Raw genomic sequence first — 72,089 nt, 5'->3', positions numbered from 1 at the left:
TGACAGCGTTCCCCACCCAAGCCCTGTCTGCATCCTGTCCTTCCTCCCAGAAATTCAAACTCATCAGGAGGATCCAGCTGCTCCAGCAGGCTGCAAATGCATATGACCTGGAGCCTGATGAGCGATTTGGGGCCTGGTTCCAGGCCATGGAGCCCATCAGTATCCATGAGAGGTGAGGGGGACAGGAGTTGGGTGAGGGCAGGGCAGACTCTCTCTGATGGCCAGCTCCAGAGCCTGTGGCCTGGCTCCCTGATCAGCCACAGAACTCGTAGCGTGGTGACCCATGGGGCACCAGGACTCAGCTGCTGGCAGGCTCTGGGAGGGGCACCTGAGGTGTGGCTCCTGGTAGCTCACAGGCCACTCTGTCCTGTAGCTACTGGGTCTCCTGCCGGCTGGAGCCCGCACACCAGAAGGCAAGCAAAATGCGGCTCTTCAGGAGAAAGAGGAACCAGACATTCTCCAGTTCAGGGCCGAGTGAGTGTTGGGACCAGGAGTGACTGAATCCAGGGGCTCAGTACAGCTTCGGGCTAAGCATGGGACTGGATCACAGCTCCAATGCTAAGCAGGCCTGGGACAGGCCGCTCCCCTCTCCTCTCTGGGATTCAGTTGCATCCTCTGAAGTGGGTGATGCTAAATGATGCCTCCTGCATCAGGGAAAAACGGGGTGTTGTTGATGGACTGAGCACTCAGTACAGGGTTTGGATCAGAGTGCAGGGGAGCAGGGAGGTGTGCCATGAATCTCAGGGAGGTTCCCCAAAATAGTCTGTTTCTTCTCTTCAGCCGCCATGCCCTTGGCGATGAGCCGTCACACTCTGGAGACCACAAGTGCAGCTCCTCCTGACCAGCAGGGACACTGGCGCCCTCGGGGTGCACTGGGCCAGGTCTTCCCACCCTGAGTGAACGAGGACATCCTAAGACTTTCCCTGGTGTCCCCTAAAGCCCCAGAGGGAGGGCACCACCCCCTCCAACTCCCTGACATCTCCACGCCAGCCACTGTTAACCCACTGGGGAGGAGTGATATTATTTCTTTAATAGTAAATGGTAGATTTGACTCTTACGTTATATCCTGTTTCTGTCACAGCCTGGGTGTTGTGGTGTGGTTCTTTCACTTCTTATGCTCATGTAAACGAGACACAGAATCTCACGTTCCTCCTAAATTAAGAACTTGTGTATGGTCACAGCTTATTGTATGTGGGAGAAGGGAGGAGGGCCAGCCTCCTCCCTGGCTACTGAATGAAACCCTCAAGTCCCTGTTCCTCAGAGGACGGGTGGATTTCAGTGTGGTTCACCTGGGCCAGGAGCAGAGACAGCCCCTCAGATCTCCCTGGATGTAGAGGTTGGAGGGACTTTCCCAGGCAGAGCAATAACCACTGAATTGTGGGTGTCTTTCAAATAGCACTTACCAGGACCATGTCCTTCCCCAGGACGGTGCTGTCTTTCTAGAGCTTTCCAGGAAGAAGGAATGTTTTTTGCTTCTCTTGTTGAGGTTTCTTTGATCAGACATTGGAACCTGCCGTTTTCTAATCAGTGTCTGGATTTGCATCAACACTAAATGAGGAAAAAATGTAAAAAGATAAAAGTTTGCATGTGGAACGGACAAGGACAGAGGAAGACCATGTGCAGATGGACTAAGGGCCGACAGGACATCCCCATCAGGCCGCCTCTAGGGCTCCCTGTTCACCCTTCGCCTAGACTGGAATCCTCCTGGGATCCTGGCCCATGCCCGTGGAAGTCCTTTTCCCGCTTGGTTCATGTCTAGAGGGAAAGATTCATGATGCAGCTTTTAAACCTACAACAGGACTTTGTTCTATGAACCTCACTGCTCCCTGTGAACTAGGATTTCCAGCATCCCTGCACTTCACTGTAGGATTCTTTTAGGGTAAAAATTCCCTAGAAGGCCCCCAGCCTCTCTGTCAGGCACATCTTGGCCATTCCTCCCCGGCTGGGCCTGAGGGATCAGGGGTAAGCTCTGGTTTGCCAGGACAATAGACCTTAATCCTGTCCACGGAATGACCCACACCAGCCCTTGCTGCCCTGGGTGACATCTGGGCCCATGAGGTTCTCAGGTCCATGGTCTCAGACAATCACTAGTTTACACACTCAGTCGTGTTGTTACTGACTTGTCCCAAAGGGGCAGCTTGGCCTGAGGGCATAGAGCACGTAGCCCCTGGGACTGCTGTGTTCTTTTCCCCAGTCTGTGCTGTGGTTATATGGATTTGTGTTACAGGGATGTGAAACTTTCCTGTTGGGAGTTTTGAAAGATGAGGCAGGAGAGGGGCAGGTATAGAAGTGGGTCCAGCAGGGGAATTCCACCAATCTTAGACACCACAGACACCACAGACATAACCTTACCAATTAAAATACTGAAATGCTCCCCACGTGGGTGGTGAACAGACACTGCTCAGAGCTCATGCCGAGAACCCACCCGACGACCTGCACCTAAAGGGTTAGCACCCGGCATTTTGAACATCATGCCCTGGAAACACCCTGTAAGACAAGGGCCATTGTCTTGAACTCCTTGGTACTTCTTCCCCCTCCTTTCTGAAGCCTGCAAGTGTCACCCAGGGAGGCCTTTTCAGTTCAGCCAGAAGCAGAGTAGAAATCCTTGTTCCCACAGCCCAGGTCCTTCCTTTCAGGGCACTCCCATCCAGGAAAGAAAGAATTCACACATCGGTGTAGACACACAAACACACACACTCATATTCCACCCAAATCCCAAGATGCATGAACCAACAAGAGATTAAAAGTGACTTCAGAAACAGATCAACCAATTGCAAAAGAAGGGTTTCATTAAGATCCTGACTCAAAGAAAATGTAAAACCAGGAAATAACCTTGACAAAACTGGGAGACTTTGGATACTGACTAGATAGTTGATTATCCGAATGACATTTTTATTTTTGTGTGTGATCATGTTATTTTGTTTGTGTTCCAAAATTCCCTCATCTGTACCAGAAACGGAAATATTTACAGCTGAAATGATGCGCTCTCAGCCATCTCAGCTGGTTAATTCTTGGGGTCTTGGTGTGAGGATAAACAAAGCCAGATGGTATACGAGTTGACAATCTTTGAAGCAAGTAACAGAGTCACAGAGATTGATTTTTCTCTACTCTGAGATTTAGAGATTTTTGAAAACCTTCAGAACACAATTTTGATAAAAATAGTATACTTGCTGTTCACATTACAATGTTACAAATTAAAACCTCACAAATATAAAGGAATGCTTCTCCTTCCTGACCTGAGGAAGCTCTCTCTCAGTCTGGCTTCTGTGAATGACCTGATGATGCCACCAATTATTCACTTATCACATGTTTGTGGAGTAATTCCTATGTGCTCTGTGTTGTGTGCAAGGCGAACCCATTTCCACGACTCTGGATCTCGTGTGGGAAGGAAGGCAATGAGTCTGCTGCCAAGGTTCTCTACGGGGAAAATAATGCCCCCAGGGGGTATGCTCATTCTGGAGATTCCAAAATCAAAGCTACACAAGTTTGCCAGGTAACAGATAAGAGATACTTAATTCATGATATAGAAATCACCTATGTCTGAATTACCATGTGACAGTGAAGAGAAAGATTGATGGATTTTATGTTATAATTAGATGCAAATTCATAGTGCTGGCCCCTGGCCGAGTGGTTAGTTTTGGCATGTTCTGCTTTGGTGGCCCAGGTTCAGTTACCAGGCACGGACCTACAGTACTCATTAGCAGCCATGCCGTGACGGTGACCCACACACAAAGTAGAGGAAGATTGGCAACAAATGTTAGCTCACGGTGAATCTTTCTCAGCAAAAAAAAAAAAAAACAAAAAAAAACAAAAAAAAACTAATTAGATGCAAAATCATAATAAACATTTATGGCGTCGGGTTTAGTATACATTAAAAGACAAATCTCATTCAAGTAGGTATCATCTCTTCATTGAGTGTCGGTTCTAGAAAAAACAAATCTAAGTTCAAAACACTAATTCCTCAGCTACAATTATCCTATCAATTTTAATATAAAAAGGAGAAAACTCATGGTAAATAAAAATTGAGGTTTAACATGAAACGTCAAGTTCACGATGGATGTTACAAAGAGATGCTGTGAGAGTCAAGCCTGTCTCATGGGGAATTTCTCAACGCCACCACTCTCCTTTTCTTCAGCACCGATGTTGCCTTCCTCACTGTGTTTGCAGGATGCCTTTCTTGGCTCCTTGCTCTCTCTGGCTCCCCGGCAATCTCGTCTGTCCTCGAGGCCACAGTCAGTCTCTCCCATGCTTTTCTTCACTTTCTGTGTCTGTCTCCTGATATCTCTAGAAGATGCCCATTGCCTGCAGAGGGGCTGTGAGTGGCCCAGACCCATTCCTGGACTCATCTCTGCCCGATATGGACAGTGGCCCGGGTGGGCTCAGGGCTGGTGTGCAGATCCCTCGGCCCCAGCATGGTCCAGAGATTCACATGGACCAGCCTGTGCCACTGTTTCAAAGGTATTTGCGACTCCAAAGAACTTAAGAGTTCTCCTTCACTGCTGCAGGCCTGGAGTCCCTGCAGTCGACTGTATCCACAGACTTGCTGGGGCTTCTCCAAGGTCTCCTCCCACTGACTGCATCTGACCTCACTGCCAGGATGGGAAGTTAGTCCAGTAACTGGCCTCTGGAATATGCAGCTACTTAGGATTCAGGGTGCGTAGAACTTTAGTTTTCTGATTGGGTTTATTTTCTTGGTCTTACTGTTTCCACTATGAAGTCTGGGCATATTTTTTGAGCTTTCTCTTTCAGAACAAAATAAAATGTGAAATTTGAACAAAATGGAGGATGAAGACTACCATCCACGGAGAACGTTCTCAGCTCACGTGGATATTCCACCCTCCTTCTCTCCCTGGACACATGTGTCTCAAATCGCACTGTGCATCACAATCATTGGGGGGTTTTTAAAACTCAGAGTGCTGGACTTCAACCCAAGTAGGACTGGGGAAGAAACGGAGAATTGTCATTTCTAAGAGGTGATGTTGATGCTGCTGGTACAGGGACCACACGTGGAGAACAGGCTTCAGTGACACCATCAAGCTGATGTGAGACAAGGACAGAAAGCTCAAGGTCACTACCCAGTGTCAAATCCAGACCAACTTCCCTCCGCCATCTTGCTTCAGCACGTTCCTCTCCTCCTCTCTCTGTCATGGTCAAATACACACATGCCGGTGCCCCACAGCCCACTGTTATTGGGACACAGAGTTCCAAGGACTCCACAGCTCCTTTACGGCCTCATCTCTAATGAAATTATTCACTATTCCATCCTTAGTCATTCACTTCCACACCCTGATCCTATCTTCACCCAAAATTCTCCTGCTCCCAAATCAGTAACTCAGAAACACCATATTCCCACCACAAATTTCCACATTTCCACTTTTGACACAAAGAACTCCCCTCTAAGTAACCATTCTTCGAGAAAGTATATTACTCCAGTAAGCATATCTTCACAACCCTCTTGCTTCTCTTCTCCTACTCCTCTCTATTAATCCTGCATTCCACAGTCCATCATTTCAATCATCCACTGACCATACTCGCAGATTCCTTATTGCCATTATATCTGCATTGCAAGCCGCCCACTTCAGATGATTCCAAATACCTGCCATGCCATGTTGACACTTGCACTGAAGAGAGAATGCACCAGGAGCCTGTGGATCCCAACAGACCAATGGACCTATATGCATTTCTCTAATGCTTCCTGAATGCTCTGTCAATTTCTTTCCATTTCTCAAGTTCCATAAATCTCTATTTTCTCCTGACCTACTCTATATTTCACACATAACTTGTTAACCATCAAACAAGAACTATTTCACTCTCTAGTCATCAGATCTACAAATATTCCTCATAAGGAATTGATTTATCACACGTTTTCTGTTGCTATATCCAAAGAAATTTCTTTCTTGCGGAAACCACTCTGATTTTTATCTCATTCTTCAATTTCAGTGACATTATGCCCTCCACATTTGTTGCACTTTCCATCACTTCCCTACTGCAATCATCCCTCAGGTTTCAAATATGCACAAATCTCTACCATCTACAAACCAATCCCTCATCCAGCATTCCTAACAGTCCTCACCCCCCATGCCCCTCCTCTTGTCCTCCTGCCAGGGATCCGCTGTGAAAAGTTCACATATATCCAAATGCCTCTGTTTGCACAGTGCACACTCAAGCCCATCCTCATTCTGTGGATTTTTCTCTTGCTAACCTCACAAGCCATGTCTCTTACCAATCCACTGTGGACTTTTCATGATTTGTCTGACATGCTCTGCAGTAGCATGTGACCTTGTGGACTTCAATGTCATTTTAAAAGCCTATTTGTCCTTGGGATCCACCACCCTACAGTGTCCTGCTCTTGCCTGTCTGAACTTCCTGAGGCACTTTTTGGCTTCTCTTTATGACCACCCCACAATGACTGATCCTTCCCGGAAGTCAGCCCTGCTCAGACACCTGTTGCCCATCTGCACCCTCCTGGGGCAACACCATACATTTCCCTTGCTTCAAATACCACTAATGAGCCAAATATGTCCAAAGAATCAGCAGAGACCTAACTCTGACCCCCAGACCCATTTATCTACCTGCACACTCACGGCATCAGTGATGACTCAACTCACAATGACCAGGTCCCAAGTTGAGCAAACCACTTCCCCAAAATAATTTGCTTCTCTCTCAGTGTTCCCAAACTCACTTGTTTGTGCTAATAATGCGTCTAGCCCTGGGTGTCACTCTGGACACCCTGGTACCCCACACTCAGATATCAATAAACCACCCATCCACCCTCCTGAATCTACCTACAGGTTTTCCACTTTTGAATTATTTCTAATCATCTTTCAGATCTCATACAAAATATCATTTCCACACAGTGAACTCTCCTACTCTAGTAAGCCAATTTATAAAACTCCATTTTCCCTCTTTGTTGATTTTTTTTTTCTATTTTAGTTATATGTGCATTATTATCTATTTCTTTCAAGATTTAGTTCTTTCTCACTAAACTGGATACTCCATGAAGACAAGACCAATATGGATTTTCCAAATTTTCCCACAATAGTGTTCACATATGGCTTTGCACACATAAAGGGCTCACATATATTATGTGTACAATATATATTTTATATTTATATACATATAAAATTGAAACATTAAAAATTCACTTCCTGAAATATTTTAAATCCATCCACTTAACTACTCTTATGCAAAGACACCACCTTTAGAGTGGTACACTGCAGTAAATTAGCAAGAATAGCTTAAGATTCCAAATCCTTTCTCCTCGTAATAAAATCATGAGATTCTAGTCACAGTGATCTGTTTAAAATGCAAAAGTGATCAGTTCATCTTAACTTTTTTTTTTTTTTTGTGAGGAGATCAGCCCTGAGCTAACATCCGCCAATCCTCCTCCTTTTTTGCTGAGGAAGACGGCCCTGGGCTAACATCGGTGCCCATCTTCCTCCACTTCATATGGGACGCCGCCACAGCACGGCTTACCAAGCAGTGCGTCGGTGCGCGCCCGGGATCCGAACCAGCGAACCCCGGGCCGCCGCAGCGGAGCGCGCGCACTTAACCGCTTGCGCCACCGGGCCGGCCCCCATCTTAACTTTTAAATCCCCCGTTTCTGTCTTCAGCACATATTTCTCCTGTTGTCTTATCATAATTATTAATACTACCCTTTTCATTCCCTGATATGTTTCAGTTTGGAGGGAAAACTATTTGGTCATTCTATTTTTAGAGCACTTACTACATGCAAAGCTCTGGTATGAAACCTGTAATCTACAAAATAACTAAACAGACAGACTGCCCCTGTTTGATTTAGTCTTAGTGGGAGGAAAGAGATAATAAATGGCAAAGGATGTATAGCACGCCATGTAGAAATCACTGCTGTGATGAACAATAAGGCAGAGAGTGAAAGTTTGAGCTTGAGCACATTTTCAAATTACTTGTGTTTGTGTGTGTGTGTGTGTGAGCGCTCATGTGTGTTGCCTGGATGGGAAGAGTTGCTTCCTCCCGCGGGGTTGGAGGAGCCTCCTATGCCTTGGGAAATGTCCTCCATGTGCACTTAATATGCACTTTGTTATCCATGTGTATTAGTCAGGATTCTCTAGAGAAATAGAACCATAGAATATATATAAACATATAGAAGTGGAGATTTATTGTAGGAATTGGCTCACAAGGTTATGGAGTTGAGAAGTCCCACAATCTGCCATCTGCAAGCTGGAGAACAAGAAAAACCAGTGATATAATTCAGTCAAAGTCTGAAGGCCTGACAACCAGGACCTCTGATGTCCAAGTGCAAGAAAAGATGGATATCCCAGGTCAGGAAGAGACAGTGGACTCAGCCTTTCTTTGCTTTTTGTTCTCTTGAGCCCTCAACAGATTAGATGATGCCCACCCACACTAGTGAGGGTGGGTTTGTTTATGTAGACCATGGAATCAAATGCTAATCTCTTCCAGAAACCTCCTCACAGACACACCCAGAAATAACGCTTCACAGTCCAGCTGGGCACCCCTGCAGCCAGTCAAGCTGACACCTAAAATTAACCATCACATCATGGCTTTATCCAACCAAGACCAACAGAGATATCACAATGTGACCTATGTCATTTCAATTTTCCAGAACACATGTTAAAGAAAGTAAATACAAACAGATGAAACTGGATTTTATAACATTTTTATTTAACGCAAGAAATCTAAATATTATCATTTCAAAAGCTAGTCCACATCAGTACAAAGAACAAGATACTCAGGTTTTATGCTCCCTCTGTCTTACTGTTGAATTTCAATGAATACTGGCTCCTCATATAACTTAATATGATCCAATTTATAATTTTCTCCTACCTATATTAGCTTTATTGTATCAAAAGGAAATCATTTTCTCCTTATTGTCAAACTGCTCTGCTATCTCTTTTTTAAAAAATTAAAGCTGTATATTGTGTTTATGTTAGAAATGAAATTAAAAAATTAAGTAATTAAGAAGGATTTGATTCCAGCAAAAGACTGGTTTACTAAAACGGAAGACTGTTTAAGAGCAAATCTTCCAAGAAAACCACAGGGTCAATGACATTGGAAAATTCAGGGTAAAATTAGAATACACATGGGATGTGATTAAAAGGGGAGTAGTGAGAATGTGGAGAGGAATTGATATCAGAAGTGAAAATACACAAGCATGTTCCAAGTTGATGAAAGACATCAATCTACAGATTCAATTAATTCAACATTCCCTAAGCAGAGTGACTACACAGGAAATATTAATGAACTGAACTATGGTCTAAAAACCAAAGTTAACGTAAAGGATTTTAGGGACTATAGATGCCAAATAAGCAAGAAAAAGGCCAACTGGTGATTTCTAACCATAAATAAAATAAGATAGACATCAACAGAGCAGTATTTTTTAAATGCTAAAAGAAATCTCATGTCAAACCAGAATTCTACACCCAGCAGCAACAGTGCCCCAAATAAAGATGTCCTAGAAAAACTTAAAGTGAAACTTTTGATTGTCAGCAGCCTTGAATTAGACAAAATACTGGAGTGAGTTATCACACCCAAAGGAACATAATCTCAGGTAGAAAACCAGGAACGGAGGAAGGACTGAAGAGGAAAGGAAAGGATAATTTATAGATAAATATAAATGAATTTTATTTTGTGAAGTAATTCTAGAAATCTCTCATGGAGATTAAAATATATGTAGAATAAAATGCATGAAAACAGTAATACAAATGTCAGGAAGGTTAAAAATAGAATTGAAAGTGTTTAAGTTATTAGCATTTGGGGGAGGGGGTAAAAGTAATTATTCATATTAGACTGTATTAAGGATTCAGGATTTAGCCATTAGTGCAATTAAACAAAGATTTCTATATGATTTCAACTAATAAGTTTATAGACAAAATAACAGAATAATAAAAGAGTTAAGTCAACATCAGTGAAGTAAAGAGAGTAAAGGAACGTTAATTATTCAGGTCAAAGGGAAGGGAAAGAGTAAGACGGTTGAAATAATTACAAGTTTACTGGTAATTACCTGAGGTGTAAATGCACAAAGTACTAATTTATTTTTAATGGCTGTGTGATCTATTCCAGAGACTTATTAATAAATATTTTGGACATTATTTTATTGATAAATGTTTACACATTCTCTATTTTTCCCTATTAAAACATATGTTGTATGGACATTTTTGTACATATAAACTTCCATTCCTATTTTTACAGAAAATATCAATAGTGGAAGACAAAGGAAATATTAAAATGTTGATAGAAACTGCAAATACCACCTCCCCACACAACTGTATTAAATTTTTTCATCTACCAACAGTATCTGACAGTGTCAATAACCCCACATTTCTCTGTTTATGTATAAAGCTTTAGGAATCGCTCAAATCCCATTGATAAGAGACAGGAAGTCTCCTCTGGATTATCCACTGATTGGATTATCCATTCCCTACATAAAAGGGGAATCAGAGGCAGAACTCACTGCATTTTCCAGCAATCCACAGGCTGTCTGCACATCAGGAGTGGGGTCAGCAGGACAACTCTGCAGCCATGGAGGAACCTGCATCAGCCTATTTTACAAGCCAGCCTATTCTGGTGAGTGTGGAATCCATACGGACAGCAAGAGTGTCCATTTGTACACTTGGTCCTTCTGTGAAACCTCTTTAAGTGAGCAGGCAGTAGCTGCTACTACAAGAAGATACCTTATTGAAAGTTGTTTCCCAGGTGTCAATGTTTGTTAAGTAATGTTCAAGGTATTGTACTTATTTGTATAGAGAGCTTTCTTGGGATAATAGGCCAGACCTTTGTTTTGTTTTGTTTTTACCCAACAACATCACTGGGAAGTGGAAGTAGTATTCGGCTCTGCACTGTTTACATTGTTCCCTTCTCTGGAAAAATTTTTACCCACAATGTGATTGGTCTTTTTTAAAAAATATTCAGTTCTGTGCTCAAATATCACCTCATCAGTTAGTCCTTCCCTAACCTCTTCATCATCAATAATTGTAGGTGGGCCGGGCCCGCGGTGTAGGGGTTAAGTTCGCGCACTCTGCTGCTGGTGGCATGGGTTTGGATCCCGGGCGCGCACCAAGGCCCCACTTGCCAGGCCATGCTGTGGCGGCGTCCCATATAAAGTTGAGGAAGATGGGCACAGATGACGGCACAGGGCTAGTCTTCCTCAGCAAAAAAAAAAAAAAAAAAAAGAGAGAGAGAGAAGGATTGGCATGGATGTTAGCCCAGGGCTGATCTTCCTCACAAAAAAATAAATTAATAAAATAATTGTAGATAATTTCCTTCCCCTTTATCCCTCCTTACCGTTCTTCCTCCATCTCTCCCTCTGTCTCTCTATCTCTGCGTAGCCCTTACTGTTTATCACAGGATCTAATTATACCTAACACTCTATTAGACATTCATTAGTCTCTTTATTAACTCATTCCTCTCACCAAGATTAAAATAAACAGAGGCAGTCATGTTTTTAAGTTAAATTCTGGATCATGGGTTTTAGTACATAACTTGGCTTATAATAGGTGCTCTATAAATGGGAGGATCAAATAATTTTCCCTCCAAACTGGGACATGTTGGAGAATGAAAGGGATCGTATTAATAATTATGGCAGGACAATAGGAATGAAGTGAGATTTATGACTTCACTTTTAAAAAGGATCTGAAGACAGAAATGAGTGATTGTAAAGGAAAGGTGCACTGATTAGGTTTACATTTCAAATAGATTATTGTGACTAGAGTTTTATAATGGATTACAGAGAGAAAGGATTTGCAATCGTAGTGATAATTTATTGCAGTATATCACAAAAGAGATTATATGCTTGTATAATTGTAGTTGAGGGAATTTGTTTGAAAACTTTAGAAAGTATCTTTTGGAGTTTGAATAATTTCTTTCGATAAATATATTGAGCGTCTTCTAAGGGCAAAGCAATGAGTGAATACGGCAGTGTAACACATTACAGTCCACATTAGTCTTCAGTTCATGGAGTATCCAATTTAGTGAGAAAAACACTATGAGAGAAATAGATGATAATACACATACAATTAAAAAATTTAAAAATTAACACAGAGAAAATGTGACATTAATTTTGATGGCTGGATCAGGAAAGGTCACTCTGTGAAAATGTATTTTGTAGGAATCTGAAAGGTGCTCAGGAATTATTCAAAAGGGGAGAATATTTAGCTGGATTTAGGAGGGTGGATGGATGGTTCATTGATGTACGAGTGTTGGGTGGCAGGGTGTCCAGAATGATGCTCAGGTGTAGACAGGATATTAGCACCAACAAGTGAGATTAGGGGACCCTGAGATATGGGTGATTATTTGGAGTACTGGTTGGATCAACTTGGTACCTGCTCATTGCAAGCTGGTCATCGAGTTATCACTGATGTGGTGAGTGGGCAGATGGGTATTTGGGTCTCAGGGTTCAAGCCAGATCTGTCTGATTCTATGGGCATTTCGAGTTCATTAATGGTATGTGAAGCCAGGGAAATTGATGGGCTGGCCTAGAAGAGGGTGTGGATGTGTAACAAATGTGAGAGCAGGATTGACTTCTAAGAAGCATCAATTGTGTTAAGTCAGATGGTGGAGCCCAGATTAACAGGGAGGAGTAGGAGGAGAGAGGAAGAGTCAGGGGAGGAAAAATGGTTACTTACAGTGGATAGAACTATGTGATGGGAATATGGCGTGTGTGAGCTATTTACGTATGTACAGGAGAATATTTGAGTGAAGATGGGACATGGGTGTGCAAGTGAAGTGAGCATCAAATTGTTGAGAGGAACGTGATTTCATTAGAGATGAGGCACTAAATTACTATGCTCTGGGCACACAAGCATCTAAAAATAGTCCTTTCTGTCCGTGACTCATATCAGTTTGCCGTCCCAGAATCTAGTTCTCAGTGTGTGGTGCCTGTGCCAGCAGCATCAGCATCATGCGGGAACACTTAGAAGTGCAAATTCTTGGCCATCCGCAGGCCTACTTGGGTTGAGGTCCAGCAATCTGTGTTTTAACAATCCTCCAGATGATTGTGATGCACAGGGCAGTTTGAGAGATATTTCTCCAGGATACAGGAGGGTGGAAGATCCAAATGAGGTGCGAAAATTCTCCATGACTGGCAGTCTGCATCCCACATTTTATTCAAATTTCACATTTCATTTTGTTTTCAAAGGGAAAGCACAAAAGAAATATGATTCCCCAGACTGCAGAGAAGAAAAGACAGGTCCATTTAGCCAAGACCAAGTGGAGACATCGGGAAAGGTCTACACTTCCTATAAGACTCACCAGCTGCATTTTCAAGAGGCCAGTTACAAGGATAACTTCCCACCCTGGCAATGAGGTCAGGTACAGTCAACGGGAGCAGACCTTGCAGAAGCCCCAGCAAGTCTGGGCATACAGGAGACTGCAGGGACTCCAGGCCTGCAGCAGTGAAGGAAAACTTTTAAGTACTTTTGATATCACAAATACCTTAAATATAATTGCACCAGGTGGTCCAGGTGAATCCCTGGGCTGTGCTGGTGCTGGGTCTCTAAACCCCAGCCTCAAGCCAACGTCCACACAGTCTTCAGACTGGGCAGAGGCGATCCCAGGAGTGGGTCTCGGTCTCCCCCACCCACTCTACAGACAGCCCGTAACTTATGGAGACATCCGCAGACAGAGTCAGAAAGTGAAAAAAGCAAGGGAGAGACTGGCTGAGGCCCTGAGGGCAGACAGTTTTGCCAGGGAGGTAGAGAGAGCAAGGAGCCAAGAATGATGTTCTGAGACCTGATGGAAAATAGGAGAAGGTCATGCTGAAGAAGCCAAGAAGTGTGGCCCTGGGGAAGTGGTTCCCCATGAACAGCCCCCAGTTTCACTCACCTCGTTTAATGTCACTCTCTCTTCTTGCTCTGGACTGTGATGCTTTGTCATTTTATAATTGTACTTTATTAAACTCTTTTGAGAGACATAAATGTGAAGAGTAGACTGTTGTGTGGGTGAGAGATCGTGTTTCATGTGACAGGAAAGAAGATCTTTACTTGTCCTGGTTTACTGCAATTTCTGCTTACCATGATTTTTATTCACTTCTATATTAAAGGTAATTTGGCCTAAGGGATCATTTAGTGTTTTTAGTTATATTTGTTTAGAATACTTGTACTCAGGAAAAGATGATACCTATTGTAAAGAGCTTATTTTTTAACGTTAAATTAATTTGATTCCATAAAAGTCTTACTTTACTAAGCTTGATTTTATATCTCATTCTAACATAAGTTCTATCCTTTTTTTTCCCAAATGCTAACCCAAATATAAGACATTTTTATATAATTTAAGTAGTCCTTAGACTACCTGTTACAGCCTTATCTGTTACCTAAAATTACCTCGGTGATTTTTTAAAATAGAGTTCACCTTAGATTCCTAACAAGGACAATGCTGTCTGGGAGCATTTAGCGCTGAGAGATTCTTGGCAGCAGGCTTGCTGCCTTCGCCTTGACACTAGGTCCTGAGTCAACGAAGCTTGTCCACCTGCCCACAGAGTCGGGCACATCGTAATTATTCAACAAATATGTGATGAACAATATTTGGTGGAAAAAAGGGTCAAGTTACAGAAGTGAGATGGTAGGACTCTTACTGGGTCAGGAGGGAAAAGGACTGATGTGGTTTTGGAAGGATCTGGGATTTTCTGGACTTTCTTGAAGAACTTTGATAGAGCAGTCTTAGCAGTCATGGGCAAGGAAGCCTATTTCAGAGGGTCAAAGAGTGACTGAGAAACAGAAGGGCAGAGAGGGAGTGGAGGTGCACAGCTGTGCCTTGTGCCTCCTGACAATGGCCTCTGGATTTAGCACAGTGATGGCTCCCTCCCAGAGCACACAGCTTGGTGTGGGGCTGACTCCTCACTAGGACTAGGGTGTTCTAATTCCTCAGTGTGAGCTACTCTGCATATTCCAAACCCCCCGATGTCCTGGGACAGGGGGTGTCAAATGGCCCTCTCTGACCCTACAGGATCCAGGCACAGGACCCTTTATGGGACAGGAAGAGGATCCGGGTATACACGGGGTTCTTACCTGCCAGACCTGGAGTTATGGGGAGTGGAGCTGAGTGAGGTCACAGCGTAGGAGCCGCTGACAGGGTCTGAGTCCACCTGGGAGGAGAACAGAGTAAAAATGGCTGAGGGGGATGGTCAGGACAAGATGTGCCCCCTCATTTGTATGCTGCATCTCTGTGCTTGGTCACAATCTACTACTCCTCAAGTCTCATTAACATGAGCTGATCTCTTCCCTCATTGCATCTTTTCTTCCCTCGCACATTCTGTTAAATTGCTTTAGGTTAACATCAGTTGGGTTTTTGCTCCCATACCTTTAAATTGTTCCTGACGATTTCATAGATGTAGACCATGATTTCAGTGAGTTACATTGAAAAATGAAGGTGTTCACATGTGATAATTGCAGACCTGAGAAATTTAAATGATGGCATCGGGCGTGGTCCATGATCTTCAGGACATCCATATAAGCCACGTGATAATCAGAATTTTTAAGACAAGGTACTATTAGGTTTTGATGGTTTGAATGAGAACAAAGGGGAGCCCTACAATTGCTTCAGAGTTTATCAACAGCAGAGAATCCTCCCTCACCTCTTCCAGCTCCTGGTGGTTCCTGCTTCCCTGTCTTGTGGCAGCAGATCTCCAATCTCTGCCTACGTCTTTCACGTGATCTTCTTCCCTCCACGTCTCTGGGTCCTCTCCTCTTCTTATAAAGACACCAGTCATTGAATTGAGGGCCCACCCTAAATCCAGGATGAGTTCATCTGTGGATCTTTAATCACATCTGCAAAGACCCTGTTTCCAAATAAGGTCACATTCTAAGGTTCCGGGTGAACTTGAATCTTTGGGAGACGTTATTCAACCGACTACATCACCTACCCTCAAGTTGAGGTTGGGAGCTGGCTCAGGCAGATCTGAATATTAACAGTATTAGAGGAGTTGTTTTCACCAACAATATTGGAGTTGTTTTCCTCAAAAGTACTTGATTCAATGTAATAAACTTAAAAATCATAATTATTTGAAATCGTGATGGTGATTCTTAAATCATATGGAAGAGAAGGTTTACAAAATGAAAGAAGAATTTTTGAGAACCAACCACCAAACAAAATAAACAAGATTGAGAAAAAGGACAAAGTGACATATCAAAACATTTCCCTAGTTCCCTTAAGAAAATCGGCAAATTAACGTACTCACAGAACCAGTCTCTCCACTGAAGCAACCATTCAGTTGAACAAAACTTGACAGAATCAAGTGTTTCAGAAATAGGAAATATAATAAAAAACTTACAGCATCCAGAGGAGTGATTAATGAAGGAAAATGGGGCTGAATTTGGGTAAGAAAGCACTGTGGTGTTTTTGGTTAATGCCTACCCGCTGACATTCTCTGGTACAGCAGAGGTCGTGAGGATGGGAGCCAGAATCCTTGCACGGCTCCCTCATGCCAGGAGACAAATACTAACCTGCTTCTTCAAATAGGGTGATTCTGTGACTGGGTGGTAGTGATCTGTCTTTTGGGTCCCTGAGGGACCAGCACAGACGTTGACAGGTATTTCTCCCTCTCAGGGTGGAGGGACTTTCCAAGTGGTGTCATTGTCTGATGAAAGACTTAAAGATCTATGCTACTGGTAGATGCCTGGGCCAATGGCTGGGGGAGGAGACAGACATAAAAATCTGGAAAGGAGGCATCTGAGGAGGAAGTTTTTTGGGGAATGAAAGGTTAGAAGGGCCACCGCATCTACCAGGGGAGCTGGAGTGCAATGTGCATGCCCAGGATTGGACGTGTGCTCAGACAAGACCTGAGAAGACCTGGGCTTGCATCTCTGGCAGATTTGTGGGCTCCATGCAGGTAGGGGGTGAAGTCTAAGGTAGAGCTACAGGGGACCAGCTGCAAACACTGGAGAAATTTTAATTTTTTCTTTTTTTAAAATGTGTTCTTTTGGATACTTGCATTTAAAGACATCTCTGTCAGTTCACTTGCTGATTGTTAAGATAACTGAAAAGAGATTTCAGTGACCACACACATCAAAAAACATAGTCTTTGTAAAAATAGTTTGAAGAGTCACTAAACAAAAGGATGATTGCAGCTCATAAAAAGCCACAACAGCAAAACCTGGAGAGCGAGGAGAATCTGATTCTCACAACAACAACATTGTAATACGGAAAATGTCCAGTTACCACTACAAAATTACAAATTATATGAAGCTACAGGAAAGTATAGCTGGTTCATATGGAATAGAAGGAAATTGACAGAAGTTTTTCCTGAGGAAGCCCAGGCATCAGACTCATGAGACAAGGACTTTAAAACAACTCTCTTATATATGCTCAAAGGGCTAATGGAAAGTAGGGATAAAGGACCAAGGAAAATAAAGAGAATGATGTCTCAATTCAGAGAGAATATCAGTAAAGAGATAGAAATAGTAAAAAGAACCAAATAGAAATAATTGAGTATTACCCCTGCACTTCTCCCACCTCCAACCTTAAACAACCACGAATTTACTTGCCTGTATTTGACATTCCATGTAAATCGAATCATATAATAAGTGGTCTTCTTTGACTAGATGCTTTCACTTCGCAGGTCTTCAAGGTGCATCCATGGTCTAGCACGTGTCCTTCATATCTTTATGGCTGAAGAACATATAATGTACAGAAACACGGATCACATTGTGTTTATACATTCATCAGATGATGGATATTTGGGTTGCTCTGGTCCAGCTTTTGCTGGTCCCACTCTCACCTTCAGTGGCCCAACATCAATGTCTCCCATCACCCTTCGTATTCACTGCCATCCAGTCAGCTCAGCTCTGCTTAGGCACCAGGTCTTGTCAATGTAAACACTGGTGGAGCCCATAACAAGGGCCCTAAAAGGCAGAGGTTGGGACAGGTAGTGGCCACCTCGCTGAAGACTGCCAAGTCCAACACATGCTTTTTGGCTGCTGCAACTTTAACATAAATAATTAGAGTGGAAATTCCCAAGGTTGCTGACATAAGTGGTCTCCAGGGGTTCCTCTTAAAAAACTTAAAGTAGGGCCTCCTAGTAGAATTTGTCATCCTTCTTGGTTTCTCAGCCACTGAACCCCTATCCTATGTTTGAGGGCTTCCCTCACTTTATGATCCTGGGGGGAGATAACACCAGCTTCCAGATTTAACAGCAGAAAATGCCAGACACGTCCAATTGTAGCCTCCCCACTGTAGCCAGGGCACAGTTCTGTGGATCAGACGCACCCACGCAGACTCTGACCCAGGAGAGGGACCTACGCTCTGATGACGATGGATTTGGACAGCAGCTAATAGAAGCGGCCTCAGCCAGGCTCCAGCCCATTCCTGTCCTCCCAGAGGCTCCCTGAGCGATCACTCTAACAATCGTGTTGCACACAATCAAGAGCCCTGAATGAGAGCTTGGCATTTGTGTTGGAAGTGGGGAGACGGTCAGGAGGGGCCCACAGTTCGCATTCCAGTCTCCGTCTAGGATGGGGGCCTCTTCCCAGACCCCTGGTCAGCCGGCGTGGTCACTGCCCCCCAGCGGCTTCCCCACGGGCTGGGTCCGCGGGCTCAGCGCGGGTCAGAGGCTGCACCCCCGGGGTCAGTCCCTGCAGCGGACACCGGCGCCAGACTCCACGCGGCCATCACGTCCGGAGGATGCAGCCGCGGGGACACGCGCGTCCTCGTCGTGGGCGGAGGACACGCCGCTGTCCGGCCAGAGCGCCCCGCGCCGTGGGCAGCGGCGGGGCCGGGGGAGCGGGGAGGAGGGCAGCGGGGACCGGGTCCACGACCCTCCGGGGGGGCGCTCGGGGCGGCTCGGGCGCATGAAAGGCTCCGGACTTTACATCCAGGGCCCCATGCAGCGCGGTCCCCTTCATCGTCGCCGGCCTCGCCTCCGCTTCCTTCTGAGGCGCCAACCGCCTGTTCTCCCTTCACCGCCCACGACCTGTCAGCCCTTCCCCGCGGCCCCGGGGCTCGGCTGTCTCCGCCGCCTCTCGCCGCTTTTCGGCTGGGCTCGGCTCCTCTAACCAGGCGTCGGGCCCTTCCGCCTGGCCTCCGCTGTGTCGTCACATCTTCGGCTCTTTCCGTTTATCTTCGTCTCTCTCCGCCTGGTTTCGGCTCCCTCCGCCTGTCCCCGCCGCTCCTCGGCTCAGTGGTTCGGGTTCGTCTCTCTCCGGCTGGTTTCGGCTTTCTCCGATTTCACTGCCACAGTTCGGCTCTTTCCGTCTCTCCTCGCCAAGTCCCGGGCTTCGCTGGTTGTTCAAGTTCACCCCTTCTTCACTGTGCTGTCGGAGTGTCACTTTTTCTACATCCTAATAGATCAACATATTAAACAAACAGTAAGTGTTCCTAATCTGATAAATAAAAACAAGAATCTTGGTGTTTTACTTATTTTTCCTTTGGTGGGCGAAGTTGAGAATCATCTCTTATACTGAGAGCATTCTCTATTTTCTGTGAACTGTTCTTCGCCATTTGTCCATTTCTCCAACGGATTCTTGGTCTTTTTTGGTTGGTAAGAGTTCCTTAATATTAAAAAACTAGCTTTTTGTGATGAGTTGCCAACATCCTCCTCTTTTCCTTTTTTTGTCTTTGCCTCTAGTTGTTGCTGCCATGCAGATTTTTTGAAAGGAAATCAAAGTGTTAATTTCGGTTCTTGTTTTGTTATAGTTTTAAAAGACCATCTCTTCTCTGAGATTATATATAAAATATTTATCCTTTGGTTTTTTATAGGACTTTCACAGCTTTAATCTGTACCTTTAAATCTATGATAATCCCTATTCCACAGAACAACTGGGGGTTCCAACATGATTTTTTTGTTAACAATTCGTTTTTTCTTTCCTGCCTTAGCACACCACCCGCACCCACTTTATTAGGAAAAATGTTCAGGCAGGGAGATAATTTGAAAGAGTTTTGCAGTGAACAGTCACGTTATGGACAGAATTCTGTCCCCTCAACAGTCATGTGTTGAAGCCCAAATCCCTAGTACCTCTTATTGTAACTTTATTTGGAGTTTGTGACTTAAAAGAAAGTAACTGAGATAAAATAGGGCCATTAGGGTGGACCCTAATCCAATTTGATCAGTGTCCTTATAGGATGAGATTAGGACACACAGACCAAGAGACGCCAGGGGCACGCATGCACAGAGGGATGACAACGTGAAGAGGCAGCTAGACGATGGTAATCTGGAAGCCAAGGAGAGAGGACTCAGGGGAAACCAATCCTGCAGGCACCTTGATCTTGGACTTCCAGCCTCCAGAATTATGAGAAAGTAAATTTCTGCTGTTTAAGCCACCCTGTCTGTGGTACTTTACTACGGCAGCCCTAATGAAGACAGTCCACCACCTAGATTCCATCAGTTACAATTTACTATGTTTACTTTGCCACCTCCATCCATTTATCACCCAAGAATCCATCTCTGTTTAATGCATTTTGAAGTACGTTGCAAACAACAGTAGACTTCACTCCTAAACATGTTAGCATACATAGTCATTAAAGTTCAAAATTTGGCTGAGGCTGGAAGATCTTCCCAGGTGGCTCACTGAATGGTGAGCACTTGGTGCTGGCAAGTTGGTTCCTCTCCGCGTGGACCTCTCCACAGGGCTACTGGAGCATCCTCATGGCATGGTGGATGGCTTCCCCTAGAGAGGGAGCAATCTAAGAGACCAAGGAGGCAGCTTCAGTATGGTTTATGATGTAGCCTCAGATGTCAGACACTGTCATTTCTGCAGCACTGTATTGACCACTTGGGTTCATGACAATTCACGGCTAATCGAATGTAGGAGGGGGTTGCACAGGGCATAAACACAGGTGGAAGATACCATTGGTGGCTATCTTGGCTGCTAGCCTACACACCCCCCTTTCCTCCAGGCCGCCTCTCCTCATAAGCCCAGAATTCCTTTTCTTCTGCTCCTGCTCACCCCTGAGAACCTGGTTTGATTGGAGCTGTTTTGGGCCTCTGGAATTCATGGCTGTGTTTGGGACAACATGGAAGGTCTCATCTTTCCCTTTACTCTTACTCCTCTCCCCTCTCTATCCTTCTCAGCCTCTCCCCCAGCTCCAGCCTTTCTTGGCTCCTAGTGACTCTTTTAGCAGTAGAGGTCATTCTGAAGGTCAGCAGGATGTGCAACAGATAAGAGGGGTTTGGTGAAGCAGGAAATGTTGGGGGAAAGTTTGCGTCCTGGGCTCCTGTCACCTTCTGTAGAAGGGGAGCTTGGGGGTTGTTGGTGGCTTGTCAGGACAACTGCTGTGTTCCTTATTCTGAGACTGGGTCCTCAACATTCCCCAGGGCAGGGGATTTTAGGTTGAACGGGGCTCTATCTATCCACTACAGTTGGGGACAGAGACATCTACACAGCAAGAGGAAGCTGACGAGTTGCCAGCTGGGGCTCAGAATGTTCCTTGTGTTTGGGATTAGGGAGGATTCCCCACAGGGGCAGTCGTCTCCTGTTGGGAGGGACTTGAGGGACTTGCGTTGTGGTCTCCTCTCATTTGTGTTGAGTACTGCTTGCTGATGCTTCTATAGACTCTTATCTTTTGATAATGGGAAGAGAGGGAGTTTTCTGAGGATCTGTTTGACACTTACGCTGGAGAACCTGGCGTGTTGCCTAGTGAAACCCTGGTCATTGCTTTTCTGGGGGGAGACTGGGTTACTCATTGCTGGGGATACTCATATCTAGTCTTAGTAGTCAGGAGGCGAGCTGGGCTTTGTGTTGGGTGAAAATGGTGTGGTATTGGTTGGGGCTCCTTTCTTCTTGGTGTATAGGGGGTTGTAAGTTGGTTTTTGGGGTTTCCAACATCTCTAATCTTGCAGGAATATGGGGGAGCACTTCCTGAAGCTTCCATGATTTGATGGAGCCCTCATTATTTTGGGGATAACTGGGAGGCATGAGACTGAGGTTCCTGTTGTATCTGGTGCTTGGAGACTGGAGGACCACTGCTTGTACGGGGATCCCACCTTTCAAGTGTTGGGGTGACAGGGAGGGGTCACTTCATGGAGGGCCATTGTCTCTAATTCAGGGAGAGGATTGGGTTAATTGCATGAGATTCCATGTATCTTTAGTCAGGGGGCTCTGGAGGGGTCTTTATAGAGTTCCTTTTTTCTAGTGTTGGGGGAGATCGGAAGTCTCACTTTCTGGGTCTGCCCTTGTCTGTATTGTTGGCATAGACTGGGTGGGTCACTGGGCTGGGGCTTCCCATTGTCTAGTGTTGAGGAGCAGCTAAGGGTGTTACTCATGGGACTGCTGTCATTTCTAGAATTAGAAGTGACTAGGGGGTGCTTGCTGGAGTCCCATAATTTCTAGTTTTGGGGGAATGGAGGTCTTGATGCTCAGACCCCAGCATTTGTGTTTGTGGATGACAGTTGTGATCTGAGGTCTGGTTGCCTCTAGTTTTGGAAGGAACTGGTGATGTCTCTCTAGGGCTTCTGTCACATCTGCTGTTGGATGCAGATTGTGAGCACCATTTGCTGGGGCTCCATAATCTCTAGTCTTGCGGGGTGGAGTGAAGATTTCCTCGGAGGTGCTTCCATCATCGCTATTTTTCGGGTATCAGTTCAACATGTTTTTAAAAGCATTATATTTTGAAAATGTTTAAACTTACATAAAAGATGTAAAAGTATACAGGGTTGTTTTATTCAGTCAATATTCATTATATTTACGTACATTTTCTTTCCTGCTGATGATCATTCCTAACAGTATGTGTCTTTGTGTGGAATTCTTTTCCTTCAGCCTGAAAATTCTCTTTAGAGTTTCTTGAATTTCAGTTCTGCTGCTGTTTAATTGTTCTAGCTTGTTTTTTTTAAACCCCATTTGAAAAATATCTTTAATTTGTCTGCATTTTTGAAGAATATTTTTCTTAAGTCAGAGAATTTTAAATTGGCAGCTTTTTCTCCCCTCCCATTCAACCCTTATCTGTCAGATGTCATTCATGTCTTCTGCTTCCAAAGTTTCTTTTGAAAAGTTTCCAGACTTACTATTGCTCTTTTGAAAGAAACATGTCCTTTTTCTTTGGTTGCTGTAAAGATTTCTAGTTTGTCTTTCATTTTCTACAATTGTCCATGTTTCTTTCCTTTTATTCATAGTTGTTTTGAAGTCCTTGTCTGCTCACTCCAGTATCTGGATTGTCTCTGGGTCTGCTTCTACTGATTTATATATACATAATTGAGAGCATTTTCCTGCTGCTCTGCATGTCTATTAAGCTTTTATTGTGTGCTGGATCTTGTGAACAATACCTCGTAGAAGGTCTTAATCATGTTGCCTTCCTCTAAAGATTAGGTTTGTAGTACGAATGGATCACCCTGAGCCTCTGAAGGCTAGGTTTTAGACCCTAAAAGGACATATATATTTCAGTTTTGCACTGACTCCCAAGATGTAGTCCTTACTCTTAGTGTGTGGCACTGACTCTCAGGCTGTGACATTTCTAGGGTCATAATTGAAAGCTAGGACTTGTTTTTCTTTTATCAAGGTCGTTCCACTCCAGATGAATCCAAAAGCCAACCTCCCACTCCTGGCATGTGTGATCTCCGAAATTTCTGCACAATATTCCGTTTTCAGTGGCTTTTCTCTTCTAAGTCTCCTAGATTCATTCCCTGCACGTGCACAAGTTAGGTGTTATTCAAGGACCTGAAGGGGGATTTTTAGTCAGATTTTGGGGGTTTCCTTTTGTGAATCTTTATTTTACACTAGAATATCCTTCAGAGATATTTCATGGTCAGGTTGTATTTCCTCTACCGTAGCCCTGGAATCCAGTAGCCCTCAAGAGAGCCCTGGTTCCTTCCTTTTTCTTTAGAATAGTATCTTAGTAACCAATTTCTGGGTGGTTGATAGGTATTCTCATTATTACTGGTGTGTCGTTCTTCTAGGCCTTCTGAGCTGTCAGGCCTTGGAAAGATATGAATCTATACTGTCCTCTACATACACACATTAACTATCTGTGTCTCTATCTATCTATCTATGTATCTATCTATCTATCCATCCATCCGTGAAAAGCATGAATTGATAATGGTAGCTCTTATTCCAATCCAATGCCTCAGTTGGATTGGAATAAGAGCCAGCCTTCCCTCTTTTCTTGTTTATAACATCTTTCTTTGACTGTGATACACTGGCTCTCATCATCTACAATATGTTTACTTAGTTGTTCATGTCTAGTGTATGCATAAATTAGTTTCAGAATTGCTAACCAATACCCTTCTGAGAAACATTTTTTATGAACTAGGATTTCTGATCAGTTCTTTTGATCCAGGCTTACAGGATCTGGTAAAACATAAGTTTCCAAAGTAATTTTGGTTTCCTTTTCATAACCTTCATTGTGGCTATGTTATTCATTTGCAATACATTTAGATTCATTTGTTATAGCTTGTTTTCCATTTTATGTTCCCTTCACTACCTGGTGGATTGATTTTTTTAACCTACAGTAATATCCACTCTGGGATGTACTGTTCTATGGGTCTTGGCAAATGCATAGAGTTGTGTATCCATCAACACAGTCATGATCTAACATGATACACACATGAACAGTCTTGATAGGACAATTCCATCACTCCCAAATTCCTTTGTGCTGTCCCTTTGTAGTCATCCCCCTCTCTTACTCTTTGCCCCGGAAACCATTGATTTCTTGTCCTTCCCTACGGTTTTGCCTTTCCCCAAATGGCATACAATGGAATCTACAATAAATGGCTTTTCATCTCTGGCTTCTTTCACTTAGGAAAATGAATCTGATTTTAGTGGAGGCATATGTTACACATAGCACAATGCATAGATCTTAGGTGTAGAACTGAATGCATTTTGACAAATGCATACACCTATGTAACCTATACTCCTGTCAAGATATAGAACATTCTCCTCACCCCATAAAGTTCCTCCATGTCCCTTCTCAGTCAATCCTTGCTCCTGCTTCACAATCTGAGGTTAGATGCAACCACTGTTCTGATTACTTTTCCTACCACAGATTATTTTTTGACTGTTCTTGGAATTCATACAAATAGAATCATACAATATTTACTCTTTTTTGTGTGTGGCTCATTTTGCTCAGTATAATCCTGCCATGGATTTTAATTAATTCACAATAAAAGATGAAATATATAATGTTTCCTATATACTGGGTGTCTCATAAATGTTTTACATATATTAGCTGATTGAATCCTTCATACAAGTCTGTGAAGTAGTCAATCTCATTGTTCTCATTATACAGATGAAGAAACTTTGGCATAAAAAGTTTGTTACTTGCTTGAGGTAACCATCTCTAAAGAAGAGAACTGAGATTAGGCAGAAGACATTGAACTGTGATAAGTTAAAAACGGAGACCACAGTTGATCCCAATGGGAGCACTGGAGCTGAGGTGGCCCTTCTGGGGTCTCTCAAATTGAGGCAAAGGAATTGGGCCTTTGTATCCGCCCCCCTCTCCCCATGAACCGGTGATTGGAAGTGGGCTGCTATTGGGAGTGGTCACAATCTTAGGTGTGGCACTTTCCTTTGGCCCAAGGAAATCCCCAGAGAGGTTGGCAGTATGAGCCCTTAGAAGAATTTCTGCAGCTACAAGAGCGAGTGACTTAGTCCTGAAATAAGAATCTAGAAAATATACCACTGCCTCCATTATGGTCCACCACTTATGCCACTCAGATGCACTTGCTTCTTACAGTCAGTGCACTAGGATTCTGGTTGGTCTTCTTGACCGGGGAAACTTAGAACAGGAAGATCAGTGGGACAAATTACAGACAGCTCTTGACTGCACCTTTTATTCATGCTACAATTGATACTTACAATCCCACTTCTCCTACTGTCCCATTTAGATTCCCCTCACCCTTGACAAGCACTTCTGGTGGTCTGGGTGGCTTACCTGGAGAGAGGATCCAGTTCCTCATCCCTGAATCATCTGAACACCTGATCACCACACCCTTCACAGGATACAGCTGCTACACTTAATTGTTGGGGAAAGAATATCAAAAGACAGCCCAATGGATTACTTGAAGGCCAAATGTCTTCTTTGCCCTCACTGTATAACAGAAGCCCCTTGTCCTCTGGATGAGTTACTTGTGCCAGAGGCCATAGTGACTTCTTTCATTCTGTTTGCCTCATAAGCAGTAGTAAAGTTCAATGGGACTCTGACTTGGTCTCCTGGTAGAAGTGTCCACCTCTGGGAACCAGGACCTGTTGGTTAATTATTGTTTGCAATTCTTCCCAAGAACCCCATAACCCATCTTACATGAAGAACACCTGCAATGGCAACTATTTTAGACTGCACATGGGAGTATCAATGCTTGGATTGCACCTAAGACAGGACAGTAGCTGATGGGATTCCTGGGCAGGGATATGAACTTTCCACCCAGGTGATTGACAAGAGTACATTCTCAGGCAAAAAAGGGCTGCACAGTTCAGAATATCTTCCATTTGCCCCAGTAGATCCACCTTCTCTATCTTGCTTCACCCAGGAAGGTTAGTGAAGATGAACTACGTCAGCGGGCTTTCTTGCCTTATGGCTTTTGGCTGGGTTTGGTCAATGGGGAGCCTAGACATGAAATCAGAAGGATGAAAGAGAGTGACATCTAGTCCTGGCAATTTCTTGCAGGAGAACCTGGGGCTGGATTCTACCCCTGACCTCCTTTCAGCTCCTGGAATGCATTTCCCTCATCTCTTGTTTCTAGAATTCGATAATTTTTCACTATCCTTACCCCTTCAGGCTTAGGGGTTTTGGTAGAGCCCTGCACTTACCATCTCACTGGGTACCAACCACCTTTTGTGGTGTTCTTACATCCTGTCTGCAACTCCGAGAAGCCCCTTTATGAAAACTCTACTTGAATCATCCTAGTCTCAGTGTGTCCTCTGTTTCCTGCTGAGACTCCAACTGATATGCCAACTCATTGATAGCATAAGGAAAAGACCTAATAGTGAACCATAAAACCCAACAACATCAGGACCGACCAAGTCTCTGACCACATCACCTTCTACCCCTCCCTCACTGTCTCCAACTTGATCTACTCCAGTCACACTAGCCTCTGTCTTCCAGACCTTTGCATGAATATATTGCTTTAGTCACACAAATTCGTATGACTCACTATCCCAACTTGTTATGCTATCTGTTCAAGTGCTCCTTAACTAAGAGTTTATCTCTTCCTATTCTATGTAAATTAGCAAGATCTCAATCCCTCTTAACTATCTTAAAATGCTTTCTACATTTTCTATATGACACTTATAATAACATGTTTTCTTGATTTTTCTATAGTCTGTCCTTCCCCTATTAGAACCTAAGTGCTCCAATGGCAAAAGTGGAGTTTCATTCATTGCTACAGACACCAGTGTCTCCAAAAGTGCTTGGCATATAGAATGTACTCAAGGAATATGCTGGTGGTTAAGAGTGTCTACTGTCTGGGCTCAAATTCAGGCTCTACCATTTTCTAGCCAAAGAGCTCAGGCAAGTAACATGCCAGTTTTCTCACATCTGAAGTCGGAATCATACTACTGCACACTTCTTAAGTTTATATTTAATACTCTGTAAGTTAATATTCATAAAGTGTTTAGAAGCGTGCCTGGTCTATCAGAAGAAATGTTTGATCATTTATTAATGTAGTGAGATACTTCGCTATGAAAAAATAAGACCCCTTCATGAAAAGGAACAATTCACAAGAAAAGACCTAATCCTGTATATACTTATTTACATTACACCCAAATATATAACGAAAAAATGACAGAATAACAAATAAGAATCTGTTTCTCTATAACCGTAGTAGAAGACTTCAGTACACCTCTATCACTAGATAAGTTTGAGAAAATAATCTGAATGTAATACTATATTCAAAAACAAAATTAGCTTGAGTTCATGAGAAAGTAGTGTCCTAAGGCTAGAGTAGTCAGCGGGGTCAAATGATGCTGCGTGGTGAAGTAAAAAAAAAAGTAAAAAATGACCACTGGATTGGGCCTCGTAGAAGCTGCTGATGTTCTTGACGAGAACAGATTGAGTGACATACGTGGACAGACCTGATTGAAGTGGGTTGAAAAGAATGGGAATTGAGGAAGAGGAATATTTGAATACTAACAACCCTTGCAAATGTTTGCCTTGAAGATTAGCAGAGAAATGGCAAAAGAGTTGTTGAGAGAGACTTTGGGTTTAGGAGAGACAGACTTTAAATGGAATGTACTGGAACATGTAGTAACTAAGTGCTGGAGTCCTAGCACAGCACATAGGTCTAAGGAAGAGGTTAGGTGTAAATATATGTGAATTTAGACTTCATTTCGTGGGAAACTGATATGAACTGGATAATGGATATCCATTTCCTGAACTGTGCATGAGACCAGTTCTTCAGACATTGGTCAAATAGACCTAAGGGTGAGGTTGGCTATATAGACTGTAAGTACCATTGAGGCTTACCCAAGGCATGGTCAATGACCTCATCCTTGGGTATCACAGGAATCATGCTGGGCTGGTTTTGCCGATTGCAATACCAGCCCTTTCTGATGTTGTGTTTTGATGGATGCAACACCACTCAGTCAATTGCAAGAAACAGAATGTTTGCCTGGGAAAGAAAAAATCCAATCTCGGGATGGGGTAGTTCCCAGAGCCTTGCTGACCCCCATCCCTGATGACATCTCTGCCACCTTCAGTGGAAGATGTTGCCCAAACGTATTTTTCACCTTTGTATTTACCAGGGCACAGCGTGCCAGGTGCAGAGCCCCAGGGCAGGGAGGACCCCAGAGCTCCTTACTGAGAGCAGTGAGCAGTTAGGCCTGGACTGGGGGAGTGACAGGAAGAGGACACCGGAAGCAACTCTGACCCACAGTGACATTGAGGGAAGATCTGAGCCAGTATATATTGCTCTTGGAAATGCCCTAGTTCTGATTAATAACAAATTTTCTTTCCATGGTCTTGAATGGCAGAGCACTTTTAGACACGTGTACCATGCACAGGAGTAAAATTTCCCTGCAGAAGGCTGCACTGCAGGTCTCTTTCCATCTCTGCTCCCTCAGTCACCACTGACTAGAGGCCTTGCCTCAAACTGTTGAGTCAGCTGAGATGTTCTTTCTGCTTCTTCTGCCTCTCCTTGGGAAATGTCCACATTCCATGTGCCTGATGAGTTATTCGAGCGGCTTTGATTACATAAGGCCCAGTGTCTACAAGGAAGGTGACTTGGTGGTCAGTGGGATTTCCCCCTTCTATACATTGACCCAGGATTCAGAAATGCAATGGAAATTTCTTTGTGACTCGTCCAAGCAAAGATGTCACATTTTACGTGTAAGTTCCTGTGTGTGTGTGTGAATCCCTCTGACAGTTATGAAAGTTGAATATAAAAGCTGTGTTGAGATTCTCCCGTAAACTATGAATCATCAGCTCCTTTCTTTTCCTTCAATAATTATTTGTGGCTTCCTTTCTTTTTCCCTTCTGGAATATTTTCCTTCCAAACAGAAGACAGAAATAAGCATCTTTTATTTTCCCCTGCCTTGGAATAATCTCCATTAGTGATTATTTTCTGAAAGCCTAAAGGATGCAAATTGTAGGGAAAAAAACACCAAGATCCTACTGCAGTGATCCACAAGCCATCCTGCTCCTGACCCATATTGTGGGAGGGGAGGGAATCTTTGGGCAAACCATACCTTGGCTAGAAGTTAGTACTAAGAGAAAGTCTCATCATAATGTATAGATTATTCAAAAATGAACTATTTATTGAGATGATATTTATTTTTCTTCAAAATGCATTTACTCAGTATCCTTTATGGTCTAAAATAATTTGGTGTATTCTCTGAAAAAGATGTGTTTTTTTCCAGTTTTATTGAGATATTATTGACGTTCACCACTGTATAAATTTAAGGTGTACTGCATAATGGTTTGACTTATATATTTGGTAAAATGATTACCACAATAAATTTAGTTAGCATCTATCATCTCATATAAATATAATAAAACAGAAAAAGCGAAAAAAGAAAAGAATATTTTTTTCCTCTTGATGAGAACTCAGGATTTAGTATCTTAACATTCATATGTATCATACAGCGGTGTTAACTATAGTCGTGTTGTACATTTGATCCCTAGTACTGGATCAAAGATCAAGTGTTTAACATATATATACATATATATATAAAATGGAATTTTCTAGATCTTTTTATTAATTGCTAGCCTAATGATACTGTGGTCAGAGAATGCATTGTGTATAATTTCAATGTTCAAAGGCTTACTTGATGGCCCAGTGTCTGGTCAAATGTATGTATATTCTTTGGGGTTCATAATATACCAGCCTTATTTACATTTATATGTAAATATCTGTTAAGCTTAAGTCTTCCATAACTTTGCATATTTTTTTTGTCTTTAATTTGACCATTTCCAAGAGGATATGTTAAATCTCCAAATCTGGTTGTTCATATATGTACTTATGCACATGGGTCTATAAATAATAGCTTTTTTTCACTTTGGGGTGATATATATAATGACTGTTAGTACTCGATCTTCTCTTCCTTTCACCACATATGGTCACCACATATGTCACATATGACATATGGTCACCACCTTTGATATTTCACATGCTTTTTGCTTTCAACTTGGATTGTATCAGATATTAACAAGGATACCCATGCTTTCTTTTGGTTCATATTTAAATGGAATATCATTTCTACCTATTTTAACCTCTTCTGTGTTTTGCTTCAAGTATTGGAAAGCATGTAGTTGGGTCCTGTGGTAGGTGAAATGTGCCCCCAAAGGTGACCAATTCCTAATCCTTCGAATCTGTGAATATGTTACCTCACATAGAAAGGAGACTTTGCAAGTGTGAAGAAGTCAAGGATCTTGAGATGAGGAGATAATCCTGAATTATCTGGATGGGTCCAATATAATCACAAAGGTCCTTACAAGTGAAAGAATAAGTCAAGAAAGTCAGAGTCAGAGAAGGAGTTATGACAATGGAAACAGAGATTGAAGTGATATGAGGCTGTTACCTAGGAATGTGAGCAGCCTCTAGAAGCTAGAAAATGCAAGGAAATGGACTCTTCTCTAGAGCCTCCAGAAGGAATGCATTCCTGCTGACACCTTTATTTGAGCCAGTGAGACTCATTTTAGATTTCTCTCCTCCCAAAGTATAAGATAATAAATTTTGTGTTATTTTAGGCCTCTAAATCTGTGGTAGTTTCTCAGAGTAGCAATAGGAAATGAATACAAGTCTTATTTGTAATCCAATCTGAGTGTTTCTGTGTGACTCAGAATTACAGCATCCCAACATTTTGGTTTTTAAAGCTGTATTCACCAATGAAAATAATATTTTAATGTTAGAGCACCAAAAGCCTATGTTCTGCTGTGCAATCTTCTGGAATTGCATGTTGTACCTCGTCAATTAAATTGTTTGAAAATTAACGTTGGACTGAACTTAGATGTGTAAGAGAGGAATCAACCCAAAGATAAGCTGTAAAGCTCACTGCTTATGATGGTTTTCTAATCTGTAAAGAAATAGATGAAAAGCTGCAAGTTTACACTGCTCCTCGGACTCTGAATTGTTTTTACTCTTTTAGAAAAACATAGAGTCATAAATTGCTTCTTCCTCTTTATTTTCTCCCTAAGACTACCTCCTTATTTATTATGGTGCAATTTCCCTGCTTCTGGTAGTATGTGTTTCCTAAGTCTGTGAGGCAGGCAGTTTTAGAAAGGTATATTGCAAAAGTTTTGATGATACCATTCTATATTCGACTTGCCCTTCCTTCAAGTTTTTCTTATGCACTTCCCTGTCCTACCTAGTTTCTTTAATGGATTATAAACTTTTGCTTCATCTCACTATACCTGCACATGCCCATGACCAACCTCATGTTGGTGCCACTGTGTGAAATAGTGTTTGACTTGTAAACAAATATGCAAATGGATTCTTTCCCCTTAAGCATCCTTTGTGCCTCTTCTTTCCACTAATTCATTTTAGGATATTGATCTATCTCTTTTGAGTCCAGAGTTGTAGGGCTTGATATTCCAAGGCTTTGGGAACATCTTGTGCGTGTGCTCCAGGTTCCAAAGTCATGAAGAGACAGCCATTGCTCTGGAATGAACAATTTGCTTAAGTCAAAATGCCACCCTTTACTCTTCTTTTTCCCCACTTGAGTTATGCCTGAAGTGCATGACTTGATCTTTATTTTTAATACTATGGCCTTGGTACAGGTTGAACTTCAAAAACTATCGTTATGTCCTGGTCTTTGTTTTTGCCATCGAGGAGATCAACAGGAGCCCCCAGCGGCTGCCCAACCTGTCTCTGGGTTTCCATGTCTACAATTCCTTCCACAGTGATGTCAGCACCTTGGTGAGCACCCTGAGGTGGTTATCGGGATGGGGTCAGATGATCCCTAATTACACCTGCCAGGCACAGAACAAGAATGTGGCTGTCACTGCAGGAACCACACCAGCATTCTCTGCCCACATTGGGACACTGTTGGAGCTCTACAAAATACCACAGGTATGAGCATGGTGGAGGGATGGATCTGGAGGGACTGACGTTTTCCTCCTTGGTGAAATTCTGTGGCCACTCATGTGGAAAAGAAGAAAGTGGTTTTGCATGTCTCCCTAATAGGAAAAAACCTACCACAGATAGTTCTTGAAATGGTGGATTCATTATTTTGGTGTGTGAATCTGAGAGAGGGATGAAGTAGCCAGAGGCTAGCATCACTGTCTAAAGCAGACCACAGGAGCTTCTGGAAGTGTGGTTGCCCAAATTCTCTCAAAGGAGTGGAAGCTAGATATTCTGAAATAATCATACCCTAGTTATTTATCGAATAGTTAATAAAATTTTATATGTAAACATGTACTTAAAACCACTTTACACTCTTCAAATTCTTTACAAATAGTCACAAATTTAATCCTAATATAAGACAATGAATAGGTAACGTTATTATGGGAATTTTTAGAGATATAGAAACTAAGATGGATAGAGGTTATTTAACCTTCTCAAGTGCGTTAAGCTAGTCACATTAGAGTCAGGATTTGAACCCAGGCAGTCTGGCTTCAAAGCCAAGCTTCCCCTCAATCACTTCTACCATCAGATAATATTGCTTCATACTCACAGTGTTAGCACCAAGAATGTAAGTTTAGCTAACTGATCATATGAATTTTGTTGAAATTCTGTTGATTTTTCTTCCAGAGAACTCAATATGGAACACTTTTTCTCTTTTGATTCAGACAACCTATGGAGATTTTGATCCTGTACTGAAAGGTAAGGACTAGTTTTCCTCTCTCTATCAGATAGCTCACAAGGACACATCTCTAGTCTTCAGAATGGTCTCATTGTTGACACATTTTGGCTGGACCTGGGTAGGAATCTTAGTATCAGTTGATAAAAAAGGTGAGCAGTTCCTCTGGGAACTTAGAAGAGAGATGACTATGAACGGTGCCTGCCTGTGACTAAGATACCTGTGAGCAAGAGGACGTACACTTCAAAAGATTGGACATGCATAGCCAGAAGCACAGACTCATCAGCCAACGTGTTTATCATTTATGGTGACACAAGTAGATTAATAAATGTGAGCATTGCAGGAAACCATTATTTAACCACTCAGAAGGTGTGGATCACTACACCACAGTGGGATGCTTCTTTTATTCCACGTCACCACTTTTTCGATACCTACCATGGGAGTCTTTCCTTTGCACACCAGAACTTTGAGATATCTGGATTTAAACACTCTCTATGGACAGTTAGCCCCTCTAAATACCAAGAAGACTTTTTCTTTACCAAATGATGCCTTAAACATTTCAACTGCTCATTTGCAGGAACTGAATGTGGAAATTTTTGGAGTGTCCATTCAATGCCTCCCTGGAGTCTCTGCCAAAGGAAACATTAGACACGACTCTGTCTGGATCCAGCTACTACATCTATGATGCTGTGGATGTGGTGGCCTGAGCCCTCCATGAAATACTTTTTATAAAAGCAGAACAGGGGTCCATAATGGATGCAGGCCAGCTCATGTTTTTCCCTTAGCAGGTAAAATTCTCCCTTAAATAGGATTCTCATTATTGTTCTTTTAGGATCCGAGAGTTATTTTATTTGGATATCGAATTGTGATTGTCACATTGTCACAGATCAGCAGTGACTTGTGCATAATGAATTACTGTTCTTTCTTACAGGTTGCAAGTAAACCTCTAATGATTGTAGGGTCTAATTAGCAACAGTGTCAACTCTTTTAACTAGAAATAATTGATTAAAAACTTTCACTGTGAGAGGTAAGTGTTCAAGAGAAAACAATGACAATTCATCCCAGGGAATTAAAAAATTCAGGGATTTCCAAAATCTAGTTCTGGCCCTATCCCTTGATATCTTAAATGCTTCGGGGGAAAGGACAATTTATTTGAACTTCCTGCATTTTTCTAGAAAGGCTACTGATAGCTAAATAAATATTTCCCCATTGAAATTTAAAATGACTTTTGGAAGCAAGGAGTTTGATCCCCTTTTTACAGATCAGAACCCCAATACTATGAAATATATTTTAATTCCCCAAGTCCTTATCAATTCTATTTAGATGAATTTGTACATGAACCTAGACTTTTATAAATCCAAAACCTATGAATAATGTGTCATGAAACTCTTGCTTTCAGGTATGAGGAAGTGAATGTCATGTCAGATCTAAATACACACATTTGTTGTGAATATATATTTGTTCATGTATATATACAACCATATATATAGTTATGTATTATACAAATATCAGTTGTACATTTATATAGAAATTATATCAATTAATGCGTGAAGATTCTGTACTAGGAGCTTTCATCTCTTCTCTCTCATTTAATAAAATATTTTGTTCAAAGGTAGGAAGAAGCAGGCTGTCTTTCTTTGTCTCTTCTTGAGCTCGAGGAAACTCCCTAGCACCCCTAAAGCAAACCTCATTGCTCAAGGTGCAGCTCAGGTTTAGCCCCACAGCACTCCCTGGACGTGGAATCTTCAGGAATGGTTTAAACCTCACCATGTGCTCTCTGAGGGCAGACAAGAATGCCTGCTTCCTTAAGCGTGCAGAATAGTAAACACTCCCCAAATTGAACTTATTCAGAGGATGACTAATATAGAGGGGAAAAAATCTAATTGCTGGGCAACTCAGTATCCCCACCAGTTCGAATCTGGGTTTTCTGCCTTCAATTTCCATGCTCATTTCATTTCCCAATTATGTCTCCCTTTTAGCTCCACCCATTCCTAAGAAACACCCAATTTAAAAAAAGCACTGGAGCTCACGTGTCACTGGATGAGAAAAGAAACTCTGTGTCACAGCATGTAATTCTGAACTATATGATTTTCCTAAAGGTCTTGGACTTCAGGTGAAAGTAAGGGAGTTTGTTCCCCAGGAACCACGTGGTCAAGGTTTCATCATACATGAGGAGCTGATAGACTGGGCCATGCGATTCAAAAAGGTTGCAGACAAGTCAATCTTGGATTAATCATCTACATCACAAGATAGAGAGCATATATGAAAATAATGGTGAAATCATTTAACTCATAACAAAATTCTCATTTGTTGATATAATTTTTCTTACTGTCCAAGAGATATTGAAAGGACACTTGTAATTAAAGAGATATTCCGGAATTTTGAAATGCTTTATACATTACAGCAGGACAGTGAGGCTACCAATTTAATAGGATGAGCTGATAAAAAATTGATTGAATTCCCATTTAAGCTGAAAAAGTGTCAATCTCACGTGCTTGCAAATTTATTGCTCTGCATGCATTGTGCCCTGAAGATATAACAGATGCTGATGACCTAGACTTTTGATGATTTAAAGATACAATTCAAATTGTCTTTTGCCATACGCTTTTCTTCCAGAAAACAAATTTTATTCTCTTTAACGAAAATCAAAAGAATTGACATTGAGGGGTTTTTTTAATATTTCAATATTTTATTAATTTTCCTTATATTTCCATCTCTTCATCCCAACTTTATACATTCTTGTAGAAAAATTCACCATCAGAAAAAAAGATTATTTTGGCTCCCAAGGAACTGCATTCTTCCTCTTCTTCAGATTTCCCTTTAGAACTCAGTCTTGTAAGCCATCCCTCAAGATGCTATATTATATCATTCAAGCCTGTCCCTGTGTCTTTGGTGTATAATCTACCTGACATTAAATACATTACTAAATAAATTCAATAATTACAATTTGTACTAATCAAACAATTCTCATATAAATGCATTGTATGAATTAAAATATTATTTTTTATTAAGGTAAAATCTGCTTATAGTTCAAAAAAGTAATCCTGGAATACCATATTCAGAATCACATTTGTTATTGCCAGATGCCCCATTCCATAAAACAAACAAGTGTCCTAGTCATTGAGATGGAAAATTTTTTAAATCAGTACGTATTTTCGTGTTGGGAACTCTTTTCTGCAGATTGACCTTGATTTTATTTTGCTTTCTCTGGGTGCATCAATCATGTCAAATCTTATAGGTGATCTCTAAGATAAGTTTTGAGGTAATTTAAACAATATTATCAATTATTCAATATTATTAAATAAAAAAATATTATCCAATTATATAGTATTGTTCAGTATCATCAATAATTCTCTTCTTTCAAACTCCCCACTCTGGGTGTAGGACGTTCTGTCAGCCAGGATTCAGGAACATCCCTCAGGAAGAGAGAGCTACCTGCTGCTTTGTCTGTGTATTGTGCCCAGAGAGAGAAATATGTAATCAGACAGGTATGAACTGGCAAAATTACACAATCACTTTCTCTCACCTCTTCTTTGTCTCCAAATAAAATGTAAAGGATCTGAGAGTAACCAATAGCATCACATTTCTTCATTATTTTCTATTATTTCATTCACTCATTCAATACATTCATTTAGGAAATCAATACATCGTTTCCATGTTGGGAGTTACCTTGATCTGGCTTCCTTATACTCACATTGTTAGGTTCTGCTGAAGCAGCTCTTCTCAAGGGAATACAACCCTTAAACCACATGATGTGTTAGGCAAACACTTAGAGATTCCGTAGCACCGTATACTCATCTTGATCACAGAATAACACACATGGAATTACGATGGAAGTAAGCGTGGGTGTCTTTAGCACATGCCTCCTATTCATATCTTTACACCCAAGGTGGCGAGCACTATGCCTTACACATAGTAGGTGTGCAAAAACCAGAACTAAAGATTCAATAAATGAATGGACATATTATATTATTATTACTCTAGTAGAAGACATAAACAATGAACTGAGCATGCAAACTTGATAAGATAAAGGCTCTGCTTTCCAAGAAATCATAGTGAGGTACATGTGAAAAAGAATAGCAGGGCAATTTGAAAAGTGCCAAAATAAAGGTAGTTAGAGGTTAGCAGAGTCAACAAGAGTAGATAGTGTTACTTGGATAAATCAGATAATTCTTCATGGAAAGCTTATGTTTGAGTTGAGCTTTTAAAAATATGGGGGGATTTTTCAGTTAAAGATGAAGAGGGCCTCTTGGCAATAGATGTTTGAGCAACAAAAGTTATGCAAGATTAATAAGTTCTGGAGACCTACCATCCAACATGGGCCGATAGTTCACAATACTGTACTGTAGACTTAAAAATTTACTAGGAGGGTAGATTTATGTTAAGTATTCCTACCTCAAAAGAAAAAAAGTATTTTAAAAAAGGAAGTTAAATAAAAAAATTAAAGAGGACAGGAGGAAACATTTGGGGGTGATGAATAGGTTAGGGACTTGAGTAGTGATGGTTTCACGGGTGTATATTATCTCCGAACACATTAAGTTGTATACATTAAATATGTACAGCTTTTTGTATGTCAGTCATACCTCAATAAAGTTTTTTAAAAATGTTTTCATGTGGCATATTCAGACATTCAGAATATGACTAATATGACTGGAATGAGATGATAAAAGACTGATCATGGATGATGATGGAATAGGTAAATAATGAAAAAAAATCCCATCATATTTAAAGTACAATATTCCAGTCTTACCAAACAAAACAGCAAACAATTCATATATACTTATTACCAAAGTTGTCTCTACATTGCTAAATGTTCTGTCCAGTAAGATAATTCATGAAATAACATATTACAGAAATAATAATGGGCTGGAGGAGAGAGCATGTTTACAAATTATGTTTGTTGTTAGAATGCATCTGGCCATAAATTAAAAAGAAAAAAATCTAAAAGTGTCTTTTAAAAAATATTTATTATATTCCATAAAAAAGACCAGAGTAATTTACTACGATGATTCTTTGTGCCAGAAAAAATAAAAGCACAATTGTTGCATTATAAAGATGGAGAAGGAAATAGGTTTCATTCCATTTGTTATTTACTTGATGAATGATGTCATAGATATCACTTTTTACAAAAAAATAGTGAAAGAATTAAAAAAAAGGCCATGATAGAATGACTCCAGGTTTAGGGAAAGGAATGAAGAAAAGCTATTCAACATCCAGCTACCTGTACAGTCTAGGGGTGCACGGAAAGCATCGCCTCCAGCCCCGCCCCTGGAGCTGATTTCCTCCCACTGTGAAGTCGGCCAGACTTATTCCAGCCCCACCCCCGCCTCTTCCCGCCCCTGGAACTGGTCTCCGCGGACAACCTCCTGGCCTGGTTCCGCCCGCAGCCTGGTCCCGGCTCATTGCCCCGCCCGCACCCTTGTCCCCCCCGCCCCCGGGCCTGGTGTCACTCACACCCTTGTGCCCGCCCACAGCCCGCCCCTAGAACTGGTTCCCGCCCCTAGATTCCGTCCCTGTCCCTGGTGCTGACCCAGCCCGCGTCCCAGCTTCGCACTCACTCTAGACACGGGAGACCTCCCCCGAGGCTGGGGTGCGCGGCCCCGCCCCACCCGCCGCCTCAACCCGGAGCCCCCAAACGTCCGTCCTCCCCGAACGCCCGCCCGAGACCGGAAGCGGAAGCGCGGGCGGCGCCGTGGATGGAGCGGGAGGTCTGCGCGGTGTGTCCAGTCTTCTCGGCGCCGACGGGATTCCCGTGGACCTTCGGCCGAAGGGGCGAGGCGCGGTAAGCGGCGGGCGGTCCCGGCTCCGGTCGCGGTCCAGGGAGGGGCCTGGGCCGCGGGCAGCCCCGTCAGGGCCCGGCGTCCCCGCGTCCCCCCGGAGCCCCGTTTCCCCGGGCTGTTCGTCAGGGCGCCCGAGGCTGCTGTTCCTCCCGGCTCCGGGCGCCGCCGGCCCCTCCTCAGAGTCCCCGTCACCGTCCTCCGTGTGATTTTGTCCCCAGGGGGCTTATCCGCGTCTGGAGGCGGTGTTTGGGTTGTTACTAATGTGGGCGCTCCTGGCATCTAGGGGGGGAGGCAGGGATGCTGCTCAGCGTCCTCCAGGGCCCAGGACGGCCCGACAGAGAATCATCCGGCCCCAGATGTCAATGGTGCGGAGGTTGGGAGACCTGCTCCAGGGCCTGAAAATCTCCCGGGCCCTGAATGAAGTGTGGGAATTGTTTCCCAGTCAGCGAGCCACTTACAGGGGCCATAAATGACAAGCTTGTTTAAAGGGTCCGGAGTCACCAAAGTGAGTTGAGCGAGTCAAGTGCACACAGCATGGAGCTGCTTCTCCCATCTTGGGGAGCAGGTGGCTGGACAGGAATCGGGAAAATCCAGTCTCAGCCAATAGTTACAGTTAAATCAGTAAATACGAAAAAGAAAAGTAAGTGGGGTGGGCTTTCCTTCCATCACCTGTATTACTCCCTGTAAAAGGCCTCAAAAGCAGTCTTTGCTTTTTTTTTCCGTTAGAAAAGAAAAGTGTCTGTGGGGCTCAAGTTTGAGTTGAAACCAGGCTCAGGGTCCACCTGTCCTCGCTGATCCGTGGATTTCTGTGTGACCAGGTGAGTACCCTGTGGACCTGGTACCAACAGGTTCCAGCAGCCTCCGCTGTGCAGAAGACCTGCCAGTGGGCTTTCCTGGGCTCAGGTTGTCAGCACAAGGACTCACTGAGAGTGAGGGTATCATGAGAAAAATTATTTATGTTTGATGGATTATATTCAAGGGAAAGATGGTAAGGTGTGTGAGGCTCTGTGTGTGTAAATAATTCAGAAAATACACTTATTTGCAAAGAAGAACACATTAAACAAATATATGTAAATAAGTGTAAATATGTGTAACAGTAAAGAAATATAGACTTACCTGCATTCCGAATTCTCAAAAGTCAGGATTTCATCTATAAATATAAATATATAAATGTTTTACGTGTATATGTAGTATTACAAGACATCTCATTAAATATTAGCAGGGATGCTCAGCAACATTCCTCAGGCCTATTCAGTTTGACTTCTAAAGACCTATAAATGCTCCACAAAGATTCAAAATCTTACAGACACCTGGAGAAAAATATGATTTGAACTTCTTTATGTTAGTAACAGAAATGTAAAGTTAAATTGACCAGCAGCCGGATTTATTTTCAGCATATTGTTGTTTATGAGATTTCAAATCATTTGGAGGAATATTAAGCAACACCTTTTAGATAGAAGGGTAGGGCACTAGTCTCCAAGAAGATTGTCCTCTCCACCTCACATTCTAAAGGGAATTAACTTTGCTTCTTGAATCCTTTCTGAAATAACAGTCTGGTGATTCACGTTGAAGACAATCTTGTTAAGTAATTTTATATATAATTGTTGGCCTCTCCTAATTGTGTGTGTATGTCTGTGTGCCTTTTTCATTCTAGCATTCCTGGGACGTTCTTGAGGGAATGTGTGCTTGTCATGCAGTAGATATTCTTTGAGTGCACAATTTATGGTGACCCACCATCCTCATTTATTCAGAACAGAGGGGTTTTCCAGGACACAGGACATTTAGCGTTCAAACCAGGATGGTTCCTCATCTGATGAGCCAGGCTCTGGGCCAGATGCGTGGGGACCTGGAGAACCAAACAGACCTTGTCCCACCTCCATGGGATTTATATTCTGTTAGGGAATTTGGATTTTAGACAGTTAATGATGAGAGTGATGTGGGAGTTTGGCACAAGGGGACTAAACCGGAGGGGGCAGGGAAGCCCTCTTGAGAAGGACTGATATTTAGCTTGAGAGCTGGAGTTGGGACTGGATTTAGGTGGTTGGAGGGTTAGACTGGAGTGAGGGTGTGGGAGTGTGTTCAAGAGAGCGTTTCAGGCAGAGGGACCCGCATGAGGACACCCCTGAAGCAGAGAGCCTGGTGTGTCCATGACCTGAAAGAGGGATGGCTGAGCCGAGTCAACACAGGGGGAGGGGTGTGAGCCAGACCAGCGAGGGGAACAGGCTGGACCAGGTCAGGCGTGACTTTGGACTCTGTTCTAAGACCAGTGGGAAGACACTGGAGAGGTGCGAGCAGATGGGTGATGTGATTGGCGTTTGGTCTAAGCATGTGGGTTAAAATGGACTTCATGGTTAAGAATGTAGACTTAAGAGGCAGATAGGAGGTGTTGGGAAGAAGGTTACGAATAAGGTGATTGTTCCCTAGGCCTGGATGATGGCTGTGGAGTAGGAAAGAAGTAGAAAGAAAAGACCTTGGAGTGTAGAACCGCGAGAAGGTAACGGTACTTTCTTGCCTGGATGTGTCAGATGGCACAGGGCACTGACTGTGCTCCTCGCTGCTGTCCGTGCAGACCTGCAGGCGCCCCCTCACCCAGGTCTGTGTGTTCACCCCACTTAGCCACTCACAGGCCTCCCTCCACATCTTAAAGGAAGTCAGGCCTTACTTGTGAGGGGGTTGTCGCAGACGGGAGACACCGAGGAGAGCCCCTCCAGGCATCAGAGCAGCCCCTTCAGCCTCTCCCTCAGGCTCCTCCCCCTCCACTCTCTCGCTTTCCACCCTCAGAAGGACCCCTGCTCAATATTCCACGTCCCCATGTTCTTCCTCCCTCAGGCTTGAGAAGGGTGGGCAGCCAGTGGGGTGGACATTGTTTGTACCTTCCACTCTGACCCCCGCAGGTCCTGGGCTGGACAGAGAGCAACTCTACTGGGAGCTGAGCCATGAGAGCCAGGGCGTCCCCCACCTGGGCTCCTTCATTCTGGATGGGGACAGCCTCTATGTCAGTGTTGAGGGGCTGGGCTACAGCCGTGCTCTCTGTCCCTATCATAGTTCTGTGTTGCCTCCATTGCTCTAAAGTGAGCTGTGATCCATCTCTGTCTCCTTCTGGTCGGGGTGCAGTCTTCTGGGGTGATGACTGGGGCCAGCCACCTTCCATCTCATTTCCTCCCCCCTGAACACCCCTCCACTCTTCCCCTCTGCTTTTCCCTAAGCTTTCCCACAAAGGTCCCTACATCCTCCCTCTCCCTTAATCCTTTATGTTCACCCCAACTCTTGCTCAGCTCCTCTCACCTTCTCTCCACAGCTGACACCTATGGACCTGTGGCCCTGACTACTACCAGTCAGTATTCCTGGCCCTCATCTCCTGGATTCCATCCCCATTTGGGGTTGGGGAGCAGTGGTTCTCCTGCACCCACTGTCCTTGGTGAGAGAAGGACCTGGAAGGGCCCTAACTCATCCCTTCTCTCTCTCTGTGTTCTGGTGGAGAGTCCCAGCCCAGGGTGAGAAAGCCTTAGTGACAGACGTGTTCTCCACCACATTCTGACCCCACGTGGTTTTCACTTTAATTCTCCTAAAGCCCCGCCCTTGGTCCTCCTTTTCCAGGTATCCCGTATGTCTGTCCAGTGTTCTGCCCGTCCATGTGTCTCTCCTCTGTGTTCAGTCTCTCTTGTTCACCTATCTCTCTCTCTCTCGGGCTCCTCTCATCCACAGGCTTGCTCATCCCTCTACTCACACAGTCACCCCTCCCCTCACTCTCATTTATGCTTCACCTGTGAATGGTGGTCCTGGGACAGCCACTGCTGGAGCCCGGGTGAGCCTGGGGGCTCCTCCCACTCTGTCCCTCCCTGAGACAGCCCTCGAGGCCAGCTCCCGAGCCGGCCACCACGTCCCTGCATACTTGATCATCAACTGTGCCACCAGAAGCCACCACAGGTGTCTGGGGGCCCCTTTTCCTTCCCAAGAGAAGCTCTCCAGCCCCACACCTCCACCAGCCAGTTGTGATCCAGGAGCTGGGCAGCCACAGTGTGAGATTCTGGTTTTGAGGAAATGGTGCTGATCACAAAGATTATACCAATGATTCAGTCTGAGGCCAGCCCTCAGAGAGCCCCTAGCCTTGTGAAATTAACACACCAATATAACACTGTGTGGGAGGTTTCGGGAAGAGGCACCTGGCATAGTTTGCAGAGGAAGAGCTTGCTAGAGAAAGTTGCACCTGAATAGAGTCTTTAAGAATGAGCAGGAGAGACCCAGGCAGGTAGAGGATGAAGAGTTTTTCTGGCAGAGAGGATTCCATGAGCAAAGGCTTGCGCCAGAAACAATATGCCATATGGGGAGAATTGAAACGAATTTGGGTTGCGTGAAGCATGAAGTTTAACCCGCAGTACATGGATAAAATGAGACTGAAAGGTCAGCAGGAGCCAGATTGAGTAGAGCCTTGAGTGCCAGGTCAAGAAGGTTGAACTAACACTGAAGGCCATAGGGAGCCACGGGTGGTACTAGAGCAGTGGTGGCCCTAGTGAGGTATTCATTTCAGAAAGATCCTTCTAGTGGTCCATGTAGAACATCCTTTAGACAGAGCATCCAGTGAGCCTGCTGGGGTGTTGGTCCGGGTGAAGGAAGTTAAGTCCCCTGAGCTGGGACAGGGATGGAGAGGGAGTGTATGTGAGGACCAGTGTGCAACTGGAATTGGTGTTACTGGGAGGGAGGAGGAGCTGAGCAGATATGCTGGTTCTGACTTGGGTGACCACACGGGTGGGTGGTGGTGCCCCTGAGAGAGAAGACGATAGATGATAATGAGTGCAGGACTCTGGTCTGGTCTCAGGCCAGCTCTCAGTGATGGCCATCGCTCTCCCTCTCGTCTTGCAGCTTTGGGGCACAACCTGAAGACCCTCACAGTCACCTTCCCCATCTCCACCCTCCAGTATTCATCAGACAGGAGCAATGGCTCAGCCACGTTCCACTCCACTGAGAGGGTCCTGCAGAGCCTGGGGAGACCCTGGTCCCAGCAGCTCCTGTTGGGTTAAATCCCACCCAGCCCCTCCCCCAATCCCTGTCCCTCCTGCTCCTCCTCCTCCTCCTTCCTCCCCAGCTGGATCCTTGTTCAAGAAGAGCAGCCTGGGCCTCTTCTCCTTGAGTTGCAGACTGGTCTCCCTCAGGTGAGACCCTCCCCTCAGTATTTGCCCCTAATGACTACTTTTGTTACCACCCCTCTCTCAGTCTCCCCTCTGACCTCCCATTTCCTCCTTCCTGTTCTGGCCCCCACCCCAGAGGTTTCAGGACCTCTCTCTAGATTCCCCATGTACCTCTCTCCCCAGGCCTGTGAAGGATCGGGGAGCCACCTGTGTGGACGCTGTCTGCACCCACCACCGTGACCCCGTGGGCCTCCATGCCTCTGTGCTGGGAGCTGAGAGTCTCCACGTGTCTGCTCTTCCTCTCGGTGGCTCCAGGCTCTGCACCCTGGAGTTTATGCATGCAGAGAGAATACCAGCTGCATTACCGCAGCATCAGCTGGAACCACAGCAACCCGAAGCCCACATCCTCGGAGTACACCGCCCTGCTGAGGGTCACCCAGGACCAGGTGGGGTCTCCCCTGTCCCGTCTCTCCTTGCCCTGAAGGCACCCTCATTCCTCTGCCTGACTTACATCTGTTACATGGTTGTTTCAATCCTTCACATTCCCTGCGTGTCTGGGTTCTCTCAGTTTCCAGAGGTGATGTCCTAGCTGCCTTCCCCATTTCTCACGTGGGTAAACTGAAGCTCAGAAAGGGGAGTATTGTGTCTAAGGTCACACAGTGAGTTAGGGGCAGAGCCAGGATTTGAAGTCAGGTCTCCCTTGCCCCAAAGTCTGTGATCTTTCACTGGCTCCAGTGGGGCCCCGCATCCCCAGGAGACCTCCATCTCTCCCACTCTCCCTCGCGTTTGTTCTAGGTCACCAAGCTCTACAGAGGCAGCCAGCTGTGAGACATATTCCACTCCTGCCTGGTCACCGACTTGATGTAGGTTGAGGAGATTGGAAGCATTGGCTGAGCTGGTGACTGATGGCTCTGAGCTCCCGTGACACATCCTTGATCTGGAAGTCACTGACATGGTGCCCATTCTCCCCCACATCCCTATCAGCTAATCTTACCATCTCCTTCCATAGGTTTTTCGGGAGTTGAGAAAAGCATTAACATTTGGGGCCACCAACCTCCAGCATCATCCTCCTCCTCCACTTCTGGAGACTTTCAACAAATATCAGCAGTCTAACTGTACTCTCCACTAGTGGAGCCGCTAACTACATGGGGCAATTTAAATTTTTTATACACCTGGTGGGATACGATTCACATATTGTGTGTGTGTGGGGGCTGTATTTTTTAGGTTTTTCTATATACAATATCTTCTCCTCTGCAAAACAAATAGTTTTACCTCTTCTGTTCCAATCTGGGTTTCTTTTATTCCTTTTTCTTGCCTAATTGCCCTCATTAGAAACTCTAGTACCTGTGATTAACATATCAGATGAGGGAAGACATCATGGCCTTGTCCCTGGTCTTAGGGGGAAATTTTCAGTCTTTCAGCATTGAATATGGTGTTAGCTGTGGGTTTTTCATTGAAGCTATTTATAGGTTGGGAAAGTTTTTTCTATTCCTAATTTGTTGAGTATTTTCTTTTTTAGACATGAAGGGCGTTGTATTTTGTGAAATTCTTTTCTATGTATATGGTCGAGATTATGTGGTATTGGCCGTTATTCTATTAATATGGTGTATTACATAATCAGTTTTCAGATATTAAGCCACTGCTCCAACTAGAGGTGAGAGATTCAGACGTTCTCAAGTCTTTCCTGGGCGTGCCACACGCCTGAGCCCTTGTGGCCTTCCAGATGCCCACAAATACACTGGAGCTTTTCAAAGCCCCCTGTGGACATCTCATTCCCCCAATTTTTCTTCTAAGTTGTTGGCTCACCTCTTGCCTGCCTCTCCTGGTGTCACTCCCTCAGGCAACTACAATAGAAAACAATTAGCGCTGATTGTTTTTAGCAAGTGCCTTGGGGACAGACTTTCCATCCTGGGCAAGCTCTGACTCAAGTAACGACAAGCCCTGAACATGGGGCGTTTTCGGGGAGCTGCCAGGCAGGTCAGCTAGTTGCAGTTGGGTGGGGATGGGTCTTTTCAGAGCTCCACACCCATTATGGCTGCTGTGCTGCTGGTTGTCTCAGCCACCATGGTGCTGAGACTGACGGTTTTCAAAGTTATGGAGGATGTTGTGAGAGCAGGATGGGAATAGTGCAAGTTATAATGCCACGAAGTTTGCTGCCTGTATCAAGATTCCACCGTGTGTCTTCACTAAACCCTCCTCAGATTCTTACAAGCCTTTGATTAATTTCTAGACTTCTGAAAAGTTGATTTCGACCATTTTTACCAGTGTTCTCATTGTTTGTATGCATTTGCAGAAGTCCTTACTCCAAAGTTTCAAAAATGTTCTCCCTATGGTTATTTATTTATAAATTAATTACTTGAAATGAAATTACATGAAAAATTCGGTTCCTCACTCACATGCACTAGCCACATTTTAAGTGCTCAATAACAACATGGGGCTAATAATGAGTGTATTTGGTAGTGCAGACAAATGTTTACATTATTGCAGAAAGTTCTCTTGAACAGGACCCAGAAGCAGGGAATCTAGAATCAGGGTAGAATTCTAGACACCCTTGTTCATATTTGTGCCCTTCCAGGTCTGTCCCCCACAGTAACCACACTGGAGTGGACTCCCTGTGTACCTTGCTGCTTTGGCACAGAGACTGGACAGAGTTGCCATCTATGAGGAATTCCTGCGGCTGAGCCAGAATGGTACCCAGCTGCAGAACTTGACCCTGGACAGGAAGAGTGTCCTTGGGGATGGTAAGGCTCCCTGGTCATTGGGAAAGGAAGTGAGGCCTTTCTGGGGACTCTGGATGCCTGGAGCTGAGAGAGCATTGAACTTTCTCAGGCTGGCAGGAGGTGGCATAGTCCCCCAGTCTTTACCCACCCTTGAGAGAGAGAAAAGGACACCAGTGTAATGTAGGAGGCCCTCACCTTCTCCTAGACAGTCTGTGACCTCATACTAGTCACCTCCCCTCTCTGGACTTTTGTTTCCTTATCTCTGCACTGAGAGCCACTGGCCGGATGGTCAGTGAGGGCCTCCAGCTGTGTGTGAAGCAGACTTACATGTTTGGGCGTCATGTGGTTTCTGATCCACAGGCTATAGTTTGCCAAGTCCCGCTCTAGATGAGCACCAATGCACTAGAACTTTCTGCAGTGGTGGAATGTTCTATATCTGTGCTGAACAGTGCATAGCCGCATGTGGCTGTTGAGTGCTCGAAGGATGGTATTGGGACTGGTCTTTATTGTTACTGAGTTTTAATGTTACTGAGGTACCAGAATTTTTATTTGATTTAACTAAAATTAATTTTAATTCAAAAAGAGACTTGTTGCTGCTCCATATCAGACAGCACACCTGTAAGAGGTTGTCTGGATAGAGGTACAAGAAGGGGGACATGCACCCTCCCACCAAGCCCACTGGGTGCTGTGTGTCCTACCCTCCTGGAGTTTATGTTGTAGCTGGCAATAACAAGAATAGAGAATTGAAACTTATCAATTAACTGATGTGAACAAACTCATACTTGCAGGCGGAAATCAGAGAAGACTTACTGCAGGATATTACATTGTAGGTTAATCCTAGAAAATGAATATTAAGCAAATAGATAAAGGAGAAGGGGATGAATGTGTTTCTAGACAGGGAAGAACACTTTTGAGTGGGAATTTACAAATTTAGAGAGATCCCATAGGCTTGCCAACTGTGATGACCCATTCTCCCCCTAGCTATCATAAGAAAGTCCAGCTCAAATTCAGTCCTCTGTGCCCAGAGGTATGAATTTGGTTTAATTTATTAAACTTTTGTTCTGTGATAATGGCCTTGGATTTTGTAGGAATGTGTGCTCACGTTTTAGAGATGGAAACTAAAATGGGGTGAAACATGATGATGTCTACTTGACTTTAATATTTCATTGAAAACATGGGATGAATCAAGGTTGGCAAGTGTTAATAATTTATACATTGATAAAATGTTGTTTTAATTGGATGGAATATACATGGTTAAATTAGATGATGGATGTTTATGAGACTGTTCCCTTTATTTTTCTGGGTCTAAAAGTTCTATTAAAAAGAGTGAACCACACTCACATGCACTCTCCATTTGATTCACTTCCAGAATATTCTCCCAACAGAGAGGACACCTTGACTGAGAAGCCTGGTAAACCTGCAGGAAACCCCAGCCCATGGTAGGGGGTGAGTATCTTGATGCTGTGCCTCATCGAAGAGAACCATGCACACAGGGTCTTGGATTATGAGGAAAGTTGGCCAAGCCTTGTCAAGGACGGTTGAGGCACAGTGGGGTCAGCAGGAGCCCTGGGGCAATGACAGGAGGTGGCTCACCCCACCACTTGTCTCCCCAGACCACCCCTTCTGGGCCCTCATCCTCATCTGCTTGGCGGGCCTCCTGGTGCTCATCACAGGCCTGATCTGCTGTCTCCTGGTAAGCCATGACGTGTTGCTTGTCTTCTTACTATTGGGTTGTAAGAGCTCTTTATATATTATAAATACACGTCCTTTTCTAGGGATATGTTTTGCAGATGTTTTCTCCCAGTCTGTGTGTGGCTCGCCTTCTCCTTCACAACATGAGTCATTGGGTAAATGAAAGTGACAGTCATCATGAGATTCCACCACACTTGAGAATGGCTAAAATTAAAAAGACTGATTATAGCAAGTGTTGTTGAAGATGTCAAGTCACTGAAACTCTCATCGAGTGCTGGTGAAAAATAGCTTGAATGCGTATTTAATAATTACATACGTCTACACAGCAATTCCTCCCCTAGGAATCCATCCAAGGGAAATAAACCCATATGTCTATACACAGATTTGTACACACATGTTGATAACAACCTATTTATAGTATACAAAAATGGAAAACAACCCAAATGTCCATCTACTGGTGAACGGATACACAAAGTGTGGTATTTCCCCACAGTGGAATACTATATAACCATAAAAAAGAATGAATTATTTTTTTCTTTTTTAATTATTTTATTGAAATTATAAAGGGTTTTAACATTGTGTAATTTTGGGTGTTCATTATTATTTGTGAATTTCTGTATAGACTGCATGGTGCTCACCAACAGTAGTCTAACTTTCATCCATCACCATGCATATGTGCCCCTTTAACTCTTTCACTCAACCCCCAACCCCCATCCCCTCTGGTAACCACTAATCTGTTCTCTTTATCCCTGTGTATGTTTATCTTCTACATATGAGTGAAATAATGCATATTTGTCTTTGTCTGCCTTATTTCGTTTAACATCTTACCCTCCAGGTCCATCCAGGTTGTTGCAAACAGGACGATCTTGTCTTTTGTTTCTGGCTGAGTAGTATTCCATTGTATATAACACATACCACATCTTCTTTATCCATTCATCTGTAGCAGGGCACTTGGGTTGCTTCCATGTCTTGGCTACTGTGAATAATGCCTCAGTGAACACAGGGCTGCATAAATCTCTTTGAATTGTTGATTTCAATTTCTTTCGATAAATACCCAGTAGTGGGATAGCTGAAAAGTATGGTATTTCTATTTTTAATTTTTTGAGAAATCTCCAAACTGTTTTCCCTGGTGGCTGCACCAGTTTGCATTCCCACCAGCAGTGTGTGAGGGTGCCCTTTTCTCCTTATCCTCTCCAACATTTGTTATTTTTTGTCTTGGGAATTATAGCCATTCTGACAGGTGTAAAGTGATCTCTCATTGTAGTTTTGATTTGAATATCCCTAATAATTAGTGATGTTATACATCTTTTCATGTGTCTGTTGGCCTTCTGTATATCTTCTTTGGAAAAATGTCTGTTCATATCCTCTGCCCATTTTTAGATTGGATTGTCTGTTTGTTTGTTGTTGGGTTGTATGAGTTGTTTATATATTTTGGAGATTAATCTCTTGTCAGATATGTGATTTGCAAATATTTTCTCCCAGTTGGTGGGTTTTCTTTTCCTTTTTTTTTTTTTTTTGTGAGGAAGATCAGCCCTGAGCTAACATCCGTCCTAATCCTCCTCTTTTTTTCTGATGAATACCGGCTCTGAGCTAACATCTATTGCCAATCCCCCTCCTTTTTTTCCCCCAAAGTCCTAGTTGATGGGTGTATGTCGTAATTGCAGATCCTTCTAGTTGCTGTATGTGGGACGCAGCCTCAGCATGGCCGGACAAGCAGTGCATCTATGCGCGTCCAGGATCCGAACCTGGGCCGCCAGTAGCGGAGCGCGCACACTTAACCATTAAGCCATGGGGCCGGTCCTGTCTTTTCGTTTTGTCATCATTTCCTTTGCCTTGCAGAAGCCTTTTAGTCTCATGTAGTCCCATTTGTATATTTTTTTCTTTTCTTTCCCTGGCCTGAGTAGACATGGTATTGGGAAGGGTGCTGCTAAGACCGATGTCAAAGACTGTACTGCGTATATTTTCTTCTAGGAGTTTTATGGTTTCAAGTGTTAGATTCAAGTCTTTTATCCATTTCGAGTTAATTTTTGTGTATGGTGGAAGATAACGATCTACTTTCATTCTTTTGCATGTGGCTGTCCAGTTTTCCCAACAGCATTTATTGAAGAGACTTTCCTTTCTCCATTGTATGATCTTGGCTCCTTCGTCAGAGATTAACTGACCACAGATGTGTGGGTTTCTTTCTGGGCTTTCAGTTCTGTTCCATTGATCTATGAGTCTGCTTGTGTGCCAGTACCATGCCATTTTGATTACTATAGCTATGTAATATATTTTCAAGTTAGGATTGTGATGCCTCCAGCTTTGTTCTTTCTTCTCAGGATTGCTTTGGCTGTTCGAGGTCTTTTGTTATTCCATATATATTTTAGGATTCTGTGTTCTATTTCTATGAAGAAGGTCCTTGGGATTCTGATTGGGATTGCATTGAATCTGTAGATTACTTTAGGTAATATGGACATTTTAACTGTGTTTATTCTTCCAATCCATGTGCATGGAATATCTTCCCATTACTTCAGGTCATCATTGATTTCTTTCAATAATGTCTTCTAGTTTTCATTGTATAGGTCTTTAACCTCTTTGGTTAAATTTATCCCTAGACACTTTTTTCTTTTTGTTGCAATTGTAAATGGGATTGTATTCTTGAGTTCTCTTTCTGTTAGTTCATTATTAGAGTATAGAATTGCAACTGATTTGGTAAGTTGATTTTGTACGCTGCAACTTTGCTGTAGTTGTTGATTATTTCTAATAGTTTTCTGATGGATTCTTTAGGGTTTTCTATATTTACAATCATGTCATCTGCAAACAGCAAGAGTTTCATTTCTTCCTTTCCAATTTGGATTCCTTTTCTTTCTTTTTCCGGCCTAATTGCTCTGGCCAAAACATCCAGTACTATGTTGAATGGGAGTGGCGATAATGGGCACATTTGTCTTCTTCCTGTTCTCAGAGGAGTGGCTTTAAGTTTTTCACCATTAAGTATGATGTTGGCTGTGGGTTTGTGATATATGGCCTTTATTGTGTTGAGGTACTTTCCTTCTATACCCATTTTATTGAGAGTTATTATCATAAATGGATGTTGGATCTTGTCAAATCCTTTCTCTGCATCTGTGGAGAGGATCACGTGACTTTTATTCCTCATTTTGTAAATGTGGTGCATCACATTGATTGATTTGCGGATGTTTAACCATCCCGGCATCCCTGGTATAAATTCCACTTGATCATGGTATATGATCCTTTTAATATATTGCTGTGTTCGATTTGCTGATATTTAGTTGAGAATTTGTGCATCTGTGTTCATCAGTGATATTGGCCTGTAATATTCCTTCTTTGTGCTATCCTTATCTGCTTTTGCTGTCAGGGTGATGTTAGCCTCATAGAATGAATTAGGAAGTGTTCCATCTTCTTCAACTGTTTAGAATAGTTTGAGAAGCATGGGTATTAAATCTTGTTTGAATATTTGGTAGAATTCTCCAGAGAAGCCATCTGGTCCTGGACTTTTGTTTTTTGGGAGGTTTTTGATGAGCATTTTGATCTCTTTACTTGTGATTGGTCTGTTCATTTACTCTATTTCTTCTTGATTCAGCTTTGGGAGGTTGTAGGAATCTAAGAATTTATCTATTTCTTTTAGGTTATCCTATTTGGTGGCATGTAAGTTGTTCAGTGTATTCTCTGATTGTCCTTTTGATTTCTGTGATATCTGTTGTAATTTCTCCTCTTTCATTTCTAATTTTTTGTCTTTTAGCCTTCTCTCTTTTTTTCTTAGTGAGTCTGGCTAAGGGTCTGTCAATTTTGTTTCAGTCTTCTCAAAGAACCAGCTCTTTGTTTCATTGATCCTTTCTACTGTTTTTTTAGTCTCTATTTCATTTATTTCTGCTCTAATTTTTATTATTTCCCTCATTCTGCTGACTTTGGGCTTCATTTGTTCTTCATTTTCTGGTTCTATTAGGTGTAGTTTAAGGTTACTTATTTGGCATTTTTCTTGTTTGTTGAGTTGCGTTTGTATTGCTATGAATTTCCTTCTTAGAACTGCATCCCATAAGAGTTGTTTTGTTGTCATTTCATTGTCATTTGTCTTCAGGTATTTTTTGATTTCTCCTTTGATTTGTTCATTGATCCAATGGTTCTTCAGTCGTGTGTTCTTTAGTCTCCACATATTTGTGACTACCCCATCCCTTTTCTTGTAGTTGATTTCTAGTGTCATAGCATTCTGGTCAGAAAAGAAGCATGATATGATTTCCATCTTAAATTTATTCAGGCTTACCTTGTTTCACAACATATGGTCTATCTTTGAGAATGTTCCATGTGCACTTAAGAAGAATGTGTATTCTGCTGTTTTGGGAGGGTATGCTCTACATATATCGATTAAGTTCATCTGATCATATGTTTCATTTAATTCCACTATTTACTTGTTGCCTTTCTCTGCATGATCTATCCATGGATGTAAGTGGGGTGGTCAGGTCCCCTGCTATTATTGTGTTGCTGTTAATTTTTCCCTTTAGGTCTATTAATAGTTGCTTTATATTCCTTTGTGCTACTGTGTTAGGTGCATATATCTTTATAAGTATTATGTCCTCTTGGTGGAAAGTCCCCTTTATCATTATATACTGCCACTCTTTGTCTCTCATAGTCTTTTTTATCTTGAAGTCTGCTTTGTCTGATATAAGTATGGCAACACCTACTTTCTTTTATTTGCCATTTGCTTGGAGTATTGTCTCTCATCCCTTCATTCTGAGCCTGTTTGTTTTTAGAGCTGAGATGTGTTTCCTGGAGGCAGCATATTGTTGGGTCTTGTTTTCTAATCCACCCCACCACTGTTTGTCTGTTCCTTGGAGAATTCAATCGATTTACATTTAGAGTGATTATTGATACATGAGTGCTTAATCCCACCTAATCTATATTTCCATTATTCCTCTTCCTTTGTGTTTCTGACTACCATTTCATTTTGGGGTTTTTCTGTGGATGTTTCTCTTTTTTTATGATATATGGCTCTGCTCTGATTTTTTGTTTGCTGGTTACTGTGAGGTTTGTATGAAGATTTCATAGATGAGATAGTCCATCTTCTGATAGCCTCTTATCTCCATTAATCTAAGCAGGTTCCATCCCTTTCCTCTTCTCCTTCTGAGTTATTGTTGTCACAAGTTATTCATTTTTGTGTTGTGCGTTTGTGACTAACTTGAAGTGTTTATAGTTACTTTTTTTTTTTTTTTTTTGTGAGGAGATCAGCCCTGAGCTAACATCCGCCAATCCTCCTCTTTTTTTCGCTGAAGAAGACGGCCCTGGGCTAACATCGGTGCCCATCTTCCTCCACTTTATATGGGACGCCGCCACAGCATGGCTTACCAAGCAGTGCGTCGGTGCGCGCCCGGGATCCGAACCAGCGAACCCCGGGCCGCCGCAGCGGAGCGCGCGCACTTAACCGCTTGCGCCACCGGGCCGGCCCCTATAGTTACTTTTGATGCTTTCCTTCCCTTCTTCTTTTAAGTTATAATTAAGTATTTTCTACCCTGTTGTGAAACAGAGCTGTAGCTTTTTTATTTTGTCTGTCTATTTATCTCTTTGCTCGAAGATTTGTAGACATTTGCCTTCTTTTTGTTTCAGGTATGAGGGCGTTCTTGATCATTGCTTGTATGGGAGATCTAGTGGTGATGAACTCCCTCAGCCTTTGTTTATCTGGGAAAACTTTTATTTCTCCATTGTATTATAAGGATCGTTTCACTGGATAGAGTATTCTTGGCTGAAAGTTTTTGTCTTTCAGTATTTTTAATATATCATTCCATTCTTTCCTTGCCTGTAAAGTTTCTGCCAAGAAATATGCTGAAAGCCTGATAGGGGTTCCTTTCTAGGTTATTTTCTTCTGTCTTACTGCCCTTAATATTTTTTCTTTGTCATTGGCTTTTGCCATTTTTACTATTATATGCCTTGGAGAAGGTCTTTTAGCATTGATGTAATTAGGCGTTCTGTTGGCTTCATGTATTTATAACTCCGGTTCTTGCCCAGGTTTGGGAAGTTCTCAGATCTTATTTCTTTGAACAAGCTCTCTGCTCCTTTCTCCCTCTTTTCTCCCTCTGGAACACCTATAATTCTTAGGTTGCTTTTATAATTGAGTCATATATTTCTCCAAGAATTCCTTCATTTTTTAAAAATCTGAGTTCTTTCTCCTCGTCCACTGGAAGCATTTCTATATTTCTATCCTCTAAATCACTAATTCTTTCATCCATAATATCAGCTCTATTTTTTAAAGATTCTAGATTCTTTTTTATCTCATTAATTATGTTCTTCATATCCAGAATTTCTGCTTGTTTTTTTTTTAATAGTTTCAGTCTCTTTGATGAAGTATTCCTTTTCCTCATTAATTTTATTCCTGAGTTCATTGAACTGTCTGAACATTCTTGTAACTTGGTGAGTTTCTTCATGACAGTTATTTTGAATTCTCTGTCATTTAGATTGTAAATTTCTGTGACTTCAAGGTTGGTTTCTGGAGATTTGTCATTTCCTTCTGCTCTGAATTGTTACTGTAGTTTCTTATGGTGTTTGATGAACTAATCTTTTGCCTGAGTATTTGTGGTAGTATCAGGTCGCAGATTCCACCTGCTACTGCTGTGGGGGAAGCATGAGCTGTGTTTCTGATCCCACCCCATATGCTGGACGTTGTGTGGGTACAGTGGGTGTTCCAACCCTGTGGAAAAGCATTCACACTGGGCTCAGAGCTCCCGCCACACGGAGGCAAGTACCCAGTTGTGAGAGCGCAGCACTACTATGGGTGTTTGTGCATCTGGGAAAGCATCTGCATGTGCACGTATATCTGCTGCTGCCTTTTCTCATGCTCATGGCAGCCTCTGTGCTTGGTGGGTGGGGCTTCTTCACGGGTCTGAGCATTGGCCGATCATTGGGACTCCAGTGGCACGGTGGGCTCTCCAGCCATCCAGGAAAGCATTCATGTGCGGGTCCAGGGCTGCCGCCAACCCCTCCCAGTGTTGCACCAAGGCACATTCCTACTTTTGGGGATGCAGCAGTACTATTGGCTCTCACGCCAACCTGGGAAGCGCTCGGGCGTGTGCACAGTGCTGCCAGGGAAGGGTTGGGGATAGGAATGACTTCATAGTACGTGCAATGACAAGCATGAATCTCAAAATAATAATGCTGAGTGATAGAAGACAGTAAAAAATGAGTAGTATATGATCCCATTTATAAAAATTCTTGGAAAATACAGGAAAATCTATAGGGACATACACCGGAACACTGGTTGCCTGGGAATGAGAATGTGTTTGCAAACGGCAGGGAAGGAGGAATTAAAATGAGCATGAGGAAATTTGGGGAGGATGGGCATTTCTTTTCTTGATTGTGGTGATGGTTCAATAAGTTATAATCAAAATATATCAAATTGTTCACTTTAAATGTATGCAGTTTACTGTATGTTGTTAATACCTCAATTAAGCTAGAACATGCAGGGGAAAGAGAGGGAGAGAGACCCAAAAGAGGGAAAATGGAAGGAAAAGAAGGACTCAGGGTGAAAATTAAGTGGACAAAAGGAAGAGGGAGACACAGGAGGCATCGGGTCTCTGTGGCTTTGGCATCTCCTTCCCCTGGAGTCTCCCATACTGGGCAGCTGACTGGACCATTCTGATGCGCTCTCCTCACCTCACAAGTCACTTGTCTGCCGGCGGAAGAAGGAGGGCAACTATGAGGTCCAGTGTCAATGCCTGGGCTATTACCTGCCTCCTGGCGACCTACGGAAGCTGCGATGACTAGATCTGACTAGATCTGAGGTCCCTTTTTCATAGCTGGCGTCCAGAGAAGCTTGGCTGGAACAGAACGAAACCACATTGGACAGACACAGGCTCCAAGCCTTTCTAGACTTGGGCCCTGAATGGCTCACAGGGGACTAAGCTGAAAGGTTTCAACTTCCTTAAGTCCTGAAAGTGACTGTAACTTCTGTCCTGTGGTGTCACACCAGTTCATCCCTCAGGGACACCAGAATTGGTGAAACCAGCACAGACATTGCCATCATGTAAAATCGAATCCCCACTTCATTGCAAGGTTTCCCTTCTTAGGAAACTTTGCAACATCCCTCCCCTTGACTCTGTGCAGCCATCACACCCCTCTCGGTTCCTCCATATTCCTCCCCCACTGAAGCACTGGCAGTCTCACGTTCCCCTTTTCTGCTTCATTCTCTGAAGCTCAGATTCACCAGGACTTCCAGATCAATCTCCCTCGATGTCTCCTCTCCCCATTCATGGGTCCTCCATGACGGGAAACAGGCCAAGATGAGAGGAGTGGGTGAGACATGACTCTGCAGTCACCTTGGGCCTTGGGAGTTGAAATGACTAGGTGTCTGGAGACCCTGAATCCCAGAGTAACACCAAGGCTCTGGGAATAGAGTATCTGCTCTGGATGTAAAAGTGAATAAAACTCGGGGCGGGGGGAATCTGAGGGAAAAGAAAGAGTCTTTTTTCATCTTTCTCTGTACAGAGTCCAACTAGCCTCACAGCAGAGGCTCCCCAACAAGCAGCCCAGAGCATCCCAGGCATGAGGCAGGCTGTGCTGTTCTGCAGTGGGTCTGTGGGAACAGATTACATTATCTGTACACACTGTGCAGACGACCACAGCTGAAGACACCCAAGGGCTGAGAATTAAAGTCACAGTCATGACACTCTCTCAGACTTCTTGTGTGTGAGCTTCACATTCTCAATCTTAAGCTGTGATTCTCTGAGAATGCACACTCTGAAGATTATCATGATTAATAATATTAATATATTATTATTATACATTGCATACATCATACATTATACACTGTACATTATAATTATAAATTAATGTATAATTATTATTATACATTAATATATTATGATATATTACATTATTATAATAATATGATAATGATTAATAATAGTTATCATTATTGACTTTAATTTCTGCTAAGCAACATGACTGGCAAGCTCTGCGTGTATTATCTCAGTTACAGTCACCATTTTTAGGGTTTTATTCCCATTTTAAGCTAAAGATATGGAGGCTCAGAAATATTAAGTAACTTGACAAAGAAGGAAAAAAATTACACCAAAGCTAAATTAAACACCTATTCAAACTATGTGTCAAAGAAAGAAAGACGTTATCGGACCTACAAACAGACTCAAAGTTGACCTCCCACAGGCCTGCAGTGAAAGAACCAGTAACGAATGTGCATCAGGAAGAAGAAATGTGAACCCAGGAAAACAAAACAGGAGTCATGAGGAAAGGAAAAAACAGTCTGTCTAATTTAGTATTAGTTTTAAAACAAGACATTAAAAACACATTCGAACCAAAATTCCAGATGATTACCACATGGAAGAATAGAGGAGAGAAGATTTAGCTAAAAAATAACTTATTTTTTAGGGAAGATATAAATACTAAGATACTCTATTATTGTTTAACACATTGCTCTCAGAAACTGATAAATCTGTGGGACAAAAGTAAGTAATGATAAAGAGGATTTGAAGAGTGCAACATACTCAACCAGGCAAATAGACAAATCCCAACACACTGGCTGATTTTGAGACTTGTGATGCTGAAAACGGTCATTCTCCTGACAGCATGATACGGCAATGGGACATCAATTTTCATGAATCAAATTTCCAACGCATACAAATCTAAAAGAAGGGAAAATCCAGTATTTCATTATATGCAACTGTGATTCAACATGCAACAAATACCAGAAAAATAGAGACCCAGAAGTAGGTGTCTTTTTTGAGAAGACAGATATAACAGCTCTTTAGTGAAATATTATGTTGGAATCTATTGGAATATTACACAAAAAGGACAATCCATTTGGACTAGGTAGGTTTTCTCTGTGACTGTGAGGGCAGACCTCTAAAGAATTCCCTGACTGTGATACCGCTCTGTTGATCTTAAAATACAAATGCATAACACTCAGGAAAGGAAAATGAGAGAACAAAATGAGAAGGAAAGATCTCCTTTCTCTCCTCACCTGAAACCCAATCTCTCACCTCAGAAAGATCACTGTCTGTATCTTCTCTGTCATGCAAAGGAATCAAAGAAAAGAAAACTATTGGTATATATTAAAGTTTCAAGAGCTCAAAGGAAGAAGACATCAGGACCCCTGCAGAGGCATTAATGTAGTGTGAGCTCCATGTCATCTGCCCCGTCTTGTCTTTTCTTCATCGTGTTTGTCGGGACGTCCTTCTTGGCCCCTCACTCTCCCTGCCTCGCTAGCGAGTCTGTCTGCATCAGTGCTACCACCAGTCTCTCTCTTGCCATCTTCACTTTCCCTTCCTGTTTCCTGATATCCTCCTCAGTCACCAGAAGTTGTTTGCAAAGGAGCTGTAGGATGTACAGACCAGCTCCTGGGATCGTCTCTGCTGAATCTGAAGACCAGGCAGGGATGGGCATGGGACTGGAGTTCAGACCACCTGTGAGCACACCTGGCAGGGATGCACCTGTGCAACTAGGTGCAAGATTCAGCAGGGCTTTGGCAAGGTCCAAAGGCTTAACAGGTTTCCTTTACTCTGCTGGCCTGGAGACCTTGCAGTCTCTTCTGCCAGCAGAGTTGTTGGGGCTGCTCCAAGGTTTCCTCCCATTGATGGCATCTGATGTCATTGCCAGGATAGGATGTGATTCTAGTAACTGGCCTCTTGAATATGTAACTGGACATCCTCAAAGGGATGGAGATGCTCAAACCAGGCTTTGGTTTGTATTGGTTTCCACAGTCATGTCGCTTCCTCTGTGATGATTTGACCATCATACTTCTTTTCCTCTTACCCTATAAAAATAAATTGTGAATGTGAATCAGAGTGATAAAATGAAGCCTGCCTTCCCAGGACAATTATGTCAGATGCCTTGTGCTTCTACCCTCCCACCCTCCCTGTGGAGATTAATCTGACCTGTGTCCTGTGACATCATCAAAGAGATTTGGGTCAAGAACAGAGAGCTCAAGGTCAAAACTCAGGACTACGGCAGGTCATTTCTTCTCCCCCATGTTGTTAGACACTTATGAGTATGACTTTATTCTCTTTTTGTCCTTGTCACTCTCAACAACAAAATCCCTGGTGCTCCCTGTCAGGACACACGGTCCCCAGTCTTTTTCTAAATCCCAAATCGTACCATTCTTCTGTACTATATGATTATTCATTTGATTAACCCATTGACCAGTTGGTGTTCATAGCTCCATTAGAGCTTAAATCAGTAGTGAAATTATCATCCACCCCACTCCTAGTGACTCTTATTTCACAACTGTGAACATTAAATCTCAGTACAGAGAAGGTAGGTCTAAAAAAACTCAACTTATAAATGGAGATTGTACTGTAAGTGGGAAATACACACTGGATTTATGAAACACAGGAAAAAAATGTAAACTCTCTCATTATTAAGTTTTGTATAGACTGCACCCACATTGATGATCTCTTGGTTATAGTGGGTTAAATATACTATTAAAATTAGTTTCACCTGTTTGCTTTCATTTTTTTAAAATGTGGCTACTAGAAAAAAATTAAATTCTATAATATAGAATGCTTAATGTTACTATTGGACAGTGCTGAGGAAGCCATCAGTGAAAATAAAGTCCAGAGAAAGTGGTTAGGGAAATTTTTTCCCTAGAAAAGGAGTCTACACTGGCCCACACTGCAAGATGCAATAAAAACTGTCATACACACACACACACACACACACACACACACACTGACAGAATGAAACAAACCTCTTCCTAGCGTCCCACCACTTCTCACATGGCATGAGGTTGCACTCCTACTGAGTCCTAAGTGGACTAATCTCAAGAAAGAAGGCAAAAGTCAAGGTAATTTACCAGTTAGGGAGATCTAAAACCAGAGATTAAAGCTCAAGATATGTGGTGAATTTCCTGTCGTGGCTTCTGTTATTAATCCAATACGTTAGGGAGACTTTTCCAAGGAGGGTTGTTTTAAAACTCACTTTTTCTTTACTATGTAAAAATAGACAGGCTATGTAAAGAATAATTACTCTAGCCAATCAATGAAAAGGAGATGATAGAACACGAATACCCTTATTATAAGTCACTACTGGATTAGAGAGACAGGGAACAGCTGACATTGGGTTAATTTGGCCTAAATTAGGCTGATTCTGATTTCATGACTGTCATATTGATTGTATTATGCTAGAACCTATGAAACTTCCCAGCCCCCCTACTATTTAACCACCAAGGCCCACCACCCTGACCAGTCCTTGCTGACACATCCCCTGCCTCCATCCCTTCTGACAACACCTGGAGGTTTTTCCCCGAATCCCACTATGTCCTTGTGCTCTTCTACCTGCCTCAGGGCCAGGGAATCATTTTCTCCAAGCCTCAGGCTCTGCGTGTGCCCAGCTCTGGGGATGTCACTTCTCCCTCGAGTGAAGACAAGGATCAGAGCGCAGACCCTGTGAGCTGAAGCACTTCGACAAAGACTGGGGTTGCTGACGGAAAAGAACCTTTAGTGGACATGGTTACCAGGGTCCAAGAAGCCCCAGTGATTCCTCCAGGGAATATGATGCAGGACAGAGCAGGAATGTCTGCGGGTGGTTCGGCTGGGGAATGCCTGTAGGGTGACATAGGTGACATTGGTAATGCATTTGCCAATGTTGTTCACTCATTTATTCATCGTATGTCATGGAGTGCTTTCTACATACATCCAGGCAACAGTCTCACCCTCTGGGGCTCACAGGCAGTGTCAGAAGAATTTCTAAATTTTATTTCTAATATATAGGTACAGCACTGGCAATACACTAGGTGTTCCAAGCATTTTTCAAACATGAACTCCTTTAATACTCTCCATAAACCTACAAAGTAGGTATGCTGATCATTATTGCCAACTGAGTGATGAAGAAACTGAGGGACCAATCAGGTAAATAACTCGGTCAATATAAATATCTAGGAAGGGATTGAGCTGGAATTTGGACGTGAGGAGTTAGCTCCATAGTCTGTGCTCTTAACCATGACATTTACTCTCTAAAGACTTCACATCATGAAAAAATTTGATCAGTTATCCATTTTCTTGGTGCATTGAGAAGCCACACTATTTTATCTGTGTCTAAAAAATAGAATACCTGCGTAGAAACTACTGCACATACACACTCAAATTACATCTACCAATGTCCCCAGTCCCTGAAAATTAATACAGAGAGCATTTCAGAATGTTTCTTGCCCAAGTTGGGAGGATTCTGAGGAAATCTTAGTGTTACTGTAAGAAGCTGAGGACAGGCTGGGAGTGGGTCTCAGTGGAAAGGTGTCCTCAGGAATCACCATTGAATGACAACATTGATGGGAGAGTCTCAGCAGTGACTGAATTCAGGATCTGGTGGTATTTTAACCTGGTACTTATGTTCTGGCTGTGGGTTTATGGTGATGCAGCACAGGGAGAGGGGATGGTTCACTGTGTTCTTGGGGAAACTAGACCCATGAAAGAGAGGGAATGTTGGTTTCCTTAAACAATGGACTCGTGGTGGGAAAAATTCGGCCTGGAACAGACAGTCGTGTTCCTGGTATAAACAGAAGGAGTTGCCTCTGCTTCAGCCAAAGCAGACAGCCCTTCCTCATGCACTCATTTTATCTCAATGGGAGGAAGGAGGAGGAAAAAAATTCAATGGGGTGTGGCTGCCTCTCAAATTTTAACAAGTTTATAACAATTCACTTTGGGCAACTGGGAAAGAATCTGCTCTCCATCCCTCTCTACCCTGCTCTGTGCACTCTTAGGTTGTCCTGTATGGATTGTATTATCAGTCCACTCTTGTGCTCTTTCTTCCAGATGAGTTTGAATATGGTAGCTGTGGAAGGAGAGAAGAGGGCTAGAGAAGAGAGAGATGAAGAAACTCCCCCTTCCCTGCAGACACTGCACATTTGGGCAGTGGTTCAATTCTTCTGTCACAGGCTAAGCCCCTTTCCAGGTTCCTGTAACTGCTCCATCCCCTTGGATCAAAGGGTATCTCCTTTAATCCAAGGAATGATAAGCGATCCCTCATATTGCTACTCCCAGGGTGTCCCACCATCCTCTGTTGGTTTCTCTTAGCCCTGCTGTGATGTTGTGATTTATAATAAAAAATATATATTTGGTCTTCATCCTGTTTCTGGCACAAAGATCCTAAGACCCTTGGAATTTCCTGAGCAATAGGAGCCATGGGAGCATCTTTTGTTGTATTTGGTCTCTCCTCCTCAGTTCCTGAGCCATAAAGGTGAAATGGGTGACCTGTTATTCATAACAAGCCCCATTCCAGCATAAGTGGGTTTATGCTAATGAGGTGACTTTTGGAGAGCACCTAAGGGGGGCTGGTTGCCAGTGGAGCCAGCCAAGAGATTAGAGATTTGGAATTTTCAGTCCCACCCCCTGATATCCAGGGAGGGGAGAGGGGATGGAGATTGAGTTCAATCACCAATGGCAAATAATTTAATCAATCCAATCAATCAATGCTTATGCAAGGAAGCCTCTAGAAAAATACAAAAAGGTGGGTTCGGAGAGCTTCCAGGTTGGTGAAGACATGGAAATTTGGGAAGAGTGGCACACCTGGAGAGGGCATGGAAGCTCCAAGCCCCGTCTCCGTACCTTGCCCTATGCATCTCTTCCATCTGGCTGTTCCTGAGTTACATCCTTTCATAATAAACCAGTAATCTAGTAAGTAAAATGTTTCTCTGAGTTCCATGAGCCACCCTAGCAAATCAATGGGACTTGAGGAGGCGGTCATGGGAACCTCCAATCTATAGCTGGTCAGTCAGAAGCACAAGTGACAATCTAGGCTTTCGACTGGCTTCTGAAGTAGGAGGGGAGGCAGTCTTGTGGGACTGAGCCATTAACCTATGGGATCTGATGCTATCTCTGGGTAGATAGTGTCACAATTGAGATGCATTGTAGAACACACAGATGGTGTCAGAGAATTGCTTGAATGTGTGGGGAAACCCCCCCACCTCATGCTGTGGCATTGGATTCAGAACCTGTTCTACCTGCTCACACTTATATAAATAGTATCTTCATTAAACCCTCTTCATTTAATCCGTTTGACTGGGCAGCCGCTTCTCGACAAGTTGCCAACTAACATACACCCTGGCACTATACGGGCTCTACTCATTCTAACCAGAAGCCAAATCTTTCTTATTCACTGTCACAGAAGAGGAAGCCACATTTCAAGAAAAGAAGGAAACGTCACCCTTTGCCAATATATGAGCTTGAAGCACAAAACACAAAAGCCACTTCCTCCTTTGCCTATCGTTTGAACACAATTATTTCTCAGCAAACTTCCCACGCCTTGAAGCAGTGATATTTGGTTAGGAGGATTGGCTGGAAATAAGGTGAAGGTGTTCTGCCCTGCAAAGAACAGGACACAAGTATCAAGTAGAGCCCAGTATTTCTGCCCCATCAGAACGGCAGCCTAGACTTGATGCCAAAGTGGTCCTGGTTAGTGGCTCATACAAACGTTCTTTCTCACCCGGCTCACTGGAAATCAACTGAATCTTGCCCTTAGAATATACTGTCACTTTTGTTTCAAACAAACCTCTCATGCCAAGTGTGCTTGGTACCTGAGATGCTTTAAAACATGGCCCCACAGGGTGATGGTTGCACAACATTTTGTGTGTTCTAAAAGCCACTGGATATTAATTTAAAATGGCTAAAATGGTGAATTTTATGTTATGTGACTTTTATTAAAAAATAAATAAATTACTGGTCCCATACAGGTTTAAACAGGGAACCTAGTTAATCAGTTTGGGTTTTGGCAAAATCATATCCGTTACCCAGGGATTTTGATGAACATTATTTTTCATAAAATCCAGACAACATTGGCTTTTTTTTTTTTTTATTTCTGTGGTGATCATGCAAAATGCTGGTGGGGAGAGCACGACATGATGTAATTCATACAAAAAGTATGGATGTTAATTGTGCAAATGTCCTAACTGAAGCTTTCTAAATTTTCTTTTTATTCTATGTGGAAATAAAATCACAGGATAGGCTGAAGATGTTTAGGAACTGCATGTAATGCTATTGAGAAAATATCAGAATGGACAAGGATAAGAAATTGTAATTGATAAGATTTGGTGAACCACATCTTGGAGCTGTGGTCTTCATTCAAGGGACAGACAGCTCATGGTGACTCACAGGGAAGGAGCTAAGAGAATAAATACTCTGACCTCTCTCTCCTCCATTTTTCTGATATCCTGTTGGTGTTTCCCACTGGCCAAAACCAACTGAAAGGCAGAGGTCAAGAAAGTCCATTGTCATACTCCAAAGGTGTCAGCATTCCAGCATCCAACTGGATGGATTTGGAGGGGTCAGTGGAAGATATCCAGCTCACTTTAATATCTATTTACTTGTTTATTGGGTCTCCCCCCACCATTAGAATGTAAGTTCCATGAAAGGAAAGACGATGTATGTCTTGTTTAGTATCACAGCCCCAGTTTCTAGACAATAGATACTTCACAAATATTCACAGGATGAATAAATGACATCGGGACGATTCCTTAACATCTCGAAGCCTCCTGGGTTTCTCCTCTGTTTGTCACAGGGTGTTTGGGCTGGACAAGAGGTAGAATTTAGATGCTTCTGGCAAACGATTGAGATACACCCTTATAACGCCTCCAAAACACCTACCTGCATGAGTCGATATGCATGGAGGTTTTGAGAAGATTCCACTGGAAGGAAAAGAGAGAGAAGACAGAAGGGTGGAGAATGTCCATGTGTCCAGCAGACCTAAGTGGCTATTTGGTGGCCCCTTAAGTGAAGGGATAGAATGAGAGATGGTGCCATGGTGTTTATGAGTCAGAAGTGATTCCATGCCCAAGGGCAGCTGCTTTCAAGCTCGGGAGACAATGGCAGCCCCAAGCTGGGGAGAGAACCTGCTTCTTCCGGCACAGGTCAGGATGACTCTCGGCACTCTGTGGGCTTGACCTGGCCACAAGCAAATATCGCTGTGCTGAGCTGGGCAGAAACTTGGGGAAGGCATATGAGGGACTTTGACAAGGATGTCAGAGAAGAGGAAGATGGGGAGCAGAGACCAGATGCTACTTCAGCAAAACCCACAAACTCCCAAAGAGGGATTTTTATGAGAAATAGGGAAGAGGAAGGAAGACAGTCTGAGATCCCATGGTCAAAAGCTAGCCAGGCAAATTGAGCCAGCCCATATCTATAGCACTGGCAGACGCAGCTTGAGAGTTTCAAAATGCACATAAAGTGGATACTTTTATTAAAGCTGGGAATTACCCATGAAGTAGGGTCACAGAAGTGGGACGTAACAAAGATTAAATATCGATAATAAAGCGATGTAATGTTCAGGGAGTAATGGCAAGTACTATTGGGTGTTGTACATTATAGGATTTCAAATAGAAGGTATGCCCCCTCCCAAGATAAGAATTAGGAATGTCACTTTCTGACACTTTTCATATTTTTTAAAGATGGAAGTACTTTATTAGAGGTATATTTGGAAATATAAAAACCATTGCATTCTAGACTCAATAAAGCCAAATGGTAACAGTAAATAATCTTTAAGATCTTTAGTAAGAGGAAGGTTTTACTGGAAGGCCTAAGATGTTTGCAGCATCACTTGAAACAAGTTGTTTTAATGCAGTTCGAAATCTCATTCCAATGAGCTTCAAGCAAGTATCTGAATTATTGATACAACTGACTTTTTCATATTTGGTGGTCACAAGGATGGGGCGAAATAGTCAATATTGTTGGTGGCTCTCCCTAGTCCCCTTTTTGGGCCAGCTGTCCCCTTCTCCAGAAAATTGGCCTCAGCCAAAGGGGAGTTGTTATACATCTTCCCACCACCATGGGGGCAGCACGCAGCCAATAATTAACTGACACAGGGACAAAACAGGCTGGTCCCTGTGCCTCAAAATGGGACCAACGCTGAGGTACAATTCATGCTCCAGAGCTCACAGTGAGGTCAGGCTGCAAGTAGCTTCCAGCTGAGACCACAGCCTTGCTCCACTCCTTCTTCTTCCCGTACTTTCTCTCTTCTCAGAGCACTCCCTCAATAAATCATGGGCACCAAAATCCCTGTCGCAGGCTCTGCTTTTAGGGAAGCTGACCTAAGTTGGTTATTGTCGTTTTAGAAATAGCAGTGTTCGTAATGGAATTAGCACAGACTTATTGTTATTGGAAACTTAAACAAAAGGGTCTTGGGCCGGCCCTGTGGCTTAGTGGTTAAGTGCTCGTGCTCTGCTGCTGGCGGCCAGGGTTCGGATCCCAGGCGCGCACCGCTTTCTCCAGCCATACTGAGGCCACGCCCCACATACAGCAACTAGAAGGATGTGCAGCTATGACATACAACTATCCATTGGTGCTGTGGGGGAAAAATAAATAAATAGATAAAATTAAGGTATATTAAGAAAAAAGGGTCTTTGGGTGACTCTGCAAGAGCATGACATTATCTGTAAAATCAAGGGGTGTCCTTCAGGGGGCAGAATAGAGAACAGTGTCCTGTTGCTGTGTGGTAGATTGACACACTCTTTCCTTGATGCATTCATTAAATAAACATTATTGATCCAATCCGTGAACCTAATCTTCTGTTGGGTCATAAGCGTGCAGAGATAAATGACAAGGAACTCATAGGATAGCGGGGCACAAAAACACATGAGCATCTGATTATAATCCAGCATGCTGAGTATCACAAATAAAAGATTGATAACTTTAGGCACAACAGAACAGAAATGTTAAGGCAGGGAGGCAACCAGATGACTTAGAACTGAGGATGGAAAGATTTTCTATGAGTAGAGCTTAAGTAAACTTCAAATTACTATATTTCTAATGATTTACTTTTGGACAGTTTGTGAAAGTTTGATAGATTTGTGCAGTTACTAATGTTTTTCTTCAACCAGACATTAAGGAAGACATATAAGCTTCCTCTCATTGATAACCTACCACTAATTTTAAAAGCATTTAACTAGAAGAGTGCTTAAAATTTAGCTCAAAGATGTTCATTACGGTATAGTTTATAGTACTAAAAAGTTGGAAATGATGCAAAAACAGGCTAAATACATTAGGACACATGTATACCGTGCAGCTCTCGAGAAAAAACTGAAGTTCTAAGAGGTTCGATGAGTTGAAAAGATGTTCACAATATGACAAGTGGGAAAAATAAAGGTTTTAAAATAACATGGGCATACTTGTTCTGTGTCACCCTGAGGATAACTTTCTGTGTAGCCATGAGATATCTGGCACTATGTTATGGTTTTCTCTTTCCATGTAGGTGGGTGTGACTAATACAGCATTATTAATACTCAAGTGTTTTTAAGCAAGGGGTGCCAAGGATGTTGTCCCACTTCCTGAAAAACCAGTATGAATCTGCCCCCCAAAAATCATGACCAGGGCCCGCCCCAGTGGCCTAGTGGTTAAGTTTGGCGTGCTCTGTTTCGGTGGCCTTGGTTTGGTTCCCAGGTGCAGACCTACACCACTCGTCTGTCAGTGGTCATGCTGTGGTGGCAGCTCACATACAAAACAAGGAAGATTGGCAGCAGTTGCTAGCTCAGGGAGAATCTTCCTCAGTAAATCAAAAGATCACGATCAGGGCCAGCACTGGGGGGAGGGGAGGGAAGCACTCGTCTCAGGCACGAAATTTAAGTGTGCATCAAAAAAAATCAAGATAAATACCATGTAAATGCAATTTTTAAAAATATCAAAATCAATGCAAGAAAAATCCATGATAAGCAAAATATCCAAATCCAAGATCTGACAGTGCTATGCTGGGCTCATAATGGAACCTGATACAAAAGGAAAAATGTGAGCCCCTACATATACTTTTTCAATGTACTTTTAATGGTTAATTTTTTTCTAGAAATTGATTTTGAAAAATTATTGATGAGTTTTCTTCCATTAAAATCAAGAAAGTCAAATTTTAATAAATTCTGGTTTGGGGAAAAATAAAATATTTAAATTTAAAATAATATTTTATGTTCTAATATCCTTGCTTTTCAATTTTTTAATTTTTTTTCAATGATGTTTAATGGTTTAGGAGGGAAAAGTACATTTTAGGTGGTCAATAAATATTTCTTGAATGAATGGATCTGTCTTTTTTTGGACACCATAAATTATTTGGATTATAAGAGGACGGAGTTATTTCACTTTATATTTATGGGATTTGAGAACCATTCAGTTTTTATTCTAAGTGTCTTTTCTGTCTCTAGTGGAGGCATATGAGGCCATGGGGGTAAAGGAACGTACCAAGCATAGCTTGATGTTTATATTAAGAAAGATCCTTATTTTGGAGGTTACAGCTTTCACTTACCTTAGAAACATAGACTTCCTTAACACGATTGTATTTTAAACCAACATGTAACACTGTAATAGAGATAGACAATGCCTTGTGCAAGTCTTCTGTCAGAAAGAACTTTATTCAAGCATTATAGATTTATAGATCTTGATAGCTAAGAGGAAATATAGATGCAAATCCTCCTCTTTGTATATTCCAAAGTGTTGCAATCAAATGCAAAATGTTGACAATCCATTGGCTGCTGTATCAGTTAGCAATTGCCACAAATAACACTTCATAACAAACCACTCCTGAAACTCAGTGCCCTAAAATAATGATACCTGATTGTTGCTCCTGAGTTGATGGGTTGGGTGGGCAGGTCTGCTGATCTTGACTTGGCTCACTGATGTGACTGCAGTCAGCTACAAGTTGGTTAGGTGGCTGATTAAGGACAGCCTCAGCTGGTGTAAAGGGATGACTTAACTCTCCTCCATATGTTTCTCACATCCCTCCAGCGGGTTAGACTGGGCACGTTCTTATGGCGGAGGCAGGGGTGCAAGAGTGAGCAAGACAAATCATGCAAAGGGCAAGAAGGGATGCACACCCAATTTTGAAACCTCTGAGTCATGCTTGCTAACATTCCGTTGGCCAAATAAACTCTCAAGACCAAGCCAGAGTCAGAGAAGGAAGGGTTACAAAGTTACAGGGAAGGGATGTGGAGGCATGGAAACCATTCTTGAAGGCATTGATGCAATTAACCTACCACAATTGGCAATGGGTAAAAATCATGCCTTCAATATCCCTTAGAATTGTCACCTCTATATTGAACCCTCTGGACAAGCCAAACATCGAAGACCAACCTATCATAAATGAACTCTTGTTTGTAAACAGATGTCAGCCCCTCTCCCAAATTGTGGCTGCCACAAATAACAAAGACTGAGCCTCCATCAATCAAGTTTAATGTTGTGATCAAATTGTTCAACACAGGATCATTACCGAGCGAACTGAATCCTAAATGATAAGTTGACTCAAAGTAAATAGCCTTTTCTCTGTATCCCCAAACTAAGAATTCCTAGGGTCAAAGAAAGAGAAGGAGAAGGACTAGTGGCCTGGAAGAGGAGCTCTCTGGTCAAGAGTTCAAAGCCCAGCTCAGCCCGCTACAGCTGTGTAATGATGGGAAAGTTACTTAACCTCTCTGAGCCTCAGTTTGCTCATCTTCAAAATGGAGAGTAACCATTCATTCACGCTTTCATTCAAAATATTTATGAAAAATCCACTGACTATACTTCCCTGCACTTATGGAGCTCAGAATCTAATTGGAGACACTCAGGAAGAAAAGAAATTATAATACAGAGCTAGAAAGCATGAAGCCTCAGAGGACATGCAGAGGTGACATCCAATCCCACTTGAAGAGATCTAAAGAGTGCTTCCTGGTGGAAGTGACGACTAAGCTGAGACTCAAAGAGAGGGCAAAAATTAGCCCAATTTTGAGGAAAGGTGTCCTAGGAAGAGAGAATGGCAGATGCAAAGTCCTAAAGCCAAGAATATGTTTTCCTTTCTAGTTTTAAAAACAAGCTCTGCTATAAGCATGGAAAACAGAAGAATATTCTAAAGCATTCACTCACGCACAACACAAATCCCCCGGGGATCTCATTAAACCACAGGTTCTGGTTCAGCAGAACTGGAGTGGGGCCTGAGATCCTGTTTTTCTAACAAAGGGATGCTGATGCTTCTGGTCCACGGACCACGCTTTGAGGAGGCAGGCTGGAGAGTGGCCATGGAAGGGAGGATATGTACATTTTAAATTTTCCTTCTTCTCTCCTTGGCACTCAAGACTTTATGGGGGACGAAGAGCAAGGCAGGATGGTGATAACTTTGCGAGCAGTGCGAATCCTAGCCAAGTCACAAAACAGTTCCTGGAAGGAAAGGAGACGTTGGTTCCCGGAAAGTTTCCAGGAAACCAAAATATTTCCAAAGGCTTTGTCATCAAGTCCTTCAACTCTCTGTGAAACGCTGGAATTCTGCTCCATTGACACTCCTGCTTACCAACATAACTCTTTTAAGTGTTTGTGCCAAAGTAGCCTATACGTCAGTGAGCTTTGTTTATCCCCTGGGGCTCTCGTTACAGTTTTACTGGCCATTTCTTTAAAGGCAGGAGGAGTCTTTGTTAAAGGGTAAGCCAGTCGGTCAGAAGACAAGCCATTTCCTGAAGCCGTTTCCATACTCTGTGACAGGTGCTGGAGAGGCAGGCTTGCAGCCACACGCCAAAGAACTTAGGAGAAAACAAAACGGTAGGCAGATGTTCTTGGTCATGCCATTGCACTAGGATCTATTATTTCCTCAAAACTCTGGAAATTCAAAGGGCTGCAGAACATAGAAGATAAAATCTTAATCTGGAACAGAAAGTCTTGTTTCTCACCAGCGCATGGAACGTGGGAAGAACGCCCCACCCATCAGTGCTCTGAATCACCCAGAGAGTCCTGGGGCTGGTGAGATCTGCAATTCCACATTAAGCCATGAAGAGAAGATTTCAGCGTCAGCTCCTGCCGGCACCTGCTGTCCTCAAATGTTGCTTCATAGCGTATTTGAAAGCAAGAAAGAGCTTTAACCCTGTGAGAGAGAAATCAGAACTGGAATCAGTACCAAGATTAGTACAAACATGATCCCAGGGGTCATATCTATAGGGGCATGGGTCTTATAAATACAGAGAGAGAGAAATATAGCAACACAGACTAGAAGGATAAACCTTAAAATGTTAACAGTGATTATCTCTAACATGGCAGGCACTGCAGGCAAACTCAAAAGCCATTCTTAACCTCTTCACCACTGATAGCTCTCGTTCTAGAAGCTAGAAAGCCAAATACTTGTTTTGTCAAATTCTTTTGTAACTAGGAGTGGTCATGTGATGCACTTCTGACCAATTAGATGAAAGGGAAATCTGCTGAGGGGTTTCTGGGAAAAGCTTCTGTCTCCTGTTAAAGGGAGAGGCATGAAAGGAGAGGCTGCTGCTTCTGCCCCATCCCTCTTCTTTCTGCCTTGAACATGGTCATGATGTCTGGAGCTATGGCACCCACCTTGCAACCATAAAAAACATTTTGATGAAAAGCCAACATGCTGCTAGTGGATTGGAAAACCGGGAAGATCCTAAATCCTTTATAATACCACTGAGCAATAGAACCAATACCAGCAACACCTAACTCTGGGCTTCTATTCTTGCAAAAAAAAATAATTCCCTATTTAATTAAGCCACTGGATCTTAGTTACTTGAGCTTGGAATATGTCAGTGAAAAAATAAGACATTCTAGTGTGAGATGGAAGACCATAAATAAATAAGGAAGTTATAGCATGTTAGGAAGTGGCAAGCGCTATGAAAAGAAAATCAGGATTAGGGGCAGGAGAAGCATGAATGTCAGGGTAGGAGAAAAGCAGGCAGTACGAAATAGAGTTGCCAGAGGAAATACTATTGATAACAAATGATTGGAACAAAGATTTGAAGGAGGTGAGGGAGTTGGCGATGTGGGTATC

The 72,089-nt window shown here is 42.9% G+C and overlaps 1 long non-coding RNA gene across 6 annotated transcripts; it reads left to right on the top strand.

Annotated features, from left to right (window-relative positions):
- The first annotated feature begins 32,154 nt into the window (after nt 1–32,154).
- On the top strand, nt 32,155–43,839 carry LOC131399224 (uncharacterized). Of its 6 annotated transcripts, XR_009217096.1 has the most exons (8): nt 32,155–32,353; nt 33,035–33,106; nt 34,015–34,110; nt 34,696–34,782; nt 35,063–35,202; nt 36,468–36,571; nt 39,590–39,681; nt 43,724–43,839. It is a non-coding gene; the product is annotated as an uncharacterized LOC131399224 (long non-coding RNA). The 6 variants fall into 6 exon arrangements; XR_009217095.1 differs by lacking the exon at nt 34,696–34,782; XR_009217094.1 differs by having other exon boundaries at nt 34,696–35,196.
- The last annotated feature ends 28,250 nt before the right edge of the window (nt 43,840–72,089 follow it).

This window comes from Diceros bicornis, chromosome 37 (genome assembly GCF_020826845.1).
Source record: "Diceros bicornis minor isolate mBicDic1 chromosome 37, mDicBic1.mat.cur, whole genome shotgun sequence".
Taxonomy (NCBI): Eukaryota; Metazoa; Chordata; class Mammalia; order Perissodactyla; family Rhinocerotidae; genus Diceros; species Diceros bicornis.
The sequence above is the reverse complement of the archived record's forward strand: the minus strand, read 5'-3'. Positions and strand labels throughout refer to the sequence as shown.